General features: G+C 43.2%; 2 protein-coding genes across 5 annotated transcripts; one reads left to right on the top strand and one right to left on the bottom strand.

Moving 5' to 3' along the window:
* The first annotated feature begins 10096 nt into the window (after nt 1-10096).
* Nucleotides 10097-45273, top strand: MTMR3 (myotubularin related protein 3). Of its 4 annotated transcripts, XM_070951637.1 has the most exons (22): nt 10097-10398; nt 11502-11571; nt 13709-13785; nt 14637-14726; nt 15676-15792; nt 21237-21269; nt 24907-24989; nt 25509-25675; nt 26871-26967; nt 28413-28526; nt 30331-30536; nt 31304-31435; nt 31995-32106; nt 32697-32892; nt 33440-33625; nt 34540-34710; nt 35674-35819; nt 36576-37983; nt 39405-39515; nt 40051-40139; nt 41299-41325; nt 42869-45273. In XM_070951637.1, exons 3-22 carry the CDS (start codon nt 13717-13719, stop codon nt 43038-43040), a joined length of 3726 nt encoding a protein of 1241 aa, XP_070807738.1. In that variant the 5' UTR covers nt 10097-10398; nt 11502-11571; nt 13709-13716; the 3' UTR covers nt 43041-45273. The 4 variants fall into 4 exon arrangements, with proteins under 4 accessions (XP_070807738.1, XP_070807739.1, XP_070807740.1 ...); XM_070951638.1 differs by lacking the exon at nt 21237-21269; XM_070951639.1 differs by lacking the exons at nt 21237-21269; nt 41299-41325.
* Nucleotides 45274-47593: 2320 nt separating this feature from the next.
* LOC139322499 (acyl-CoA dehydrogenase family member 11-like) lies at nt 47594-59849 on the bottom strand. Its single transcript, XM_070951645.1, has 14 exons — nt 59703-59849; nt 57511-57743; nt 56067-56166; nt 54204-54321; nt 53589-53731; nt 53314-53460; nt 52508-52602; nt 52032-52131; nt 51322-51462; nt 50715-50807; nt 49962-50069; nt 49016-49187; nt 48276-48342; nt 47594-47720 (listed from the first exon to the last, which is right to left on the bottom strand). The coding sequence occupies exons 1-14, from the start codon at nt 59847-59849 to the stop codon at nt 47594-47596; spliced, it is 1791 nt and encodes a 596-aa protein (XP_070807746.1).
* Between the last annotated feature and the right edge of the window lie 4984 nt (nt 59850-64833).

The raw sequence follows: 64833 nt of genomic DNA, 5'->3' as shown, positions 1-64833 counted from the left end.
CACGGGAGTGAAGGGGGGGAAAAATGAAATACCGTATTTTTCGGACTATAAGATGCATTTTATTTGTCTCCCAAAAGGGGGCAAAAATGTCTGTGCGTCTTATAGACCGAATATTGCTGAAGCCCCGCCTACCCACAGGCCAATTTTTTGGCCTCTGCATGTCCCGCTTTTGGGCCTTTTTCTGGCCCATTTTCGACGCTTTTTTTGCTTCCGTTTTTTCAGAAAAAGCGGGCTGAAAAAAGCCTCAAAAACGGCCCCAAAAAGCCTCGAAAAGGAGCCAAAAAAGCCCCCAAAATGGGCTGCAAAAGCCTCAAAAATGGGCCAGAAAAAGCCCTAGAAAAAGCCCAAAAAAAGACTGGAAAAGGCGCAAAAAAAAAGGGAGGCCAAAACCTTTTTTTGTTGTTGTTTTCCTCTTCTAAATTTAGGTGCGTCTTATAGTCTGAATAATACAGGAATTCTGGCATTACCTCTGCTTAGGTCATACTCGACTTCTTCTTCCTGCCCTCAGAGAGAGAGATGCTGAGTCCCCCCCTCGCCCCCCCCCCAGGTTAGGTTTCTGAGGCCTTTTTCAATTGAACAAACTCCCTTTCAGTGTGTTTGCACAAACCCAGATGTTCCTTCAGGACTCTAAATATGGACACCAACATTGCTGGTGGAGAAAATGACGCTTTCTTTCTTTCTTTCTTGGCTTCTGTGCGTGTTTATTCTCCGAAGTGCTGTCCAGTGTTTGGGAGTTTGTCTTCACTCCCTTTCCAACCAGGTCTAAGGCCGTCTCAGGACCTGGGATGCCATTTGATGTACAAGCCACCTTCCTACCTTGTTATGTCACATATTTTACGTTTGCTACGGCTGCGAATGGTTCCCAGGGGGCGAGTTGGGTTGCAGTGTCTTATTTATTTTCATTCCGTTCAGCGCCGTGATTTGTTTTAAAAACGTGTCTTGTTTTGGTCTGGGAAGACACACTTAGTTAATTTTAAAAAAAATTGCCTATTAGGTTATATCCAAAAATAATGATTAAGCGGTGATGTTCCTAAAAAGTGATTTAGAACGTGAGGACAGCTCTCTGAGGAAATATAAAGGAAACACCAGCGGAAAAGAAGGGCATTTGAGTCAGAATAAATATTTCTACACGTTCCTGTGTTAGTGCCACATACACACACACACCAGTCTTGCTCATAAAGCTAGTAGCAGTTCCTATCTCTTTGTCGAAGCTGTGATCGACTTGCCTTAACTAATTTACGCTCACATTCCAATCCTGGAGCCTGTGGTGCAGAGGTGGGTTTCAGCAGGTTCTGACCAGTTCTGGAGAACCGGTAGCGGAAATTTTGAGTAGTTCGGAGAACCGGTAGTAAAAATTCTGACTGGCCCCGCCCCCCCCATCTATTCTCTGCCTCCCGAGTCCCAGCTGATCGGGAGGAAATGGGGATTTTGCAGTATCCTTCCCCTGGATTGGGGAGGGAATGGAGGTTTTACAGTATCCTTCCCCTGCCACGCCCACCAAGCCATGCCACACTCACAGAACCGGTAGTAAAAAAATTTGAAACCCACCACTGCTGTGGTGGTGGTTTGTGTGTGTGTGTTTGTGTAAAACCAAGTTTTGCAAACCGCTTCTGATAAGGTTGAGAAATCCAAGAATCATTTGTTGCTCTTGGAAGGCAGCAGTTGAAGCGCCTTCAATTCTTTCCCTATTTCCCAACATTTTCCTGAGGTTGGAAAGCAGCGAGAACCAACCTTTTAATATTTTTCAGACCCCTTTGACTACCTGTTAACAACTCTCTTACTTTCCTAGAAGTGCGTACATCTCCAGCCTTACTGTACACGATATCAATTATAAGGATTAAGTCTGGGATTTTTAGGTAATGTGCATCCACGTTAGTGCATCAAGCCAGCTGGCTGGTTGGCACTATATATTAATCCATACACCCTACCACTACGCTGGGCTCCTGCAGCACGCAACAACACAGAGTCAAAAACCAATCAATTCACATTACGGCTTTCCTTGTCATATGAATCCATACTTAATTGCTACCTGTCAGCTTTCCATTATCAGCGTTGGCAGGTCGTGCCAGAATGACAGTTATTTCCAAAATATTAATAAACATTGTTATTTCCTTGAGGGGGAAAAAAAATCTTTTTTTTTTTTAACTTACACGGTTACAGTATTTAAATGCCATTCTACAATCTTACATAGCGCAACCTGCCTAAGCTGGATAAATGTGAGATTTAAGCTTCTGCGTTGATGTTTCACACTATATTTGGCCTGGTATTTTGTTTTAAGGCAATTACAGTTAACACTTTTACCTAGGCTGAAATGCCTGTGGGGTGGTTTTGTCGTTCAGCGCGGTATTAAACCCAGCCATGATGCGTGAGTGTGTGAATCAGGCTCTCACAGTGCGCCATTGTGTGGGGTTTATTTGGGTGAAATTACGTCCATTGGGTCAGAGAGAGCCAAACAGCTGAGTCAGCAAAGCTCCGTATTAATAGAAATTCCTTAATAGGCAACGAACATGGTGAATTGAATAGGCCATCATTCTTTCTTCTAATTCTGTGGAATGGCATCCCCTGTTAAAGCTAATCCTTTGGAGAAGGCTTTTTCGTAAGATATTATTCCAGGGATTGGTGGGTTTTTGAGACTTTCCCCCCAATTTTCTTTTTTAAAAAAAATAAAATAAAATAACAACGTTTAGTTGTGTCTAGGGATTTGATTATCCAGGGCATTGAATGCTTGGGAAATGCCTGGTGTCCCAAATCCTTCTTCCTTGCCTTTGCTCCTATTTGCTTGGACATACAGTATCACTCACTCTTCTTATTCAAGAAATGGTGTTAAAAAATAAATAAATATCTTAATGTATGTACTTCGTTTGTCGTAACTTCCTGCCGGTCCTTTCAAAACAGTGTGAAAATAGTTTTGTGTTTATTTCTTACGATGTTTCTCTCCCAGGTTTTTAGTCTTTCCACTGGAGAAAATGGAAGTTCTTTTCATTTATTTTTCCCCTTCTCAAACATAAATTCTTCTTACCCGATGTATCTCTTGTACTGTTTTCCTATTGGTAGCATATTTCTCCTCTTATTCTGCCCCTTTAATCAACATTGTAGTTGGGAATCTTAAGTTCCACAGGACGAGACGTCAGCACAGGTTGTCCTCGATTTACGACCACAGTTGAGCCCAACATTTCTGTTGCAAAGCAAAAGCAGTTGTTAAGTGAATTTTGCCCCCAATTTTACTACCTTTCTGACCACCGTTGCTAAGTGAATCGCTGCAGTTGTTAGGTTAATGACACAGTTGTTAAGTGAATCTGGCTTTCCCCATTGACTTGGCATGTCAGAAGGCCGCAAAATTGATCGTCTGGACCGTCATAAATATGAGTCGGTGGCCAAAGCGTCTGAATTTTGATCAGGTGACCACGGGGAGAGCAGCGACAGTCGTAAAGTGTGGAAAACGGTCACAAGTCACTTTTTTTCAGTGCTGTAACTTCAAACGGTCGTAAGTGGAGAACTACCTGTACATGATGTTCTTTTCGGGGGGGGGGGGGGTTGGTAAGAGTCAAAATATTGGCAAGAGCTTCTTGATTGTATAGCAGGATGAATGTTGGAAGGTAGGACTTATTAATAACAAGATTGTCTGGTTTTAATGTGATTCTTCCGTCGTAGAGGATGTTCTCCAGCTATTAGGATGGTAATAAATCAGTGCTGACATCAGTTTGCAACTGGTAGAAAATTAATGTCATATAATAAAAAGCAAACCTTTGCAAACAGTATGCTTTTGGTAGGGAGTTCTATCCATCGTTGGTTTCCAGGATCTGCTAATAGAGGTGGCTATGGATGAGTCAACTACTATATTTCTTTATAGACTGACAAGGTGCAAAATTAAGCAGGAAGCTGCCTGTTCAGCTTTTAAAAAGTTGTTGTTTTTGTAGAACACTAATTATAATTTCCTATGAAGTGCAACGTATTAGACTATAACTAGACCACTTCTAGTGTGTGACTGGCTTACGGCATCCTTTTGAACTATGATTATTTACCCAAATGCATAAAATTTAACTTGAATTGTTTGGAGTAGAGATGATGTCCACTATTATCTTTGGTCTGAGAATGGAATGGAATAGGAATAGGAATAGGAATAGGAATAGGAATAGGAATAGGAATAGGAATAGGAATAGGAATAGAAATAATAGAAATAGAAATAGAAATAGAAATAATAGAAATAGAAATAGAAATAATTAGAATTAGGAATAGAATAGAGTAGAAAAGAAGAATGGAGTGGAATGGAACGGAATGGAACGGAACGGAACGGAACGGAACGGAACAGAACAGAACAGAACAGAACAGAATAGAATAGAATTCTTTTATTGGCCAAGTGTGATTGGACACACAAGGAATTTGTCTTTGGTGCATATGCTCTCAGTATACATAAAAGAAAAAATACGTTCATCAAGAATCATAAGGTACAACACTTAATGATAGTCATAGGGAACAAATAAGCAATCAAATCATATTAGGAAACAGTCAATATAAATTGTAAGGATACAAAGTTACAGTCATACAGTCATAAGTGGAAGGAGATGGGTGGTGGGAACGATGAGAAGATTAATAGTAATGCAGACTTAGTAAATAGTTTGACCGTGTTGAGGGAATTATTTGTTTAGCAGAGTGATGGCGTTCGGGAAAAAAAACTGTTCTTGTGTCCAGTTGTTCTGGAATAAAGTCCATTGCATGCCATCTTCTACTTAAAAGAGCACACATGGAGGAAAATCCAGATATTCTGCTTCTGTCTTCACTGTTCCAACAATCCCAGTGACAAGAATTTGCTGTGAACGGGGGAACATGAAATTGTGGCTGGGTATTTAGCGTGATCAAATTAGGTTCTTTTGTCTATAAGCAGTGAACCTTTCTACTTTATGAGACAAGCTTTCACAGGAAGATAATGCACTTTTCAGATGGAAAAGAATTTTGCTCCTGCCGCTCTTCATATTTAATTTTTTGCTAAGTAAACATTTTTAAAAAAAAAAAAAAATTCTCACAATGTGCATTCCTGTAGGATTGGGTTTGTGCATTCTGCCTGAAACGCCCAGTAGTGCAGAGTAATTCAACTTTTGCTTCGACTTTTTTTCTGTCTCGCATTTGAATGTTCTGGGCTGCCTCCTCGTGTTGCTTCTCGGCTCCTTGTTTTATGACTTAAGAAATCCGAGACAGGTAGTCCTCGACTTACAACCGTTCATTTAGTGACCATTCAAAGTTACAACGGCCCTGAAAAAAGTGCCATTTCTTCTGGTTGCTTGCCGCGCAACCAAAATAAGTTGAGGAGGCGAGGGGGAATAAGTTGAGGAGGAGGGGAAACACGGTACCACCCAAAACGTTAGAAAATGTACAGTGCAGCCACTTCTCCATACCTTCATTTCGCCCCCTATTTGCAGAGAAGAAAAGCAAGCTATCCTGTAAAACTAGAAAGGCAGAGAATTGAAATCGATGGTTTCTCTTGCAGCTGGTGAGAAGTTCAATAGATAAGATGTCTGTCCTTTTCATATTGATCCTGCAGATCGACACCTTCATCAAGAAATACATTTGAAATACCGTTTCTTGCTCAGAAACTCTGGCTGAACTCAGGGGGAAAAGAAACCCTCACCCGTCGATCAAATGAATGAATGCCTTTTGTTTGTTTTGTTAATTAAATTTCTGACTCGACTCTTAATTTTCAAGCTGTCCTTCCACATTTTTCTGAAATGACTGCTGAGTCTGGTTTGAATAATTACCGTGGATTGATTCAGTGGCACGCACATGCCACTGAATCACATTACATCAAATACAGGCCCACGGACTCATGTAAGGATTTTGGACAGTTTCATCCGTTGTTTTTTTTTTGTTTTTTTTTTGCTGAATGCTGTGTCTTTTCTTGATATCTCAATATCGCATTTCCTGATTGTTATTTCTTGCTTATGTTCATTTAGGCCTGTCTCAAGCTATCAGGGACCCACCTGTGTCCATCGATTGCTCAAGATCCAAGATATATATATATATATATATATATATATATATATATATATATATATTATATATATAACCCCATGGACTAGTTTTGAGCTTGGCGATATATAAGTGTGGTATATACTCAGTAGAAAAATCTCTGTTGACTTTTAGGATCACAGATTGGATTAGGGAAAGATGTCAGCAAGATGCTTCCGTATTGTTTCCAAGAAAGTTTCATAGGACCCTGTCGGTCAGTGAATTCCAGCTGGCGGGCTCCAGGGAAAGAGCTTTTTTCTGGCTCCTGCCCTTTGGTGGTGACACCCTCTTCTGTGAGATCTGCCCCCCACCCATTTTGGCCTTCCCAAAAAGACATAATGGGATGTGTTATTCTGTTTTTTTTTTTTTATTATTATTATTATTTTTAACATTTTATATTTTAAATTACTAACATTACAAACAACATATACAATATTTCACCCTGTGCTATACATAAGAAAGGAAGATTTGGTTCTTCGGATATATCCTCATGATCGCCAAAATCCACGGGATGTGTTATTCTGGAGGGGGTTCATGAACCAAGAAAACACTCCATCTCTCCCCCCCCCACTTGCCCCATTCATCTTGCTCCCTTCTTCCCCCTCTTGATGAATTTTAACCCCAAATTTCTTGTTATTTATTGTTCTAATGTCGTGTATTGGTTTCCATTTAGCTGGCCAGACTCCACCCAGAATAAAGGGGTTAAATAGAATAGAATAGAATTCTTTATTGGCCAAGTGTGATTGGACACAGAAGGAATTTGTCTTTGATGCCTATGCTTTCAGTGTACATAAGGAGAATAAAATTCATTCATCGAGAATAAAAAGATACAACACTTAGTGATAGTCAAGGTTTCTAATAAGCTATCAAATAGTACTAGGAAACAAGTAAAACAGTATAATTGAAAGATACAAGTGACATGGTTATAGTTATAAGTGGGAAGAGAGAGATACTAGTAAGGAAGAGAAGAAGAAGAGTAATACATTCTTAGTAAATTATTTGACAGTGTTGTGGGAATTAGTTAAGCAGAGTGATGGCGTTCGGGGAAAAACTGTCCTTGTGTCTACTTGTTCTGTTGTGCAGTGCCCTATAGCGTCTTTTTGAGGGTAGAAGTTGGAACAATTTAAAAGAAAAAAAAAAACAGTTTTATTGATTGTAAGCCACCTAGAATCGCCTCCAGGGGAGATGGGAAGCAATGAATGAATGAATGAAATAGATAGCATAACCATTTGGCCCCTAGGATAATGAATTCAACTCAGAGATTTTACTTTTAACTTTACCCAGGTTAAACTTACTCAGATCAGAGTATGGCCCTTTAAATTCCCATGCCCATCCTTCTGAGGTGGATTAAAGCTCTACATTTGTCCTAAAGAGCCCACCTGGCATAATTTTAGGGCGTTATAAAATACCCAAGATTAGAAGGGAAAGGCTTATTTTACCTTGGTGTTTACTTTATTGTGCAGCACCAGGCATTGTATTTTCTTCCTAATGGAACTTGAGAAGTGACGCCATCCTCAGTTTTGGGAAGAGCCCTCTTAACCCATTAAATTGCTGCTCACTTGCGCCCAGTGTTTGATCTGAAGGCTGGAAATTACAGAGGGCAAAGTGAAAATAGCTGGTGTACCTCTTCAGGGTTTTCGTTTGGGAAATTGCTGGAGAACGGGTGGAATCCCTTTCCTGTTGATAGAAACCAGGGCAATAATATTTGCCTGTGTTTTCTTCCTCAAAAGAGGAGCTGCCCTTAATTGTGTGGTGACAAGTGTGCATTTTGGAGCACTTGCAGGCAAAGCATATCAGTAGCGCTTTTAATAATATGGATAAGGGGTTCACTTAAAAAAGAAGATAATTAAATATTGGGCGACAAGGAAAGGAAAAGTTACCAGTGGAAGCTTTGCATATATTCCCAAATTCCTGCATTATCGTATTTGTGTGTTTGTTTATTTAATTTCTATGTCAGCTTTCTCACCTAAGTGACTCTGGGCAGTTTGCAACGCTATCATAAAGCCCTTTAAATACATGAATAAAGGTAACAGGTAATCCTCAACTTCTGAGTCCAAAATTTTGGTTGCTAAGTGAGACAGCGGCTAAATGTTTCTCAAGTCAGCCTTGAGGAACAAACGATAAACTTTTAGAGTTAAAGCGTTTCTCTTCGTTCAAGTACCAATGGTTTTTTTTTTTTGTTTTTTTTTTTTTTTGGAGCTCCATCAGATTTATTGACTTTATCGCAGAGTTTCTATTTTTGAAATTAGAGGGTTCTTCAAACAAAAACATTGTCTGCTACTTCGATCGTAATCTGAGAAATCTGTTCTTTGGACTTTGTGTGGTCCTGAAGGCTACGGCCATGGATGGGAAAAGAGATTGCTGAAATATCTTTACATACCTCTCTGATGACATTTTAGGAATATCGTTTTTTTCACAATAGGGTTAAATTCTCCCCTTCTTGAGAAGCAACACAAAGTTGACTTGACTGATCTCAAAAAGCTAAATAGGACCAGAATTGTGTGTGTGTGTGTGTGTGTGTGTGTGTGTGTGTGTACGCTGGGCGATTTCCCCAGAAATCCCATCATTGTAGTTAAAATTGGAAGTGGGGAAGAAACATCTCAGAAGAAGAAGACAAGAGAAACCCATTTCCATACAGGTAGTATGTCCTCGAATTACGATCACAACGAAGCCCAAAATTTCCATCGCTAAGCAAGAAAGCTGTTACGTGAGTTTTGCTCCATTTCACGGCTTTCTTGCCACAGTCGTTAAGCGAATCACTGCAGTTAAGTCAGTAACACGGTCGTTAAGTGAATCCGGCTTCCCGATTGGACTTCGCTTGTTAGAAATTCGCAAAAAGGGGAACACCGCAACCGTCATAAGTACATGCCAGTTGCCAAGCGTGCAAACTTCGATCATGTGACCAGGAGCACAGCTGCAACAGTTGTCATTGTTTAAAATGCGCCACTTTGGTCATCACTGTCGTAATGTCAAACGATCACGAAATAACTGGTTTTAATGGCGGCGAATATCTGTAGCTCAAGTATAGGATGAGAATGAAGGTTTATTCTCCGAGCTTGTGGGTTGGTTTCCGAATTTTTCCTTACCTGGCTAGGTAACGTCTTCAGCGGAGTTGAAGCGGGTTGTTTACAGGTAGTCCTCAACTTAACGACCCCAATTTTGAGCCCAACATTTATGTCGCTAAGCGAGAAATTTGTGGAGTGAGTTTTTACCCCATTTTGCCACGTTTGTCAAGTGAATCACCGCGGCTGTTAAATTAGTCACACCCCGGTTGTGAAGTGAGCCTGGCTTCCCCGTGGACTTGGCTGGTCAGACGGTCGCGAAAGTGGATCACGTGACCCACTGGACACTGCGACCGTCGTAAGCAGGAATCGGTGATCAAGCATCCGACTGTAAATCACATGACCATGAGGATGCTACAACAGTTGTAAGTGTTTTTTTTTTCAGTGGCGGTGTAACTTTGGTCACTAAATGAACTGTCATAAATCGAGGACTATTTGTATAAGATACACTAGGATTTGGAAGAGGAAAGGAGAAGATGGTGAGAACTTATTGCTTTAGACCAGGCTTTAGTGGATTATAGATGTATATGAGCCAGGGTGGCGCAGTGGTTAGAGTGCAGTACTGCAGGCTGCTTCTGCTGACTGCCGTCTGCCTGCAATTTGGGCAGTTCAAATCCCACCAGGCTCAAGGTGGACTCAGCCTTCCGTCCTTCCGAGGTGGGTAAAATGGGGACCCAGATTGTTGGGGGGCAAGAGGCTGACTCTGTAAACTGCTTAGAGAGGGCTGTGAAGCACTGTGAAGTGGTATATAAGTCTATAAGGGCTATTGCTGTTGCTACCCTGTTTCCCTGAAAATAATAAGACCTCCCTGAAAATAAGGCCAAACGCTTATTTCGGGGTTCAAAAAAAATATAAGACAGGGTCTTATTTTGGGGGAAACACAGTATATATGTATACATGCACACTAGTTCAGGCTAGCCCCTTCTCATTTTTATGATTTCTGCATTTCTATTCCTCAAGAACTGAGACATAAGTTTGAATGCCTGTGTCCCGGATGTTTATTAATAGGCAAAAAAAAAAACCCTTATCAGAACCAGAGCAGGCGGGCACATGTTTTAACTTGTGTTATCACATGCTTCTGTTTGCTTGAGATACAGCCTAAGAGGTTGAGGCCGGCTTGATCTGCTACTCCGGGTTTGTTTACTCAGAAGTAAAGCCAGCGTGCCGGGCGGCTTTTGGCCAGATCGGCCGGCCTGGAGTTGGCATTTTTAAAAGGGAAGCTGGAATCCTTGTTTGTTATCTGTAAGCAGATCATATCTGCAAAGGCTGGTTTCCAAATCTGGAAAGGAAGGGTAGGCAGAGAAGAAACGCCATAAAAAGGACCAGATCTGGAAAGGTAATTTGGCTATCCAGCCTGTCGTTTCATTGAGCAGACGTTAGGACGGATAGCTTTACATCTCCTATTTCCATTTGATGCCTCTGTAAATGAAAGTCTTCCACAATCCTTATTATATTCACTCGTAATAATCAAGTGCGATAATCTATCATTTAAACGTAACAGAGTCGGGCAACCATCCCTTCATTTCCTGTCCATGTGGAGCTTTTATCTGTTTTTATTTTCATTTTTTTGCTTATCCTCATTTTTCCGGGGGAGGAGGAAATTGGATTTTGTAAGGGAGAGATGTAGGTTAGGGTTGACTTGTAAAAGCCAGAAAACGTATTGGCAGGCTCCCAGGAAAGATTTGACGGGAATGTAAGCATTGCCTCCTGACCTTGTCTCTCTCCTAGACCGTATCTGGTCTCCCTTTCTTGTTTTTAGCAAAAAAAAAAAAAAGGAAGGAAAAAACCCTCACGTTTTTAGGATGTTTAATTTTGAGTTGAACGCTCTAATTGTTCTGGATTGGTTTCTGCATTATCTGAGATCACTGGATTCAGAGCTAATATTTGAAAGTTTGCCAACTTAACATTTCTTGGACTTGGCTCATTTGTAACCGCTTGGCACATAGCAAGAACATTTCAGTCAAGAAATGAGGATCTCAGGGCATTGTCTGACTCAGAGATCTTAGCTTGTTGGGGAGCAACAAACCAGGAGATCCTGGTTTGATTTAGATACCAGCCCTGGCTTCCCCTCATTAACCGCTTGTCAGAAGTGCCCAAGGATGGTTGCAAATGAGAATTCCCATGACTCTGGGATGCTGCAACCGTTGTAAATACATGCCAATGCCAAGAACCTGAACTTCGAATGCCGTCACTACGGGGCTGCTGCAACAGTCATAAGTGCAAGAACTGGTCATAAGTCACTTCTTTTCAGTGCCGTTGTAACTTGGAACCGCAGTTAATGGTTGTAAGATGAGGATTACCTGTATTATTGACCAAGATTAGGAGAATAAGTTAGAAGCAGTCCTTTCATTTTGCTGCTTAAATGTTGTTTTAGGATGAAATTTATTCACAAGCAATCATTTTGCAGTTTAATTACAGAATACTCTTTTGTCCTTTCAGCTTTCACTGTGAAATACCTGACAATCGTGAATCGCACCTGAAATTTATCAAAGGGGTTTATTGTTAATCGGTAAGTTTAGAGATCCTTAATGCCTAGCAAAGTTATCTTTTTCCAGAATTGTGGGTTTTTTGTTTTTTGTTTTTAAAATCTAATTATTTTGCATCATTTTGTAGCCAATCGCTTATCTTGTTTAACTTTCTAGGTATTTATTTATTTTTAATTGTTTGATTCTGCCTGTAGACTATAGCGGAAGTGTGCTTGAGAGGGCACAATACTTTTTTTAATAATTATTTTCTTTAACCTTTCAAATATTTGTGCCGAATGATTCGATGGTAGGTAGCAATAGCACTTCGACTTCTATACCGCTTCACGGTGCCTTACAGATTTTACAGATCTCGGAAGGATGGAAGGCTGCGTCATGGCCATCATATTTTCTTTGCTGCTATATGTAGATTTCATACATCCTCCTTTTCTCCCAGCGCTTACTTATCCACAAATTGTGTGATCAGAAAAGCCACAATCTGGACCAGTTTTTTCTTTTGCACTTTAACCAAACCAGTTTTGTGTGCAGCCTTCATTTCATTAAGTCCCTAATTAGGAAAGATCCATATAGACTATGCATATCAATCTCTCTCTCTCTCTCTCTCCTTCCATCCTGCCTCTTAGTCAGCACCGACCTGAACTTTTCCCTTGTCTTGAATTTTTTTATCCCGCCTTTATTATTTTTATACTCCTCCCTCCTCCTGTTTTCCCTACAAGAACAACCCTGTGAGGCGAGCTGAGCTGAGAGGAAGGGAGGGAGGGAATGGCCCTCATGTCTAAGGCAAGACTAGAACTCACAGTCTCCTGGTGATTGGCCCAAAGTCGCCCAGCTGGCTTTCATGCCTATAAATGGCATCAGTTAGCCAGGACAGTCCAAGATGCTGATAGTTGTGGTCATTGTATTTGTGATGCAACTTAGAATGTCACTGGGGGAAGATTGGCTTTGCACTTCTGTCATTCTTTCCCTTGTCCTAGCCAGAACCATAGCAGAAATGGCTGTAAAAATACTTAACTTTCCCTGGTTTTTAAAACCCTATTTTCCTTGCATTTGGGACTCTGTCGATATCAGAATATCTTCTCTAGGACTGATTCACTGAATGCTCAGCTTCTCAAAAAGTGGTTCACGTATCATACAAAGCCATGTTTTGTTTAATAACCTGCAGTTGGATAAGTTAACATGACCTACAAAAATGTGATTTGCAAATGGCTGTGGCGGATCCACATGGGGCACTAACCCAAAATCCAACAAGCTACCTTACAGTTTACCATCTTCAGGAAATCAGACCAGAAACTTCAAAAAAAAAAAAAAAAAAAGGAATGTTATTGGAACTAATCCGTTTACTGGAATCTTAAGAACATTTCTTAAGCTTGAAATATATAAATGATGACCAACCTGTAAAATGATTGGCTTAGGGTTGACTTTGTTATCCGATGCCATATTGAACAACAATATCCATGATTCCCAGTTGTGGCTTTGCTGACTTGTAGTTAAGATTCAGCAGTACTAGACGTCACTGGATCTCTACACCCACCTTAGAATTGCAGTATCAGCAACATTAAAATTGAATTGAACATTATGGTAGCTGGATTTAATTAGGAAATGAATTGCCCAGAATGCAAGGAGCTGTTTTAGGTGTGCCCAGCAAATGAAATGCATTTTCTTTTTAATTTTAGTCTTTGAACAGCAGACTCCTAAATTGCATGGCATTTGAACACCAGAAAGGTTTAAAAAGGAATTAATTTGTAGCAGAGGAAACAGTTGAGAAACAAGTCAGATTTGTGGTTGATTATATTATCATCATTAAAGATATTATGCAAGTCATTTCTTTCAGAACAGGTTCATTGAGTCAGATTCAAATTTGAACCCTAGTGTCTTTTAGAATTTTGACATTTTTACGTAGATTATAGGTTAATTTTAAGAATGTTTTACACCTTTTGTTATACATAGCCACTTCAGTAAGAGTTTTGAGTTGAAATGTAGTCTGTGAATATTTTAAGCAAAACATAATGCAGTTAGTAATGCCTCTTCCTAAATTTTATCACTAGAATTCTACATACATCCTTTTGGTCCGTGGGGTGACTCTAATATTTCCGATATTGTAATATTTATTTGCAAATAATAAATGCACTGCTCTCGCATCCACTTTCTAATTTTGTCTTCCAGATCTTTCCATGATATATAGCGCTGCAGAACTGGAAAGCAAGGGTGAGGACCTTGCCTTGCAGCTAGGCTCTGTCATGGTACGTGCACAGATCCTTCAAGCTTGAGCAAAAGAAAAGAGAGCTGAAGAAAAGAAAGGAATGCTAAAGATGGCAACCCTTAGGTGTTTACAGCACTCTTACAAAGTTTGATTGTGATAAACCACTATTTCTCAACCTTGGTAAACTTGAAGCTGGGTGGATTTCAACTCCCAGGATTCCCCAGCCAGTTTTGCTGGCTGGGGAATTCTGGGAGTTGAAATCTATCCAGTTTCAAATTGCTACGGTGGAGAAACTATGCTAAAGAGTTATAACTCCTTCAGAAGACTGTTCGCTTCACTCAGTTCTGTTGAGGACATCATACAGAAATTCAGGTTCTAATGAAAGAAGCGAGTTGAGGATTTAAATTAAATCATTGCTATCCCTGGAAGCCTCATCCAAATGAAGCTGCTTCCCCTCTTTTTTTGTTTTACCTGGACAGACAAAAAGACAGTTCTGTGTGCTTCCAAACCCTTGTTTCCAATGGACAGAGAAAAGCAACAACAGGTGTTCAGTACAACGAGAGATACTTCCAGAATTTCTGTTAGAAAAATAAATTACATCATTAGTGCAGCTAAAACAGTGGACTTGACTGGGTTCACATATTACACTAAGTTTGTGGTTTAACCATTGCTTGTTGAGGAAACCACCACTAGCTGGGTATCTCATGCTAAGGCTTAACCTGTGAATGAGTGTAGAAGATCTTAGAGCAGGGGTGTCCAACCTAGGCAACTTTAAGACTTTAAGACTCTTCGTGATCATTCAGTTAGGAGAAAAAAATGTGACTAGCATGTACGAGTGTATTGACATGAACAGAATCGTCGGCTTGACTTCTAAACTTAAATCCTTCTCAGGATGAAGAGACTCATCACAGCCTTGAATGCATCCAAGCTAATCAGATCTTCCCCAGGAAGCAGCTGATCCGGGAGGATGAAAATCTCCAGGTCTTCACTTGATTCTCCTTTGATCTTGCAGTGGGATCCAGGGGCTGTGTGGGATTGAGGTCTAGATCAGAGAAGCAGAACTTTTGAGGTGCTTGGTTTTGCTTTCAACCTAGAAGATAAATGTTTTGGATTGAAGCGGTGAGTTTGGTTGCAAAAATTCTAGGTATAGACAATCCTTGACTTAGCACTGGTTCCTTAGCGACCTTTAAAACAGAGGACTTACAACCGGGATTCAAAGATCCGACGGTCAGGCGATTCCACCATCAGGTCACTGAACGTCATGAATGAAGGCGAAGATACGTGTCCCAGGATAATGTTGCAGGATCCAATCTGGGTGGGGCACCGAGACCAAAGATTTTGTCTTCCAAGCTTGCGAGAATACAAGCGAGGTCGGATTGTATTTGGGTCAGACAAGGAGACCCAAACTCATTGGTAGCCTCCCATTGCCATGAACAAGGACACACTTTCAATTTCGCACCTTACTAAGATTGTTGGCTGAGCAGGTACAAAAACAGCCAGGGAAATGATTGAAGCCTGGGAAATGGTTCCTTTGGGAAACGGGGGGGGGGGGGGCGCTAAATTACCAATAGCTTATCAAATACTTTGGAGCCGAGGGCTTGGCGGCACAAGGAAACAACAGCCGATCTCCAGCCCTCAACTCATCAATCAGCCAATAGGAAGGCACCACATAAACACAACTCCCAGAACGGCCCAAATCACCTATTCCAGTAGAGAGAAATTCCCTGAAGCTGAAGCCTCCAGCATGAGTCCGAAACCTTGAAAGAGTAAATCTCTCGTCCCGGCGACCGACCCAAATTTGATCTTGCATCATTATCCTGGGAAACGTATATTGGTCTTCCTTCGCCAATCGTGTGTTCTTTCAAGGGGTGTGCATTTCTGAAGTAGATGCCACCCGTAAAGGAAATGAATCTTTCTGCTGTCTCTGCAGGTCCCATTTCTCGAACTTCATGGGGAGAGCACGGAGTATGTCGGCCGAGCGGACGATGCCGTCATTGCCCTGTCCAACTACAGGCTTCACATCAAATTTAAGGAATCTGTGGTGAATGTAAGTTGTCTCTTTTCCGAAATGGAAATTTAGTGGTGAGGGAAGCAGGAGCTGCACCGGTGGGGCTTCAGTTCGAAACCGAAAATATCTGAAAAGCCACCGTGGTGTAATATTTTGGGTGACATCGCTCATTGGTTGCATTTCAATTCCTTGCCCTTCAACTCTTGTGCCGCCTGGTTGTGGGCGCCAGTGCAGAGAGGCGTGTGGAATTTTAAAGCGATCTCACGGGTTCTTGTTCAAAACAGGTGATTGACAGCAAGGAGAGCATCATTGCCGTACTTTATTATTTTAATCCTCCTGCATATTCTGCTGCGGGAACTTGCGAGTTTCCTCATCAGCTGGCAAGTTAGAACACCTCTCGTCCTCGCAGCTGCGCAGCCGCAAGAGTTTGTTCTTCTTCCTCTCCCATCACGAAGCTCTGAGTCATCTCAAAGCAATGACAGGGAGAAGAAATATAGTGGAATTAGAATTTATCCTGATCGGTAACTCGGCCCAGGCCTCGATGCTAACCAATTCTCCAACTTTGTTATTAGAGCTGTTGGAATATTGTAAGCAGGCTGTGAAGTTCTGCCGTGCAATGCTGAAGAATCTCAGGAAGGGTACAAAACGTGGAGAATCTTCCTTTATAGTAATAGCCCTCAGACGTATATGCCGCTTCACAGTGCTTTCCAGCCCTCTCTAAGCGGTTTACAGAGTCAGCCTCTTGTCCCCCAATAATCTGGGTCCTCATTTTACCCACCTGGGAAGGACAGGAGGCTGAGTCCACCTTGAGCCAGTCAGGATACTACTTAGAGCCCTCCTCTTCCCTCCCCACCTGCAGCACCCCCAGCTGATGTGTCATTTTTGTGCTGCTTGGCCTGTTCCCAGAGAATGTCCTAAACAGCATCAATATCCTTATTTTATTTTTTCAGAATGCATATTCTGTGGATGTGAGACTCTGAAGCCTTTTAGGGAATAAAACAGATGTTGGAGATTGGTTCTTTGTAGCAGGTCTGACAGCCATTTTATTAACCTGTTTCAAATTAGACTTTCTTTTTTTAAAAAAAGTGGGGGGGGGACGTTTCAAGCAGGGCCGGGGTCCTGGCAGATGCCAGACAGAGCTTTGTAGGGATTTTTGGTAGCCTCAGCTGCTGAAACAAAATAATTGCATTCATTCATTTTAGATTTTTATTTTAGATTTTTTTAAATCCTGTCTTTTATTTTTTATAAATAAGGCGGAGAAAATATCTCATACTTCTTCCACCTCCTACTTATATCTACAACAATAAACAGGGGTGGGGATTCAGTAATTTTAGCAACCGGTTCTCTGCCTGGTTGCTGGGCAGGCGTGGCCATGGTGGGTGTGGCCTATTCAGCTTCCTGCTGAATTCGGAGTGGGGCGGGGTGCGTCTTTGCCCTCACCAGACTCCGGATGCCCTTCGGAGGCCAGAAACGGGCCTGTTTTTGGACTTCCGGTACTTCTGGTAGGCCCGTTTTTCACCCTCCCAGTGCCTCCGCACAGCCCCTGCACTTACCATTTTGGATACCATCTGGCATCCAAAACAGCTGCATGGAGAGTCCTGGGTGGGGAGGGGTGGGGTCAGCCAGTCCTTGCAACAACTGGTTTAGCAAACCGGATTAAAATTAACATCTGGTTTGTCCGAACCGGCTGAATCCCATCCCTGACAATAACTCTGTGAGATGGGCTGGGCTGAAAGAGAAGTCACCCACCTGACTTTCATGCCTAAGGCAGGATTAGAACTCCCAGTCTCCTGGTTTCTTAACCACCACACCAAACTTAAGCCAGGTTTTGGCAGGTTTATCTCTACACCCCACCTTCCATGGCCTGTCTTCACATGATTAGCCGTAACCCAAACTTAGCTGTAATCTTCCTCCCCCCCTTTTTTTTGGGGGGGGGGAGTGGGGTTTATGCTAATCCATAAACTAGAATTCTCTAATTAAACAGAAAGATATCCCCTGTTCAGACTTGGCTGGATTGGTTCCCCCCCCCCCCCCCACCTCTTTCTTTCCTTTGCAGCTGTGAGTTCGTTTTCATTTTAGCTGATTCTTGCCTTTGATGTGCAGCGAGTCAGTTGCAAAATTAACCTCCCAAAGAACTCAGAGGAACAAAAATGTTGTTTGTTTAGCAATTGACAGCATTCTAAATAAAGAATGCAACTGTGGCTGACATGAAAGTGAGTTATTGCTCGGCTATGCGAGAGCGAGCGCTTGGAATGCCTCATGAGTAGGCATGCCTACCGTCTCAGATCGTTATGTAATATTAAATGAATTTATACTCTTAATATCGCCTGGGAATGACTGCGATGAGAAACCTCGGGCAACTACAGCAGAAGGCAGCAGCAGTTCAAGAGCTCCGGTTGTGCAACACACCAAATTCCCCTAACCTCGGTTCACGAACCGTATAGCGGCAGTGTGCCTATAACATGACAAGCCGAAAGCAAGCCATAAACTGGCGTAATGTGGCCTGGTTTGCATAAAATAACAAAGATAAGTGGCTGGGTTCCCACATCATCTTGGACCCCTCCATTAAACCACCAGGATTTACACAGTGACGATCATTTTAGCTCTCGTGCAAATGCAGCCAATTATTCACTTGTCAGGGAAAGACTGGGGAGAGCTGTGATAGTTGGTTACAAGGAGAGAGGTGGAACCAAAATTTATAATTATTTAGTAGAATTTGACAGAGCTGAAGACATAGTAAAAGGAGCTATGATAGGCTGGGCTAGGAATATTGGACATAATATCGAACTAGACGATTGGGAAATAATTTCGAACAAAAATTATAAATTAACCAGATCGGCAAAATATAAAGAAAATCAATATAAAATGTTTTACCGTTGGTACTTGGCACCCTCTAGACTGGCAAAAATATATCCAAATTTAAACTCCAATTGTTGGAAATGTGGACAAAAGCAAGGTACCTTCTTTCACATGTGGTGGCTATGCTCCGAAACAAAAAAATATTGGATGAAAATACATAGTTGGATACAGGAAGTAACAGGCTTCCAGATAGCATATACACCAGAATTGTTTCTTCTAGGAATAATGAAAAAGAAATATGAAAAAACAACAACATATATTATTCTCCATATGACAACGGCGGCAAGATTGGCATTTGCGCAATGTTGGAGAAGTTCAAACATACCCTCCGAAGATTTAATAATTAGAAAGATATTAGATTGCGCTGAGATGGATAAAATGACATTGGAACTGAAAAGGACAGATGGATTCGGACTTTTACGTAATATGGGAGAAATGGTATAATTGGATTGAAGATAGAAAAAAAGGGAAATAACAGTTAGTAGATTTTGTAAAATTATAAAGAGTATAGGAGAACATTAGTGTGATGATATGTAAATCGTCGCAGTCATGCACAAGAGTCGAATAAGAATTGTTTAATTGTTAAAACCCAATTTTTTAAAAAAGAGAGGTGGCACTAATAAAGGAGGATATTTGTAGTCCGGCGTTGAAATGAGGGATCCTGGGTGCTCTCTGGAGCTTGGTGGTTTTCTTGCAAGGCATTTTGTTACCCAAACTGGATGACGCCGTCAGAGCACTGATGATTTCATTCTAGTTTGAGTAATGGGAGCGTCTGCCAGGAAACCACCGAGCTCAGAGGACCCCCTCAGAGGTGCTAGCAGTTCTCCGTGGCAATTGGGCAAGACGAGGATTGGTGGCTTGAGATTTTGAGAAAGGAGATTCAAATATGAGTCTTGAAATAGGTGGCAACAAGGCCCGATCTACAGGGCTGCCTTTCTCTAAGGACACCCCCTAAATACTGCTACCTGATGGGGAGCTAGCTAGCCTCTTCCGTAGCGGCCCCCGGAAGGCCCTGCCCCTTGAAACCCAGCAGGCCTCCACCCGGCTAGCCTTCCATAGAACTCTGAAGACCTGGTGGGGTCCGTCCCCCCGTTCCCCCCCAAGCTCTGTTTTAAGATTAGGTGACTGCACATCGGAAGGTTGGCTTGGTGCCAGATCTTTGTTGTTTTTAATGTGTCTAGTTTTATAGTTTTGATACGGCTTTTCTGCTCTTTTAACTTTTGATTGACAGCTGCCCAGAGCTGTTTCTAAGATGGGCGGCTATATAAATAGTTTAAGCGAACAAATGAGGTCAAGAACCCTGGAGACGGTCTTAAAGAGAAGATTCGGAGGCTGTTGAAGAAACCACAACTCCTGGAAAGTCTCCTGCTCGAGCATGGGGTTGGACTACAAGACCCCCCCCAAGGTCCCTTCCTACTCTGTTAGTCGGTAGTCTGTAAATCAGATAGTGTGGATAGGGAAGTGACTGGGGCGGATTCCTCAATGGAGTAAAAGAGGGAGGAAAGGAAAAAGAAACCCAGTGGCAATATTCTGTATATTATTCTATACCCCGTCATAGTATTTCTCAGGTGTCGTAACTTTTAAGACGCGTGGACTTCAGCTCCCAGAATCCCCCCCCCCAGCCACTTCTTAAAGCTGCCGAAATTGAGACGCACTGGCCTATCTCAGTAAATACAGTTCTAGCCTTCCTGTGGAGTTGGTTTCTCGATCTGGTCTACCTTACAGGGGTGACCGATGACGATTCCAAGAAATTTCCTAATAGAAAAAAAAATGGTTAGGGAATTAAACCCTAAATCTGCCTAGAGCAGGAAGGAACTCTTCCCTGCTAGAGTTTTTAAATACTAGTAGGTGTTTAAATAGGGCTGGAGATTTCATCAAGGAAGGATTCTTGCACTGAGCAGGGAATCGGTTAAGATGATCTCTCTAGTCCCTTCTGACTCTTGCATTCGCTAATTTTATAATGGTTTGATTCTAAGTAGTGCAGCTGCAGTTTTCAGTACTTTGGAGAGCTCTTCTCCCCTTTTTTTAGCATTTTTAAAAACCGGTGGAGTTAACAAGCGAAATCCTTATTAGGCATGATTATCTTGGTTAGCTTTTATCTCGCAGCTTCATTGAAAACGGATCCCCTGACTCTTTCCTTGTTGCTTAGATCATGTCTCCAATGCGAGGAATATGAATTTGATTCAACTCCGGGAGATATTGGAGAACAGCAACATAGCCTGGCGGGCTATGGGGTCGCGAAGAGTCGAACATGACTTAGCCCCTGAACCACAAAAACAGCTCTTTTCTTGGAGGGAATTTCTTGAGTTTTTGCTTCAGAACATCTTGTCCAGGCAGAAATTAGTAACCCAAAATTCACTTTGGCTTAACCAACTTTACTTTAGTAGACTACCATGGGAAAAACAGGCCTATACGTTGTGTTCTTCCATGAATTGCCCTTCGTAAGCACAAAAAGGTGTGAACTCCATAAAATACACAATCCCATTCTGCTTCCCTCCGATCAGGACATGAGGTTTAATGGGCCCAGTGTTCAATTTGTGTTTGTTAAGTTACCTAGCCGATGTAGGTTTATATCCCATCTTCGGTTTTTGCCTAATTTTGTTCTTTTGTTTGCAATTCATTAGAATGTCTGTAAGTTTGCCGCTTATGAGATCTCAGTAAGTAGAACACTGTTGTTTAGCATTTGTACTGCCGCACCTTTGCTTGGAATACAGTGAACATGTGCTGACCGTGGCTTGCGACATAGGCAGGCATGCATGGATCATGTCAGAGCATGAAGTTGCCTCCTGAATAAAAGATTCCGTAGACCAAGTGGCCAACTCATGGAATGAAGGACGGCTTCTCTGAAAGGCTGACGCACCCATCTTTTGGGAACAGCTAGATTCAACGAGGATTCCTTACGCATGCATGAAATGTGAGAGGCTTCTCTCTTGGTTGTCCAAATCAGGTTGCTCTCAAAAGTTATGCGCTTGAACTGAGTTTGATCCTAAATAACTCTTGGATAAGTTCACTCAGTTCCAAGGGCTCAGATTTGACGTTGAACTTCACCACAGTCTGTCTTCTCCCATTTGGTTTAATTTTGATTTTTTTTTTTTTTAATTTCCTTGCTCGTGTATTTCCCCCAAAGTGACTCTTCCCAGCCACAGTGCACAGCCAGTTCAGAAGCTTCTAATATCTGTAGGAGATGGTTTATTTAATTACAGGCAATCAGCATTCCTAGAGATTATACTCTGTGAAATGCCAGGGGTAAGCTTGACTAGTTCTGCATGCGCATTCATAACCAGGGAGGTAATTGGTAATGTATGGACCAATCTGACTTTTGGAGGAAGCGACCTTACGAAGAGCACTGAAAAGGGGTTAGGAATAGCGAGTCAAAGAAATTAAAGGGGTGAGATAAGACAAAGAAGGAAATGGGACGAGATCTAATTTGCACCACTATCATTAACTATTTTTTTCCCGTAGCTTTTTGCCAAATCTTCCTGACTTCTGCCATACCCATCACACTTTTTTGTTCATTAATCGCACCTCTCAATTTTGGAAGACCTCGTCAGCTTCATCCAGGGGTGACTTTGGGGAGGGGTCCTTGGTGCTCTCTGAGCTTAGTTGCTTTCTTGCAGACGCTTTGTTACCTAAACCAGAGGTCTCCAACCTCAGAATTCCTCAGCCAGCCATGGGAGACGAAGTCCACAGGTCTTAAAAGTTACCAAGTTTGGAGATTCCTGATTTAAATCAACCTTTCACCCTTGCTACTTTTTTTTTTTTGAGGGGAGGGTAATCTTTTGGGGCCACCTTGAGATCTGAAACCCAGAAACCCCTTTGTAGAAAAGTACATTTAAATGCACAAAACAATAAGTGGAAAAAAAGTTACAATTTTTCTCCCCATCCAATGTATGGCCCTCCAATTTAGAGGAGCTATTCCTAGGATCCTTCTAATTGCTGGGCAGAGAAGCAATCTTCACACTGATATTAAACGGCCTTGCTAAGCAAACCACCTCCTTGTTCTCCAGTCACAGCATCTACCCCTGCAGCCTATTATTTTCAATTTTCTCCCAATCATGGTTTCCATTTTGCCAATTTTTCTTGGTCACGGACAATTAATAGCATCCATTTCAATTCCGCTCTTTGACACGTCCCTGTCATTCCCATTTACATTTCTAAAATCCCTCCCTCCCCTGCTCACTTTTATCCCGGCATACTTTTTTTTTATTGTTCTTTCTCCTGGAAGTTGTTTCTTTTCCCATTCCCTATTTCCAAAGTGTTTACCTTGCCCCCCCCCAAAAAAAACAGTCAATTCGTTGTTTTATTAAACATTGCATTTTGCTAACAAAATTCCAGCAAATTGTTATTGGAGGCTGGCACTAATTATTGACCTGCATGGTATGTTTTGCTTTGTGGTGATTTTCAGCATGGAGATTGCTCGGGGGAATGGGATATAATGCTTGACAGAAAGGCAGAATCCTTAGGAGCATGACATGCCTTTCCTAGGGTGTAAATACGCCATTTTTACGGAGAGTAATGAAGTACATAAAGAAAATTATTCAGAAGGAAGGAAAGCGGAACAGATGGAGAGAAGGAGCAGAGGAAGTGACAACTGAGGGGGCTGTAAGTGTCAAAAAGGAAACAAAGAGCCAGTAGGAAGAAGAAGGCAAGAGAAAACTAGAATATTTAGTTTAGTGAAACATACGAGGCCTTTGACTTCTAGATATAATTCACTTTTAAAGCCCTTCGTGGCTCTCGGTGGGACAGCCTTCTTCCCAAGACATCCAATTGGTCCATAAATTCTAACACAGGTAATCCTCCACTTATAATCGTTTGCTTAGCAATGGTTCAAAGTTACAACGGCCTTGAAAAAGGCAATTCGTGACCGTTTTTCAAAGTTACGACGTTTGCAGCCTCTCCGTGGTCAAGTGATCAAAATTTGGCCACTTGGCAGCCGGCTCTCTTTCTCTCTCTCCCTCCTTTCCAAAAATTGGTAATTCCTTCAACCTTGGTGGTCAGGATTTCTGTGACTTCTCTATTCGATTACAGGTAGCCTTTTAATGATTTGAAGTTATGACAGCTTCAGGAGAAAAAATGACCAGCTCGAAGTTATGACCATTGCACTACACACACACACACGCGCGCGCGCCATGTGATAAGGAATTCGGTCGCTTGGCAACCTTGACAGTCACGGTGACCGTCCCCAGCTGGCTTCCAACAAGCAACCTGATTTACTTAACAACTGTGCAGTTCATTTAGCAGCCGTGGTGATTCACTTAACGACTGTGGGTAAACATGGTTGTAAAATGGAGTCTGGTCACGAGACGGCCTGCTTAATGGCTGCAGCACTTAGTAACTGAAATTTGGGTCCCAATTGTGGTCGTAAGTTGAGGACTATCTATAATTGGGCCCATTTTGGTTTTTGAATGCTTTTGATTCCCAGGCCATGTGCGACGGCATTGTGTTGTTTGGTTTTTAATTTGATGGGTTATATTTAATAAGGTTACATTTAAGTTCTACCTAATTTATCTACTTTAGCCCATGTTATGGGTGTGGAGAATTTGCCTCCCACTCAGAATCCGTTAATTGGTGCTCCTCCTGAAGCTCATCCTAGTCGTCAGCGTAACGAAGGCACCGTGGCCTGTGTGAGCCTGGACACTCTTTTTAAGTCTTTGGGGAAGTCAAGCCAGACTTGAATGTGGGGAAGTTTTGCAAGCCACCTTCCTAATTTCTAAAACACTTGAGTCTCTTCCTCATGCATAGTTAGGCTTCGTTAGAGTTCTCAGAGTAATTTTGAAAGTTAGTGAAGCAAGAGCTGTTTAAGGAAGACAGTTGTTGGTTGCGAAGGCACCTTCGACCCTTCTTGGATGAGAATGAAATCTTTTCAAGGGGGGGGGGGGGGAAACAGAGAAAGTCCAGTTGCCTTTTGGAAAAGCACTTTTGGGACAACCGTGACCTGAATGATTGAGAATCTCCATAGACATTTGTGCGCCAACTGTCCTCATTCCTTACGGCCAAATTTCAGAGACACGTACTAAAATGTTGGCGAGTTTTACAGTAGAGTTGAACGCAACACCATTTCCTCAAGGTGGAATTTTAGATCGAAATGAGAAATGCGTCTACGTGCCATATTATGTCATCGCTTTGCTTCATGACTTAACGTTGGATACTTCTATATAAAGGGAGGGAAATGCTACCAGTAATTGACAGCATGAGTAAGGTTTCATTCCAGGGCTCCAGCTGTCTGCTAAATCCTTGTGAGAAAATGGGTGTTAGCCTTTCGGAGTAAAACCTATGTCACCTTTTCCGTCACAGGTTCCATTGCAGCTCGTAGAAAGCGTGGAATGTCGGGATATTTTCCAGCTTCACTTGACTTGCAAAGATTGCAAAGTGATCAGGTGGGTACGGTCCCTGCACAACACCGTCCGTATTTCATGTTAGTTAATGGCAAGTGAGGCCTCCCCTCCCTCAAATGAATACAACTGCCTTTTTTTAATCATTACAAATTACCCTTTAAACAGCACTTCTGTGGTACCAGCAAAATACTGGCAGAACCATCTCAAAAGTTTTAATTCAGCAGTGGATGGCATTGGGATGTCAGAAATAATGGCTCATTTATGTATTTGTTAAATTTATCTGCTGCCTGCCTGGAGAATTCTGGGAGGATTCTGGGAGTTGGGAGTCCACAAGTCTTCAAAGTTGCCAAGTTTGGAGACCTCTGACCTGTCAGGAAATCAGTGTGCAGGTCATAATGAACATGATTATTTATAAAATAAGCTCTTCCTGAAGGTTAAGCCTCAATAGATCATTTCCTTCTGGTCTGCTCTGACCCTTAGCCTCTCATTTCATCCGTCAGCTGCATCGTATTTGTGAAGGGCTTTTGCATGGGTTTTTATTATTATTATTTTTTTTGGCAGGTGCCAGTTCTCCACTTTTGAGCAGTGTCAAGAGTGGCTGAAGCGGCTGAACAACGCCATCCGCCCCCCCTCAAAGATAGAGGACGTTTTCTCTTTTGCGTACCACGCCTGGTGCATGGAGGTCTACGCCAGTGAAAAGGAGCAACATGGCGATTTGTGCCGCCCAGGTACGATGGGTCTTTGGCTTGCACAGCAACAGGCTAGGACTAGGACAGGTTTTTTTGTTTTTACAACCACCGTTAACCTGGTACACTACAGGCAGTCCTCCAGTTACAACCATCCCTTTAGCAAGCATTCAAAGTTACAACCACGCTAAAAAAAAATGTGAATTATGACCGGTCTCAGGTTTACAACCATTGCAGTCTCCCAACAGCCACATGATCGAAATGGTCATGTGATTGCCATTTGTTCCTGGCTGGGGAATTCTGGGAGTTGGAGTCTGCCGGTCTTAAATAGCAATAGCACTTAAGACTTATATACGGCTTCATAGTGCTTTACAGTCCTTCTCTAAGTGGTTTACAGAGTCCCCAACAATCTGGGTCCTCATTTTACGGAAGGATGGAAGGCTGAGTCAACCTTGAGCCAGTCAGGATCGAACAGCCAAAGTGCTGGCAATCAGCAGTTGGCAGAATTAGCCTGCAGTACTGCATTCTAACCATTGTGCCACCATGGAGAACAGAATGGAATTGGAATTGGATTAGAATTGAGAATAGGGTGGGAAAGGACAGACTGTAGAACAGACTAGCAATAGCCCCCTCTAAGCGGTTCACAGAGTCAGCCTATTGCCCCCCAACAGTCTGGGTCCTCATAAACCGCTGTGCCACCACGGCTCCTAAAGCCCAACTTGCCAAGATTGGACACCCCTGGTACGAAGGAATGTTTGAAGCACCACATTGGAGTTGATGACTCTTTGAGGAGGGGCTTGTGCACGAGATGAGGGTCCTGACCTTGTGGAGCGCCAGCCGCAAGTTAGCCTTTGCATTGTGCTTCCTCCGTGGCGCTATCCCGTGCCAGGGATTGTTCGGCTCCCCTTCAGTGGAGCAAATAAGACGTTTGCAGCAGGGATGTCCAACTTCGTCAATTTTAAGACCTGTGGACTTCAACTCTCAGATTTCAGCTTCCAGAATTTCTGGGAGTTGGAAGTCCACCAGTCTTAAAGTTGTCAAGGTTGGACATCTCTGTTTTACGGAGCATTGTGTTTGCTGTTAGGCAGGATTAATGAGCTTTTCAAAGTTCTGAATAGACTCAGGAGTGAGGATGAGTTCAGGAATGCTCTGCTATTGTTCAATCATCGGGGAATCTCTCGCTCTACAAACACCCGCGTGGTTTCTGTTTGCTTCTCGCTGTTCTTGCAATATCTAGGAGAGCACGTGACGTCGAGATTCAAAAACGAAGTGGAACGGATGGGTTTTGACATGAACAATGCCTGGCGGATCTCCAACATCAACGAGAAGTACAAGTAAGCCCTTTAGATGATCACGGAGGCTTTACCCTTCAGAAAACCATCTGCTCTCGTCAAAAGCCCAACATTTCTGGGCATTTCAGCTGTACGTGGCCCTGGCTATGATCGTATGCCAATAGCGCTAATTATTTGAAGCAACTTGACATTTTGGGAACAGCTTTTAATGCCTCCGAAGGCAGATCGAAGGAACCTGGCGTTCCACTGTCGGTGTTCTGTCAAGCTTTTATGAGCTACTCAGTGAAAAGATGGACGCAACTATCGCGCTCTGGTCTCAAAAAGCTGGACTTTTGACACCAGCTACCGTCATATGAGTCCGCTTTTGGCTTTTAAACTGTCCTGTGGTTTTGTTTTGTTTCAATTCATACGAGAGCCCAACAGTGAATTATGGCTTAGCCAGTTCTATTCAATAAATTCTAGATAAAAAACTTACTGTACCCCAGCAAAAAAAACAGTTATGATTGCTGCTTTTCCCCAAATGGAAACTGCCTGCTGAGATTGAGGAAGTGAGGCTGTGAAGATTGTGGGATAGGAAAGAAAAATTTTGTTGTTTTTTTTAAATGATCATCTATTTATTGAGAAAGAGAAAGAGCCGGTTTGGTCTAGTGGTTAAGGCACCAGGCTAGAAACCAGGAGACGGTGAGTTCTAGTCTCACCTTAGACATGAAAGATAGCTGGGTGACCTTGGGCCAATCATCAGGAGACTGTGAGTTCTAGTTCTGCATGAAAACCAACTGGGTGACTTTGGGCCAGTCAGAGTCAATCCTACCCACCTCACGGGTGGTTGTTGTGGGGAAAATAGGAGAAGTTAGATAGGTTGGATACGTTCGCTGCCTTGAGTTTATTTATAAAAATAATAAAGATGGGAAATTAAAAAAAAATTAAATCAGCTTTAGAAACTTTGAACCTGCAGTGCTGCCCTCTGATGCAGGGCAACAAATTGGATGTCGTGGGTCATTTCCCTAGATGCCTCTTCCCAAGGCCGTTACATTTACCCCTTTTGCTTCTTAATTTCTAGTGGGGCAAATTTAGCATTATTTTTTTTTAAAAAAGCACTTGCTAGGTGAACCAGTGAGGGTCACGCCATGCCCTCTCTTTTACAGCTGTATGCGCATGTAGTGTTTTTAGATTTGAAACGGATCGCTGTGACTTAAAGCCTAACTGGAATAAAACTTCATTCTCATCCGGGGGGAGGGGGAAAAAAGCAAAAAGTGGCTGAATCAGTCCTCCATCTCCTACAAAGTTCTAAGCTGAACAGTGAAGGATGTGAACAAGCCTCTCTTGTTTTAGCCCAAAAAAACCAAAACAAAGGGGGGAAAGGCACTTAGTCTTACTGTTTTCTTACTGGATTTTCCTTGCTGCTCACTCCTCACGTGTGCCACAGCGTGGAAGGAGAGGCAGGATGTGCCTGCTCACACGTGGCTCGTCTCTTCCCTTCCACGCAGGCTCTGCAGTAGCTACCCTCAAGAACTCATCGTGCCTGTCTGGATAACGGACAAAGAGCTGGAAAGCGTGGCCAATTTCCGATCTTGGAAACGCATCCCTGTGGTGGTTTACAGGTCAGGCCTTCCCGGAGGCGTCTTTCTGGCATCTTTAGGGGATCGATTTTTGCGGGTCGGTTTGCTGAATCCCAGGGCCGGATCTCGGAGAGACTTCTGGGAGATGCCTTTTGCTGTCAAAGTGAACATCCTTTGAGGATAGAAGGGAGAGGATTGATACAGGTAGTCCTCAGCTTAACAACCGTTTGTTTAGTGTCTGTTCGAAGTTACAACGGCATTGAAAAAAAATGATCGACGGTCAGTTGTGCTTACAACCGTTGCAGCTTTCCTTGGACACGGGATCAAAATTTGGCTGCTTGGCAACTGGTTCAGATTTATGACGGCTGCAGTGTCCAAAGGTCACTGTACATTAGTGTACATTTAAAGTGACAATAAAAATTCTATTCTATTCCTATTCCTATTCCATTCTATTCTGCTTCCTTCTCCTCTTCCTTGTATTCTATTCTGTTCTATTCATCTGATCCCCTTTTGTGACCTCCTGACAAGCAAAGTCATTGAGGAAGCCAGATTCACTGAACAGCCGCAGTAATTAATTTAATAACCGTGTCAAGAAAGGTTCTAAAATGGGGCAAAATTGACTTAAAAACTGTCTTTCTCAGTAATGGGAATTTTGGCCTCAATGGTGGGTTGTATGTCGAGGACTATCTGTATTCCTATAAAGACGAAAAGAAAAAGCTTTCAAACAGGCTATTCTCCTGTTAAAAATAAGGATAGTTTTATAATAAAAGCAGCAATGTGACACACAGCAAAAGTAAGAAGAGAAGCTTTTCCCCTTTCCAAATACGTTGACATTTTTCAGGTTGTTGAGCTTCTGATTCCTCCTCCAAATTCAGGCTCAGAGAGGCAGGACTAAATGCCGTTTCGTTTTGTAGAAATTGATGATTATCCTCTGCAGATTATTACCTAGAGCAGAAGTCCGCAAGGGATCATTATAATGTTTCTCAGGTCTCATTTGCCCAGGAGGGGACTGACTTCGGACCTTCACAGGTTACGTAAACTCTAGATGAGTCCCTCGGTTGTTCTCTCGTTTTTTGAACAAAAGGCAGATCCAAACTGCTGACATTGCTACTCAGCATTAACACAGCTACTGTCGGCTGACCTCGGAGTTCTAGATAGCTCTGGGTTATTTCACCCTCGTCTGCAAAAGCTGATTCAGTCTTTAGTTTTTGTTTTTCTTTCTCTTCGCATACTTTTTAAATGTTTTACGGGTTCATTGGTAGTTTTTTTTTTTCAAAAAACAAGCAAACTCAGATCCTCCGAAGTATTCAGATATATTTAGACAACGACTTCGCATCCTTCGCCAGTGTCCACAAAACTTGTTTAAATCCCAGCGGATGTTAGTTCATGCATTTTATCACAATGGTGGCCAATATTGAGAGTTGTTCCTCAGGCCATCATGTTAAACAGACAAGCTAAACTGCCTTTGGAATTCTTCAGAGAGGTTTCCTAAGGCTCTTAAGTCAGTGGTCCCCAACTTTCTGGCTTTTCCTTTGGCGAGGGAGCGGAAGGTGGATGGTTCCGCACATATGCCCACTGCTGCTTGTAGAAATGGAGCTGCACACACTTGCTGTCCCGCCACTTCTGCAGCCCAGTTCCGAATAGGCCATGGCCTGGAGGTTGGGGGCCCCTGTTCTAAGTGCTTGTTTGTTTGTTCTCTGTGGCAATTACAATAAAGTTACAATAATCTTGTCTGTGCAATGACAATAAAATAAAGTAAAGTAAAGTTAGTTCCTGTTATGTGCACGTATGACCTGCAGTTAATTCCTGTTACAATGGTGCTGGATTGGTTTTTGTTTCCATGCAGGCACCAGAACAACGGGGCGGTCATTTCTCGCTGTGGGCAGCCTGAGGTCAGCTGGTGGGGCTGGAGAAATGCTGACGATGAACATCTTGTCCAGTCGGTGGCCAAAGCCTGCGCCTCCGATTCCAAGTCGAGCAGCGGTAAACTGGTGAATGGGAACTGCTCGCGAGAGTTCTCCAATGGGGGAGACTTCTCCGACGCAGAGTTTGGTAAGCTTGACTTGGTAACCTTGCTTTGTGTCCAAAAGGTCGGCTGTCTACGCAATGCAAATGGCCAACATCCACTGAGGCCAGTCTTCCCAGGTAGGCCAGACAGGAAGCAGGACCTGAGGAGCTATTTGGCAATAGCGATATATACAGACTTAGACTTACATGCAGCTTCACGGTGCTTTCCAGCCCCCTCTAAGCGGTTTACAGAGTCAGCATATTGCTCCCAACTATCTGGGTCCTCATTTTACTGACCTCGGAAGGATGGAAGGCTGAGTCAGATGTGAGGCTCGAACTGCTGGAGGCCGGCAGTTGGCAGAATTAGCCCGCAATACTGCCCTCTAACCCCTGCACCCCCACAGCTCTTACTTTCTACTTTATTGTAAAGCTACACAAACAGAATCTTGCAAGTGTGAAGGTATAAATCTCCCACCACCTCTTTTGACAAAGTTTCTTTCCAAATTGGCCTGCTGCATGTCCATTGGGACTGCCGCTCCCCTGGTTGTGCTCACTATGAATTCTGGAAATAGCAGCCCTGAACATCTGGAGGACTCCAGGTTAATATAAGCCAGTGTCTTGCAACCTTGGCAATTTTTAATTGGGAGGACTTCAATTCCTAGAATTCCTCAGCCAGCCATGAAGTCCACGCATCTTAAAGTAGCTGAGATGGAGAAACACTGATAAAATGGGTGAGCGTTAGGGAGAAGGAGGCCCCGTTTGTGCTAGCTACCTTGTAATTTATCTCTCTGTTTTGCCTGTTTCTTCCCCAGATTCTTCCATTTCCAATGCTTCGGGAGCAGAAAGCTTAGCCATCCAGCCTCAGAAGCTTTTGATCTTAGATGCACGCTCCTATACAGCCGCAGTCGCCAACAGAGCCAAAGGAGGGGGCTGTGAATGTCCAGGTAAGGTTAAATTCATCTCTAGGTGCTCATGCATTTATACGCCCCAGGAGGCAGAGAGCATGTCCGGACTTGGCCTTGATGGCTTCAGAAAGGTAGACCAGGAAGAAGGACAACGCCATAAAAATGTTGAGGATCTGCCCTCAACATTTCCCCCCGCCCCTTCCTGTTGCAACTGATGCCAGAGAGGGCAGAGCTGGGATCCACTCCAACTGGCAGCTGCCATGCCGACACCTTAGCTGTTACTTCCCCATTGTTATTTGCTCACAGTGCCGGTGAAGCCAGGAAGGCATCCAAGTTCATTTGCCGGCAATCAGAAAGATTGGATTTAGATCCACTGTTATTGATGGAGCCCACTGCTCCAGTCCCAGGGCAGGAGATAAATATATGGTCCCTTTACGTTGTGTCAGAATGATTCCCTTGTTTTGTCCCCAAGAGGCAGGAGGGGGGCTAAATATGGGCCCCAATTGGTTGCCAGCGTGTTTCCACAGTAAATCTTGTGATTCGGTTCATCCCGGCCTCTTCTGAGCTGCTTTCTCTTCTCTTTTCCGCTTTTGAACAGAGTATTATCCCAACTGTGAAGTGGTGTTCATGGGAATGGCTAACATCCACTCTATTCGGAAGAGTTTTCAGTCGCTGAGGCTGCTCTGCACGCAGATGCCGGACCCGGGAAAGTAAGCGGCCCCTCTCCCCCACTCCTCCCTTCTTGCCTTAGTACAAAGGTCTCCAATCTTGGCCACTGAAGTCCCCAAGTAGCTGGCTGAGAAATTCTGGGAGTTGAAGTCCTTGACATAAGACCACAATTGAGCTGGAAACCGCCGTTGCTAAGCAGGATAGTTGTGAGTTCTGCCCCATATTATGACCTTTCTTGCCACAGTTCTTAAGCCCTTAGTCATACGGTTGTTAAGTGAATCCGGTTCTCCCTATTGACTTTGCTTGTCAGAGGGACACAAAATGGAATCATGTGACCCCGGGATGCTGCGACAGTCATAACTATGAATCGGTTGCCATCTGAATTTTGATCACATGACTCTGAGCATGCTGCAGTGGTCATAAGCCTGAAAAACGGCCATAGGTCTCTTATTTCAGTGTTGTCGTAACTTGGAACGGTCACTAAACAAACTTGTAAATCGAGGACTACCTATAAACATTTTCACCCCTCTCGCTTCTTCTTTATCCCAGACTCCTTTGCCCCCCCCTCCCCCCACTAATCCAAGCTGAGCAGCCATCCTCATTCAGGTTGTCCTCTTGTCTGCCTCTGCAGCTGGCTGTCGGCTCTGGAGAGCACCAAATGGCTCCAGCATCTCTCTGTGCTTCTGAAATCAGCCCTGCTGGTGGTTCACGCGGTGGACAGAGACCAGCGGCCTGTCCTGGTCCACTGCTCGGATGGCTGGGATCGGACCCCGCAGATCGTGGCTCTGTCCAAGCTGCTGCTGGATCCATATTACCGGACCATTGAGGTTTGTCATGCCGGAACAGGTCTAGATCGGGGACACCTTCGGCTTTGGGTTGAGAAGAGGCTTTGAGCTAGAACGCTTGTGGTGGTGCTCACTGGAAGAAGGGCAGGCAGAGTAAGGAGGTATTTAGAGATACACAAAGTTGTGTCCTAGGATGAGCGAAACAGGTGGAGACCGGAAGGGACTTAGGTTAATTTTGGAGAAGGCCAAGTGACAGTGATCTGGCTCTTGTGCACATAATCAGAAATAGTTCACGCACACATCCCTCCTTGTTGCACTAAATCAGCCTCAGTGAGGTTTCGTGGTGGTTTGATTCCATGTAGATCAGGGGCGTCCAACCTTGGCAAGTTTAAGACCTGTGGACCTCAACTTCCAGAGTCTCCCAGCCAGCATGGGGAATTCTGGGAGTTGAAGTCCACAGGTCTTAAAAGTTGCGAAGATCAGACGCCCCTCCCCATGTAGATTGTCAGGGGCACGGAGGGCTACGGTTGTCTCAGAGTGGCTTCAGTTGCTCCAGGAGCTCAAAAGAGGAGGGGCTTGTTTCCCGCAGGGTTTCCAAGTGCTGGTGGAGATGGAATGGCTGGACTTTGGCCATAAGTTTGCAGACCGCTGTGGCCACGGCGAAAACTCTGATGACCTCAACGAACGCTGCCCCGTGTTTCTGCAGTGGCTCGACTGCGTCCATCAACTCCAGAGGCAGTTCCCCTGCTCCTTCGAATTTAACGAAGCATTCCTTGTAAGTGATTATTTTTCCCGCAAATAATTCCCGCATCAACAGATTTAATGCGTTGAGTCTACACAATCTGGCTGAATGTCCAGATCCTACCTTGGGAGGGCTTCAGTTCAGCTCTGCTGTTTACTCTGGCAAAAAAAATAAGAGTTTCGTGTGATGAATCGCCGTTCTCAGGCTCCTCTCTTAATCTTTGACACAGTCTGTTCCATTGTTGTGGATTGTACATTGTGTAAGAGGAAGCTGCACCTTCTGTTGGCAAAAATTTTGCAACTTGTGGGTTCCTTTGAGATATTCTCCAGCAAAAGAACTGTTACAACGGCAGGCCTTGCAAATTCTGAGGCAAAGCCTCAAATAGACAAAACTAGAGGAGTTTGCATCCGGTTCTCAAACAGTTTGGATTTTCACAATTCTTTGTGTAAACTCCCAGTGAGACATTTTCATTTGAATAATTTATCATCCAAGAATATTCTAAGTGTTCCAAGTGAGTGATAAGATCTATTTAGCCGCAGTTTTGGTGTAGGTCCAATCACTGTCCAGAAGGACTTGACTATATAGAATTGTAGGTGTTGTGTACCAATTCCTAACACAAACTATCAGAATGAGGCACATCTTAAAAACAGAAGGATAACATTCCGGGGATTTTTGTACTCTTTCATTATCTTATTTTCAAGCACCTCTTGAATAGGAATTAGATAATAGTGAACACTTTATTTTTCTTTCTTTGTACTTCCTTGAACACTTTGAAAAAAGTTTCATTTCATCAAAGATGGAGAAGGCTGCCATGGGGCCAGTGGTTGAATCCGTGCATGCGTGTATTTTTAGACCTTGATAGGCTCCAAGTAAGCGAGTGGATATATTGTCTCTCCCTTGGCGTACGGCTCTGTCAGCCCAGGTCCCAGGACTGTCCTTTCTTTTAGGTCAAGCTAGTGCAACACACCTACTCCTGCCTCTTTGGTACATTCCTGTGCAACAACGCGAAGGAGAGAGGCGAGAAGCACACCCAAGAAAGGACCTGCTCGGTGTGGTCCCTGCTGCGAGGAGGAAACAAAGCTTTCAAAAACCTGCTTTACTCCTCTCAGTCCGAATCTGTATGTACTAGTTTTTATTCATTCTATAGTCTTTCTTCCAAAAGTCTAAGCCTCCCCCCCCCCCCCACTTTTCCCTGTTTGACTCTCATAACTGCCCTGTGAAGCAGGTTCAGCAGAGGATGCAGCTGGCTGTCAGGCACACAAACACAAACACAACTAAGTTCAACCCTTTATTTGCTTGCACCTAATGGACAGAATCTTGCCAGACTAAAGCTATAATAAGGGACGCGGTGGCTCAGTGGCTAAGATGCTGAGTTTGTCGATTGAAAGGTTGGCGGTTTGGGTCTTATATTATTTTTTGCTCCAAAAGTTGTATTAGGGCTTATTTTCTGGTTACGTCTTATTTTTGGGGAAATACGGTACTAATTGCATCTTGTCTGGCTGATGATCTTAACCGGGGCTCATTTTGAGGGGTAGGGCTTATATTATGAGCATCCTGAAAAATCATGCTAGGGCTTATTTTCCGGTTGGGTCTTATTTTCAGGGTCTCTAATAATAATAAATCACAATTTACATGACCTCAACTTCGTAATGCTTTACCACTGCAGCCTTAAATAGAAGTAGTCCTCGACTTACCATCGCCATTGAGCCCGAAATTTATATTGCTAATCGAGAAATGTGTTAAGTGGGCTTTGCCCCATTTTACGACTTTTCTGGCCACGTTTGTTAAGTGAATTGCCACAGTTGTTAAATTAGTCACACCGTTGTTAAGTGAATCTGGCTTCCCCATTGACCTTGCTTGCCAGAAGGTGATTGCATGACCCTGGGACACTGCAACCATCATAAATATGAGGAAGTTGTCAAGCATCCCAATATAAATCATGTGACTGTGGGTATTCTGCAATGGCCATAAAGTGTGAAAAATGGTCATAGCTCACTTTTTTCAGTGCCGTTGTAACTTTGAACAGTCACTAAACAAACTGTAAGTTCGGCTTGGGCTCAGTCTCTGGTCGTCTTTCTTAGGTGCTGTATCCTGTGTGCCATGTGCGCAACTTAATGCTGTGGAGTGCCGTGTACCTGCCTTGCTCCTCACCTTCCACCCCTGTGGATGACAGCTGTGCCCCTTATCCCGTCCCAGGCTCCAACCCTGAGGATCAGCCTCTGAGCAGGTGAGCCCGGATTTCAGGAGATCTGCCGTGCTCCTTTCACTGTCCACACGTTGAACCAACAGCCACAGTGTATAAAATGTACTGGTTTGCAGAAAATCACCCTCTGCTATGACTGCTGACATTGCAACTGTTGAATGTAAACTTACTCGAAAGCTAAACTTACGTTTTAAATTTAAAAATACATATATTATTGTTTTATCCTAAAAAGTAAAATACAAAACAGAAAAACAAACGAAATGAAACAAGACAAAAGCATACATTCAACCCTAACAACAAAAAACAAAATAGTGTACAAAGGAAAAAGAGGAAAAGTGTTCAAGTAAATTTAACATTTAACAGGTAGGATCCACCCTGGCTGGGTGCTGGGGAAAAAAAAAGAAAAGAAAAAGCAGTAATTCACCCCTTTTACATGTGTTAAAGGGGAGGGAAATTTACTGCTTTTTAGATGATAGATGATGATAGATAGATAGATAGATAGATAGATAGATAGATAGATAGATAGATAGATAGATAGATGATAGATAGATAGATAGATAGATAGATAGATAGATAGATAGATAGATGATGGAGAGAGGGAGGGAAGGGAAGCAGTCAACAGGTTAAGTTAAACATTACATTAATCTCCAAATCCCTCTGTTAACCATCTCTTATTATATTTAGCGCGTAGAAAGTCCACCAACGGTTTCCAGCCTCTTATATAAGAGCTTTATAAGAAAGTTAAACTTACCTTCGATTGCTCTTGCTGTTCTTCTGCAGGCTACCAAAGACCAGGTCCTTTGACAATCTGACCACAGCCTGTGACAGCAGCGTAGCCACCACCAACCGGCGTAGCAGCGACCCCAGCCTCAACGAGAAATGGCAGGAACATCGCCGATCCCTGGAGCTCAGCAACCTTGGGAACCCAGGAGACGACCTCTTTGAGAGCGAAAATTTGGGCAAGCAAGGCAGGACTCTGATTGGAGCAGAGCTTTCAGTAGCGGTGGCCGAGGGGCAGATGGAAAACATCTTGCAAGAAGCCACCAAAGAAGAAGGGAGCCTTGAGGAGAATACAAGGTGTAGTCAGGAAAGGGCAGGGAAGGAAGGAGAAGGGGATCTCATGCTAGAGAAGGAACGCAGGACTGAACGCCTGGCTGGTTCTGCTACTGTTTGTGAAAAGTCTGACGCGGATGCAGAAACCTCCTTAGACAATCCAGTTTCTAATCAACAGGTGGTATCACAGGGTGCTTCTGAGCTCCAAGGGCAAGAGGAGGGTCACCCAGCTGTCCCTTGCACGGTCCAGAAGCCAACTCAGGGGGGAGAGCTGCCACTTGGCTTTTGGGACAATCCTGGAAATAGCGAAGTTTCAAGAGAGGAGGAGGAAGAGGAGGAGGAGGAGGGTGTTAGTAGTAGTTCAGCAGAAGCTGAAAATGCTCCTAGTCCTGCCCATCCCATCCCACCGTTGCCTGTAGGACTTGAGGTGGTTACACCAAACATGGAGAGCTCGACCGAGACCTTAACAGAAATGGGAGCCAGGGCAGAAAGGGTACAGAAAGTGTCTTCCCATTGGCGTCATCCCGCGGACAACAGTGTCGGCGATCTTTCCCAGACGGTGGAGAATCGGCTGGAGAGGGAGGACTTGATGGACGCACACAAGTTGGCCGTAGCTCTAAATAGGACTCCTTACAGCAGCAACCCTTCCCCGTGTGCCTTGCCTTTAACGGACTATAAAGAAGTGGTGTGCAATGGAGACTTGGCATCCGAGAACAAGATAGCCGAGAGCCCGGCAGGTTTTGCTGCTCCTCAGAAATACTCTGCGCCCAACGGGCACTGCCTGAACGGGGAAGAAAACAGGGTGAAAGTTCCCCTCGGCCGGCAGATCTCCACCGCCAGCTGCAGCAGCTCCACCCCGCTGCATCTAAGGAACCTCCACCACAAATGGGTTCACGCCATCCCGGGTCGGCAGCAAACAGCGGGTAGCCCGGACCAGCCTGCCCGGAATCATCTGGATGACGACGGGATGCCCATCTACGCTGACATCATTCAGCAGCGCCTCCGTCAGATTGAAAGCGGGCACCAGCAGGAAGTGGAGAGCTTGAAGAAGCAGGTGCAGGAGCTGAAGAGCCGGTTGGAAAGCCAGTATCTGAACAGCTCGCTGCGCTTCAACGGGGAGTATGGGGATGAAGTGGTAAGTATGTACAGCCGTTTCTTCTTCTTCTCGGCTTGGCTCCGCTCGTGCCAACCCCACTTGCCCAGGGCAGAAGTGCAGCACAGAGAACAGCCCCAAACCAAAGGCTGCACTGGACACATGCGGCCCATCGATGACTTATCACTGATTGAGTTGGTTTGTTTATTAAATTAATATGCTGCCCCTCTTGCTGTTGGAGCAACTCCGAGCACCTTAGAAAATGGTGACAAGGTTTAAAAGAAAGATAGTATGAAACAATTAAGATTAAATGAGAAACTAAAAATTTAAGACGATAGGCGGCATGGGGTGGGGGAAGAATATCTCTACCCTGTTGGGCCCCCCAGCATAGAGCACAGGATCTCCAGCACAGAAGGCCACCGAGAGGCACCCAACTGAAACAGCTTTCTGGTTTGGTCCTTTGGGATGAATTCTTAATCATTTGGAGCATCTTCAGGACTATTTAAAAGGCTAACTACTTTATTTTGAAGGAGGTGTATGTATCAGTAAATGTTTGATTGGGGAGAGATATCATTTTTAACAGTGGCTTCATTTAATTCTTTCATTTGGGGAAGGGGGTGTTTTTCCATCATGTTCAGTCTCTAGCTGGTTCCTCCCGTTTGATTAAGGCGAACTTCACCAAAACAGGTTTGTCAAATTAAACTAGAAATTGAGCTGAACAGAGGATTAATGGGAATTGAAGTTCACACGTCTTAAATTTTGCAAGGTTGACAAATGCTGATCTGCATTCATGTAACAAGGAAACGGGTTAGAAAGCTAGCTGGCTGATCTAACAAGTTAGATCAGAAGCAACAGTCTGTTAAGTCATCTGAGTAAGACCGTCAGCTGACCAGGATCCACTCCCTGCTGAATTCTTTGTCCAAGTTTTCTCAGTATACTTTCTGCTGAGGTTGATACAAATCTTCAAGACGGTTGTTTGCTTTTCAGATAGCAATGTGTATCTCTCTCACTGTAAGGGTTTTTTTTTAATAGATGGATGGACAGATGGATAAGGACAGATAGATAATAGATGATAGATGGATGGATCGATGGATGGATCAATGGACAGACAGACAGACAGATAATGGATGGAAGATAGATAGATAGATAGATAGATAGATAGATGATAGATAGATAGATAGATAGATAGATAGATAGATAGATAGATGATAGATAGATAGATAGATAGATAGATAGATAGATAGATAGATAGATAATTGTGATAGACAGACAGACACTCATCTCAGTGTTCTGGGGGAGGCCGTGTTCCAGAGGTTGATAGGATCAGTTTTCCCACTCCGCTTTTCCCAACCTCTGATCTGATTGCTCCCCACAGCAGATGTAGAAGAGGCCCCGTTCTCAGCTGCTAACCCCTTCCGTGGACTGGGAGTAGGTTATGCTCAGCTGTGTTTGTTTGCCAACAGACTTCAGTGCCTGACTCAGAAAGCAATCCGGATCACAACTGCTTGTCTCGCTGCAGTACAGAGATTTTCTCTGAAGCCAGCTGGGAGCAGGTGGATAAACAGGACACAGAGGTACAGGCCTCCATCCATCTCCGGCGCCCTCTCCTTGTCTAATCAGCACACAATATACTAACGATGCCGCTCTGTGATTCCCTCCCTCTGGTCCTAACACCGGTCTTGATAAGCTTTCCTCCTCGACTCTGCAGCCATCTCAAAAACTTTTCCACCTCTCTGCCTGTGTCAAAGAATTGCTTGCTTTCCGCTCTGCATCTTTGGGAAGTGATGAAAGCCATTTGGGGATTTGGGCAGTTGCTCGCGGACGTGTGCAGAGGAAAGGGAGCATGTGACAGCTTTCTCAGAGATTGAGTCACCTGGGTTTGGGATTTCTCTGCCAGAAGAATCTTCAGGTGTTTTCTCTCCTCCTCCTCCTCCTCCTCCTCCTCCTCCTCCTCCTCCTCCTCCTCCTCCTCCTCCTCCTCTTCTCTTCTCTCTTCCTTCCCAAATGCTGGAGCTTCTCAATCCATTTGTTTTTCCGCTGTTGTCTCGTTGCTTTGGTGCTCACATGTCAGTGTTACATTTGAAAGCAAGGGCTCTCTTGTCTTTGTAGGTGACACGGTGGCTGCCCGATCACCTGGCTGCACACTGTTACGGCTGTGACACTGTCTTCTGGCTTGTCAGCAGAAAACACCACTGCAGGTATTGTGCCTCCCAATGCAGCCTGCCTTGGTGCCACCAAGACAGCACTTTGCAATTCCCACTAGGCCTTTGGACCTCTGGCCGACATCCTTCCCTGTTAGTGCAGCTCCCTAGCCAAACATCCAGCTGTTTGGCAAGTAGGGCAGCAGACAGATGTTGCTCTCCGGTGCTTCCGCCATCCCCATCAGCGGCAGCTCTCCCAATAGTAAATAACTATGTAGCTCTCGTCACTTCCCTCATCTAATCTGTTTTTCTGGCTTATGAATAAAAATGCAACCCTCTTCTGTTGATAGAGCATACTTTCAATTGTTCCAGGGTGTTTCTATTGGAAATATTTTCAGATCCCTGCAATAATGGATATCTGTATTTTGCTTCCATATTGCAAGGGGGGGAGCCGAGGCCGAGAGTAGCCTGCCTGAAAGCAGCCCATTTGGTTCATGTTTGAAGTAAAGGTTGGGCTAGAGCCTTCCTGAGTCTATAGTTACTGGTTAATTGGAAGATCATCTTCCTAGTCTTGTCTCTTTGGGTTTCTGTTTGCGCCCTGAGCAGCAGCTCCCTTGTTGGGTTTGGCCATCATTTTCCACTAGTGACCTTAGCAACCTTAGCAACCGTTACTAGTGTCCTTGGTGGATCTCTAATGAGAATTTGTTGTGAATCCTGATTTAAAGCTCATGAAGTCTTCTTAGACTTTGGATTTCTCTTCTAGTTAAAGAAGAGCTCTCACTGGGGACCACCTGTGCATGAGTCCTTGCCATACCTCTTGACTGGAAATAGAAGAACTCAGAGTAGCCGCTATGTAGAGGTATCGCAGACAGCCTCAACAGATGGATAACATAGCTCTGTAAGGATCTTTGACCTGAATGTGTTCCCCAGAGCTCATCGTGCAGAGTATTTCCTTATAATGTACGATACAGAGAAGTGACCAGTTTCTTTTAAGAATGCCACTTGCAGGCAAGTTGGGAAGCCAAAGCCCTTCAGACACTGCTGCATCCTTCATTATTGACGATGCTGGCTGAGGTTGCCAGGACCTGCAGCTTGCAACATCTGGAGAGCCGCAAGTTCCCCACTGTAGGCCAAAAAACCCCGAAAGGCATCAGTGGTACTTTTTAAATTTCTCTGGTTTAGTGTCAGCTCTGAGTTTTTTCTCCCCTCCCTGCAGGGATCCCGAACGTGTTGATCAGACTTGGTGAGCATTTGCATCGGCCTCTGTTGTCTTGTCCGCATTTCTCCGATCAGCTCTCCAGACTAACATTTGCCTTTTTTTTCCCTCTGCGCTTCCTTTTTCCCGGAAGTCATAAAGCGCAAGCAGCCGATAAGATGTGGAATCCACGGCTTTTTGTTTAACATTGGGGGCTGCCAATGTCTTAACCTGCGAAATGTTTCCCTTGCAACAGCAGCTGGCTCATGTACACTGCTTCATCAGATTATTTGGGTCTTGGTCTTGTTGGTGTTATGGGGCAGCTGATGGTAGCTCACAGATTCTGGAACAATCAGTCCCAAATAAAAGAGCTAAACAAACTTTAACACCAAAGGATAACATTTAGGTAAAAAGTAATGGTTGGGGGATAAGGCAATATTGTCCATAGTTTCACCTTTGCTAGTCATGTGGATTATCAAGGACTCTGTCTTTCTATCAGTCCCAACAGTCAATTTTAGGATTTTGGCAAAAAGAAAAATTTGTGGGCCTGAACCTTCTTTGGGGACAATATTATCTTTTTGAGATATATCCAGGCAGGATCCTACAAACAGCCTCTGCTTCTCAAAATATCTCAGAAATAGCCCCTCGTCCCATAGCAGGAGATTCTGCTGTGATCTCTTCCATCCTAAATCAGCAATGCTGATTTAACAAAAGAGTTTGCTTTTGCTTGGGATCATGTTTTTCTTTCCCTTTTACCAAAGTTCCTCTCCTGTTGTTCTTGCAGTTAGATTACAGATAACATAAACAAAATCACAGCCAAATATTAAAGTTTAAATCAAAAGGGGGGAGGGGGGCGGACTTGTTCTATTACATCCTTTTCTCTAGCATCACATCTCTCTAGGAAAGCCGCATAAGGTACGGAATAAGACTTTGGGGTGAAACGCAAAAGGCTTTTCTCCAGTCATTTCTCAGTTTGAGAAAATGGTGCCATAAGCAACGAGGATGCCCTTGCATTGTCTCTGGTGACCCAGTCCAGGCGCATGTGCTAGAATGCCCCTGCTGATTGACCACTGGCCAGTCCGTTCAGCTTCTGCATCCATCGCTCACGACACGTGGACTGCATCTTGTTTTCCCTTGTGGCTTGCTGTGTGACTTTGCATGGCAGATTCACGTTTTCTGGTGCTGAAGCCTCAGCGGGCTACAGTGGACTCCCTCCGAGTCCTAAGAACTTCTCTCAGGCAACGTGATTTGTTTGCCATCATCAGGATCGGTTGGTGGTTGATGTTGGGGAATCACCTGGAGGCAGAGTTCAAGTGCCCCATTGTAGCCAGCACAGACACGTTGACGATCCAAAAGGGATTTTATGCCTCCTGTTCACTCCTTCAGCACCTGACCCTTGCATTGCAGGAATAGGCCCATCCTTGAAGGGAAGGAACTCAAACCTCTACTCCTGGAGTTCTTCTCTCTCCAGGAGGACTCCTTACTGCCTAATTTAAACCAAGCTCTTCTTCTTTAAGAAATTTCGTTTCTGCATTGCAAACTCATGTTCATGTTTTTTTGTTCTTCTTCTTCTTTCCGTTTCTGACCAAAGGAATTGTGGAAATGTGTTTTGCTCCAGCTGCTGTAACCAGAAGGCGCCGGTCCCCAGCCAACAGCTCTTCGAACCCAGCCGGGTTTGCAAAACCTGCTACAGCAGCTTGCACCCCAGTAGCTCCAGCCTTGACCTCGAACTGGACAAACCCATTGCTGCCACCTCAAACTGAGGCTCCAGCCTGGAAGGAAAGCTGGGAGGAGACAAAGCTGCCTTTGTCCCTTGAAGGAGACACACCGATTGCCGGTGGACTGAAGCTGGTAGGATTGGAGGAGCTATGCACTTTGAGCTGGAAGTACAGGTTACTGCTCAGAGAGAGAGAGAGAGAGAGAGAGAGGATGATGGGTAGGTAGATCCTGGTGGAGCAGGAGCAGTCCTTCCCCACTGTTACTTCCCATTCCCTTTCCATCCTTCTCATGTAAATTTAGTGTGGATTTTGCAGGAAGACCATGAAAGGGGTCTAGTGGGGGAGTCTCCCTGCCCTGCCACTGAAGACGTGCGCCCGCAGGCAGGCTGTTCTCCCTTTGCGAGAGGAGAGAAAGGTGAATTGCCAGAGAGATTGTGAATACCTGTAGCGTTAGGACTAGTGCTTTCAGTCACTCCTGTGACTTCCCAGCAGCCCCATGCTGTTTGGAGAGTTGTTGCTGCTAGAAGAAACGGAAACGGCCTTCTCAAAAGGACTCTTCCCCCTCTCTGTCCTCCAAGAGCGGGCTGGATTATTCCCGTTGCCCAAATGCAAGGGGTGGATTGCAGTTCTCCACGCTGGGCAATCCTCTGTGGCCGAGGGCGGAGAAGCCTTGGCTAAGAAGAGATGCCTGCTTGCTTTGAGGGGAAGCGAGAGGAGAAAAAGGGTGGCTTTAAACCGTCACCCCCCGATGTAAAATTCTGTACATCCATTTTTATTTTTATTTTGTAAAGGAATTGGTGCCTAGGCTTTGACGGTAGCTTTTGAAATGCCTCTCCTTGCCCCCATTTTAAACCTAGTTTACACAGAAAGTAGAGCTGCTTCACTGCACTCAGTAGGCTTTGTGCAAAGTCAGGTGGCCTAATGGCATCGAGGTGTCCTTTTCACAAAAGAACCCCATGAAGCAAGAAGTGGGATGGTTTTACTTTGCTCTAGAGCTGGTTAGAAAAGGTGGGTTTGCTGGAAGCCCCCCAAATGAGGTGTTAGGAAAAGACGTGACTTGGCCAGAACAATCTGAAACTGTTTTCCTTCCGCTAACTTCATTAATGTCACCCCATCAACATTTGATAGAGTCCTCCTATTTTTCTAAATTTTGTATTTTCCCTCCTTCACTCTCTTTAAAATGTGCTCAGTTTATGGTTTTGGAGTGGGAGGAAGAATTATAATAGAGAGTTTATAATCTGTGATAAGATGCTTGAATCCATTCAGAATCAAATCTCTTCTTATTGCTCTCGCCTGTTTTGTCTTGGAGAACTTAGATCGGTACATGCCATTCCTGTCTTTCTGTGTCACCACAGAACATCTTCAAACATCTTCCATATATTTTCTCTGCAACATTAATTTTCACACGATATAGATCTACACCCTGGCCTGGGAGGTTCCTACACCCAGAACTGCCATAAATCCTGGCGTGAAGCTCTGCAAGAGCCATAAAGAGCAAGCTACACAGCAACGGGTGTAAAAAGAACAAGAAACACCAACACAACAACACCACCTAAGCTATTCTAAGCGTTTGTGCTGTAATTACTAGACTGGCCTTCCAAAAGGAAACTGGTTTAGTGAGCCTGTTGCCAAGGAAGAAATGTAAAAGTGAGGCTTGTCAAACAGTTTTAGTTTTCATACTGATTCCAAGAAGGAAGATTTTTGTCAGTCCGTTTAATTCTTGATGTTTCAATTTTCCCAGGTTGGTTGTAAAGGATGCATGTCTTGCATAGAACAAAATAATGCAGGGAAGACATTTGAAATTAAGGATCCAAATTCCAGGAGCGCGTAGCCAGAGGCGCCATCTCTGTCTTAGCGCAGGCAGGGTGTAATTTCTTGACACTCCTTGTCTGCTTCCAACTGGGAGGACCGGTACAAAATTTCAATATAGTTTTCTCCCCACCCTACCCCCAATAAGGAATGAAACGCTCTGGGAAAATCAGGAGAGGTTCCAGGTTGGGAATGTGGAAACAGGTTATTGAAGTGACCTACAGAAAGCTGGCTAAATCTATGCTTTTCCAATGCAACTGGTGTGCAGCAAGACATTTTAGAACAAGCAAAAAAGAATAATAAAGGGGAATGGTATTGTGTGATGCACTTGAGCCAGTGTGATTTTATGGTACAAACAGAAGGTCTAATGTTCAGCAGTTCGTAAGAGGTGCCAAGGGGTTCCAATACGGGTTTTGGGGGTCTGTGATGTACAGTGTGAATAAACGCTTGCAGCTCTTAGTCTTTTGAATCAATGGAGCACTTTTTTTTATTCATATTTTGTCCCGTTGGATGTGAAGCAGGAAACCTGGCTCTGTGTGTGTGTGTGTGTGTGTATGTGTGAGTGAGTGAGAGAGAGAGAGAGAGAGAGAGAGAGAGAGAGAGAGAGAGAGAGAGAGAGAGAGAGAGAGAGAGAGAACAAATGTACTGCATAGATCTTCTAAAGAGGAGCAAAACTACTTTTATATTTTTCACTTTTTGTCAAATGTAGACTTAAATACTCTAGAATGATTAAATATATAAATAAAAATGAAATAAACTTTAGAAATTGCACACAGGAACAATTGTTGAGCTACTTCCTAATTTTTATCTGCCCCAATCCTTGTACTGTTATTTCCTCCTGCTGAAATAGGTCAGTCTGGAGGTTTCTCTCTCGCTCAAACTTCCCTTAATTTCAAGGCCATCACATTTAAAAGCTAACCAGGTAAATTTTGTTTTCCTAGATACGGTAGCTGTAAGGAATCCTTATATTGCTTGATGCCTAGACCAGATTCCCTTCATTTCTCATTCTGGAATAAGCTAGTAAATCTTCAATGGGATTTTGTTGTCTGTTCATGGTCCCTATTGATCTTCTTCCTTGCAAAGTTTACGGGATTGAAAAATTTGGTCTCCTTCTTTGGGATGAAGGCTGGGGGGAGAGGACTTGAGTCAGTTTCCTGAGGATGTTGAACGTGGTTTGAAAAGGTACTTTGACAAAGTTAAAAGCACTACAATCCTCACTTGTGGAGAGACAATGGTACGTCCAGTATAATGACACTACAGCATCGCTTTTCTGTATTCCCAGTTAATTGTGCTAATCACACCTTCCGTAGCTGGGGGTTTCTCAAGTGTGACACAATTCATATCAATAAACCAAGAACTTTTTATCAGCATTTCCACTTTCTCTGGATTTCCAGTTGCCAGGAACCCTACCTGGCTGAAAGGATGGTAAGTACTGAAGGTTTTATGGAAATTTCTTCCAGATTACTAAACCAGGCAACCGGATGAGTTCTGTTGGGGATGTGGGTTTTGTTTGGGGTGTGTGTGTGTGTTATTGTTTAACTGGGACATCATGGGTTTCTCTTCTTATGATGGTTTTAAACTTTGTGTGCCGCCCAGTGTCACAGTAGCAAGAACAAACAAGCCAACAAGCTAGCTAGCTCCCTGGATGAGTAAATGGCAACCAAAGGCTTCCATCTGAGAAAGAGGGTTTAATGAAAGACTGAACATTCACAGGAAAAGTTGTGCTTCATGCTTGCATATGACTTGTAATCCAATTCGTAATTTAGCCCAAGTTCTTTTGTGTTGGTTGCTTTTAGCTGTTTTTCTGGAGCAATATCCTTTTGGAAAAATTGTTTTTGTTTTTGTTTTTTCTTTATCAAAACAACATTGGAAAAGCGAAGCTGTTCTGCATCCTGTTCCCTGCAAGCAGAACTTTGATCCTCCGCTATCCATATCTACAAGTAATTCCAGTAATTTGGAATTCATCAGCAACAGCTGACCATGGGAAATATTTATGCCATTTAAATTTATGGAAGTTTTCATGGTTGATATCTAGGTAAAAGGAATGCAGGAACTCAACTCAAAAGGAAATCAACAGTGGACCTTCATGGGGAAAAAAATGTGGAATACAGTAAGGCAGAAGAGTCAGAATAAAGTTTATTTTTGTGGGAAAATATATATCCAAGAAAAGGTTTATTGCATCAAGCTAAGCAGAGTCTGGTCCAGCATTAGCAAATCCAACTGGTATCCAGTTGTCTCCATTTGGTTACTATAGTTCACATTCCTGTACCAATTAAAATAGTTTAAAAAATGAAATAAAAAAAAATTGAGCTGCTTTGACTGTTTCATTACAATGTGCTCTGTTTGTATCTTTAAGCTGTAATGCTAGAAGAGAGGAGTTGCAAAGGCTGCCAGCAATTAGTAGTACTACCTTTCCAGGTCCAGTCCCTTTCACATGTGTTGTCCTTCAACTACCACTGCCTAGTGTTCTATGAAACATGAGAGTTGAAGTCCAGCATATCCAGAGAGCAAGAAATGGGAAAGATTGCTTAAAATTACATGTTTAAAGTAGAGTGATGACACACTTTCTACCTTCAAGAATTATTTTAAAAAGTCAATTTGTGAGTTCAGAAGCCAACTGCCATTTAACATACAATAGAGGTGCTTAATGTTGGAATGTTGTCTACATGGGTCCTTTCAAGACTTGTTTTGAAAAGAAAACTTGAGACTCACGTATATGCATACATAATACAGACACACTTCTCATCCAGGTCATGTCCTTCACCAGATGGCTTCTTTCGCATTCTTTGCTACAGTTTTCCTCTCAGAGAAGGATACCCATCATACACCAAAGATTTATCCAGGGAAGCTGCTGTAGAATTGTAAGAACCAGCCTTCTCTTCTCTGTCCACAAGGCAGACGTCCTCCTGACACCACCTGCAGAAGAGAGAAGAAAGCCTTCTGCCTTCAAATTCAAACTGGATTTCTTAGTTTCAGACCCCATCTACCTCAACATTGCTTTCTGTTGCCACGATTGAAAGGTGATGGCGCCTCTTGGCTACCGACGCAGGTCTGTGACAATCAACATTCAATAAGAGTATACAGCAGAAAGCTTTGATGGCATCTGCCTTGAGCTTAATGACACATATATATCAGAAAATTGGAGAAAGGTTTTGGCTCACCATTTTGAGCTGGTGTAAACAAATTATTGCATACCCCCTCGTTAGGACAGAGGTGAATGATTTTCTCAGAATCCAGGAAGGAAACCTGTTCACACAACCAGTTAGAACAGAGTTTCCCAACGTTTCCGGCTTTGCGGACTGGTGGGGAGGGGGGAGAGGAGATCGTTCCATGCGAGCGGTCAATGTGCACGTGCCCCTGCCGCTCACTTAAATGGCACATGCACATGCTTGCCCCTGCTCATCAGGATATGTGTTTGATGTTAATGCGTGCAATCTTTTGGGTTTCTGTCTTGTTAGATTTAATGGATACCTCTGAGCAGCATAGATGTTTGTGGCCGATGCACCAGCCCTGGCGGCATGCTCCAGTAGAAGGACTCCTGTGGGAATTAAATACATAGTCTATGAACATTTTTGATTTATCCTCCTAACGAGATCTACCCTGTAACCTGAATCGGCTCCACACTTGACCACATGGGGAATTCTCCACTGTAGGGAATAATTTGCAAGCTCCTTTTAAAGTCTTCCTATTAATCCCTGTTAGCAGCATTCCAGGAACCACTTTCTCCTAAAGAACGGTCTTCCTGCTTCTTCTTTTGCCACTGCCAAGCTTGGGTTTGGGAGAACAGTTGACAGCATGAGGTGTGGAATTAGGAAAGAATCCTGAGCCTGTTCAATAATCAGAAGCATGCCTGGGAAGGTGAAATATCAGTAGGATGCTTAGGAAGGTGATGCAGCAGCTAAAGGCGAGAAATAAGAGGCTTGGCTGAGCTCCTGACTTAAAACCTCCAGGTTGCACTGTTTCAAATCCCATGTTTAGAAGAGAAGTCTAATTTTACTGATGTTAAATTTAATCCCAGCTCAAAATCTGTGGGTTTTCCTGCCTCCTTGATCAATTCGGTCTTGCACTGTTATCTTTGGTGTTTTTACATTTCTAACAGTAGCGCATCACTGCCATCTTCTGTTCGGTTTTCTGTATACTCCATCACTCAAACAATTTGAGATGATTTTGTGGTAGGGAAGCAAAATATTTTGAGGCAATTCTTTCATTACCTTCATAGATCCATGCCAGATCATAGGCAAAGTCTCTCGCTGCAAGCTGCCAGCCAGCTTCTCCCTTCGAGTCCATTCTTCGAACAAACTGCTTGAGTTTTTGCAGATTATTCTGAATTATTTGCACAGAAGCCTGCAGTTCGGGCTGCCGGGTAGCTGCCTCCAACTTGGCCTGCAAGGAACCCCCCCCCCCCCCCCAAGTCACAGAATAAATGCACATAATAATTCACAGTACTTCTGCCTGGCAAAAGAGGTTACTCAACTGCTACTTCTCTGAAGATAGGATTCTATTCCCCCCAAGACAGTTGCAAAAAAATAAGGATAGGTTTAGTGGCACCTCAAAATGAACTGGTGACCTAAGCACCTGTGGAGAACAGTGTCACAGCTAACGTCAGTGTAATGGTTCAGGCTAAGGACTGTGCTGGTCTTTTGAGAGTTACGTACCTAAAATTTGTGGATGGGATTAGTACAACTGATCTTAAACCATTTGCACTTAGCTAAAATGAACTTCGTACAATGCCTCTCCAGTCATATCTTCTGACACATTAAATGTTGTTCTGGAATTATCATTTTTAGAGGTCTCAGGGTCTGCCTGTGCTTTAGATTTAAGACCCTTGGACTGGTTTCTGCTTTGGCAGATGAAGGCTACATTTTTCACCCTGAATGGAGGCAAAATAAGAAGTGGCAGTAAATTTGGACTGTACTACTTAAAAGACCAATTTCTGTCATGAACCAATTTCTCTTAACTATGAACAAGATGAAATAAACTGTAAACTACAGTGGGGTGAGTTCTGAAGGGGCAATGGCAGCAAAAATCAATGTCAATAGACCACCTCAGTTTTATATGAGGCCGAGTGAGCCTGTTGCTTCTACTAGGTGGATCTCAAATGTTAATATTTATAGGTGGTGTGACAAACTCAGGTATGGGTGCCTTCAGAGAGCCTACCTGGGCAGTGGAGAAAAAGACATCCAGCACTTTTCCTTGGCTCTTGAGGATGCAGCGCAGAACATCCAGGGACAGGATGTTCGTGGTTCCCTCCCAGATTGAAAGCACCTGCCGGTGAAAGGGAAGCAGAGCTCAAGAAACAGATGCTAAAGCAACAACCTGGAGGAATAAATTGGGCTGACCAAGCATAACAGTCCCAAAGTCTCCCAATAGCTTCCATGATATTCTCGGGTTTTCCATTCCTAGTCTAGCCCTATAAACACTCAAGGATAAGGGTTTTTCCCCCTTCTATGAACGAAAGTTCTGTACTTTAAAAGCATTAATGTGGTCAGAAAGATCTTTTATATGTTATTCTCACTAGAATTGCTTCAAAATATAGCAGTTCTCAGTAATGACCTTAGAAATGTAATTTTTAAATAGTTTGGTTTGTAAGTGAATTTATTTTCCAAATGCACTTGGAACACATTCAGGTGATATGGAATGCTATTATTGTTTTTTCAAAGGCAAATATTCATTATAAGAGACTGCATTCCTTAAGAAAGTACTTTCTGAGTATTCAGAGGCCTGAATTACCTTTTTCCCTTTTCTTCATGATCTCAGAACTCTGCGATAACAAAAGGAATGTCAGGAAGAAAAAGTGAAACAAAGGAAATAAGGTGCAAATTTCTCTTCCTGCTTTTTCTCCCTAAATTAGCAGCAGGATGCAAGAAAGTAAAGAAGGAGTAAAAAACAAAAAGTCCAGTGCTTCTTTACCTGGCTATTCCGAAGAATAACAGGCACACCTGTGTCTTCCATGAAGCCCTGTCCTCCAAAACACTCCAGGCCTTCCGAATTCATAGCGATCCCCTGAAACACAAACTGACTTGTTTACACATCTGACAAATTTGCCAGGCTCCAGATATGTACATGTTTGAATGTTTTTGCTTTTGTGCATTTGATTTAATTAGTTTTATCTCTATTTTAAATTTTGTATCTACATGTTTTATTTTATGGCTGTTCACCGCCCTGAGTCCTTCGGGAGTAGGGCGGTATACAAATTTAATAAAATGAAAATGAAAATGATCTTTATCTAAGCCACATTTACTTGAGGATTCAGGGGCCTGTTTGCTTATGGTCATCTGCAAAACCAAATAACCAGGATCCCACTAGCCCCTCTTCTGACAAACCCGTTTCGCTCAAAGGCATTCTGCCTTCATGAGTTTGTGACAAAAAGTGATGCCTTTGAATAAACATCGTTAGGGGAAGAGGGGCTGACTATGATTCCCAATTCTTTGATCCCGTAGACTCAATGGCCCTGTATAGGTGCCCTCTTTGCCAGTCGTGGACACTGATTAGCCCATGGCATCAAACTGAGCGTGACCTGCTTTGCAGTATAAAGTTTAGCAAGAGGGGTGAGCAGCCTCAGCAGGTGCTTCTCCTGCTCCGTCGCCGCCTTCGTTTCTTCCAGGCCAAGCAGTCTCGCCAGCTCCATCAGCAGCAGGAACGCTGCTTGGCTTTGCACCTGCACAAGTGGGAAGGCAGTTTGTCTGAGCAAACCGGCACCTCGAGGCCGGCAACTTCCTCCCTTCCTCCTCCTGCTTCCTCCCTCTACAACTACCCAGAACAATAATCACATGGCAAACTACAAACCATGGTTTGCGGGTGGCAATGGCTGTTTCCCTGTGTGTGGCAAGTTCCTGGACAAATCCCTGCAGTTCTCTTGGAAAGGATTTCGGAAGGATTTGCCCTTGCCTGTTTCTTCTTCCTAGGGCTGAGAGCGCGTAACTGGCCCAAGGTCACCCCGCTGGCTTTGGACTTAAGGTCGGACTAGAAGTCCCCATTTCCCAGCCTTGTGCCCTCACCACTACAGCAAACTACCTCTCCTTCCATAGTGGGTTAAACTTTCTGAATCTTACATGCTTCGTTCTGTTGTTAAAGTTCTCCAATTGTAAATCTTACTTACATTCTGTTGTTAAAGTTCTCCAATTGTATGCTACTCTCCCTACACTGGCATCTGATTCCAAACAATCGTCGGAGAACATTCTGGAATCTTTCCCAAGTACCCCTGGACCCAAGAGGGCGTGTGCTCACCTCCATTCGTGCCAGAGTTTGCATGTGCAAAGGGTGATCTTTGAGGGGTTTTCCAAAGGCTTCCCTTTTGGTGGCGTAATCCCGTGCCAGGTTGACCATTCTATGGATGGGAACAAAGCCAGCCACAGGCATTAACTGCTGCCTTTGCAGCATTTTAAAATGTATTTCTGCTATTTCCCAGCATTTAATTTCATTCTTTAATTAAGGCATAACACTGTAACAGTAACAGAGTTGGAAGGAACCTTGTAGGTCATCTAGTCCAACCCCTTGCTCTCGCAGGAAGTTGACCAATATTTTCAGGTGATGTCATCACATCTTTAGCAGTTTGAAATTTAGGACATGCCAAACTACATTTTCCCAATTGTTCTCACTGTTTGCCCAATTATCCTTGAGATAACAGTAGAACTGAATTGCTTTTAATTTTGTCCAGATATAGTTTTTCTTAGTTGCTTTTACTTCTCAGGCTTGAAAATCACCTTCTCATATATCCTGCTGCCGCCACAGCATTATAGATCCTAGTGATGTTCAACATGTTGGCAATGTAAGGTATCCCCTGGCCTTCCGTAGAGATCTGAAAGCAACAAGGAACAGCTTCAAACGATTTGATTCGGTTCCCCTTAAAAAGCTAATTGCAATTAAATGGGCAGCAGTGGTACATTTCCAAAAAAAAAAAAAAAAAAAAATCTTAAATACCATTTTCAGGATCAGAGAAAGAGAGGAGCATTTGGCTTGAAGCAAAGGCAGGAAGACTGGACCTACAAACCAACCTTTCAATTTAAATAACGAATTCTAAAAATGTACAAAGTCTGTGTATCAGAGGAACCATAAAGCTGAGTACACACAATTCAAGCAAAGGAGCAACATACAATACTAAAACCATGTTTGCAATTGAATGCACCAAAGAGGCCTATTGTACCATCCTCTGGGGTCAAAATTTTTTTGAACCATTGTTCAGAAGTCTCAAGCTTTTTTTTTTCTGCTAACAGTTTTAAAAACAACAGAAATCGTTTGAAGTAAGCCGCACCAGACACTAAAGGTGAGGATCTTCCCCTGCATAGCTTTTCCACCTACTGGTATAAATCCATATGCTAGCTGGGGAATTCTGGGAATTGAAGTCTACATATTTCAAAGTTGCCAAGCCTGAAATACGCTGGTCTAAGTGAGCCCTTCCATCTTGCTGATTCCCTCCTTTCAAAGTCAGCAGCCTTCCCTGCCTGACCGCACTCTCTGTGCTCCTCTCAATGTCCTGAACGGACGAAATACTTTCCTCCGTGGTTCCTACCAGATGTGCTCGAGCTCCATCCAGCAACAGCTCTGCCGTTGGCAACGCCCTCGTGCCCAGCTTCTCTTTCAGCCTCTCTATTTTTATGCCGTTCAGCTTCCCATCCTCATATATTTTCAGGTAGAAGAGCGAGAGGCCTCTGGAGCCCTGCCACACAAAAGATGCTAGTGTCAGACCAAATAAATGGAGCTGGAATTCGGACATTACTGACTGAACTACTGTAACTACTTGCAATCTGCTGTTTCATATTCTTTGGATTGGCCTGGGAAACTGACCTGTTTTACTTGCCCATCAGGGCCCACGATCCTTGCCAGGGTCAGCGTCATGTCTGAATCAGCCGCTGATGTGAACCATTTGAATCCATGCAGGCTGTAGGAGCCATCTGGAAGTTCCCGTGCAACAGTTTCTGTTCCACCTCCTGGGGAAAAAAAAAAAACACATTTTGGGGCTGGGAATTTTCCCTAAAAGAGGACTAATGACCACTGGTTGATTAAATTTTGCTTCTGCTTTCCATTCAGGAGTTTATGGTGACCTTCGCAACTCCCTTTTCTTATTTTCCCCAGCACAAACCTGTAAGGTAGGTTGGACTTCATGAGGTAGTGCTTGCTCAAGCAAACAAATCTTTTCTTATAGCCAGACCAGATCCCAAACGTTGAAACCCCAAAATGCCTTTTAAAAATGCAATAGCATGCATAAATAAATTCAAAATGTAGCAAACCCCCCCCCTCCCCCCCAAAAAAACATGCCTGGAAAAATAGCCTAACATATGAATGTTAACTTCTTTAAATGCAGACTGTTGAGTAAGTCAGCCTACCCAAATACAATCTTATTCGCTAACCTGTATTATTTCAGAAAGAAAGGATTGGGTCTCCCATGTTGCATCCCCTTACCAACATCAGAGCCACCTTTGCGTTCAGTCATCCATTGGCCAGAGATCCAGAATGTCTTGGGGTCACCTGATGTCAAATGAGCATAGGCTTCTTCCAGGGGTTTTGGGATACCTAAAGACTGTTGGAGTTGCAAGCAAGAGACAAAAGGCAGATACTGTATATAGATGGATGGAGAGATGAAATATCTGTCAAGCCTTCAATTCCTATGTGAGATGAGATGACACAAGCAAGAGGACTAAAAGTACACAGTGCTCACCATCAAAATTGGGGGCCTAGTTAGATAATCAGGTTCCCTGGCACAGCAAGGTCATGGCAAAAGTCGCTGAGCAGCAAAGTTAGGCAAGGGAGCTACTGCACCCATAGGTCTGAAGGGGGAGGGCAAGGGGAGGACACCTACAATAGCAACAAATAGGCAGCAGTTGAAGGATGCTGTGTTCCAACAGGTCTTCTACTCCTTGATTTCAGCAGCCAAATGTTCACCTCTTCCCTATCAAGACTACTTTGAGAACCAGTTGTTAAGTTGCATCATCAACTGTGGCTTTTGGCACACAGGTTCAATATCGTTGTACAGGCTCTGGGAGTGACAGGAGATTTTATTTATTTATTAGATTTATATTGCCATCTATTCGCCCATGGCAACTCAAGGCGGCTTACAGAATATAAAAAACCACATTTAAAAACAGTACAACTCATAAAAAAAAAATCAAATAAATTAATGTAATAAAATCACCCGACCCCCACCTCCCACCCCAGCGACAGCCGATCACACGAGCCATTTAATGGGCTCCATCTCACTCTGGGTTCCCCAAGCCCGCTGGCAGATCCAGGTCTTCAGCTCCTTCCAGAAGAGAATTAGAGTGGGGGCTGTTCTAATCTCTGGTCTGGGGGAATGATGTTCCAGAGAGAGAGAGAGAGCCACCATGGAGAAGGCCCTTCTGGGTCCCACCAGGTGTATCTCCCTCGGGGATGGGACCCGCAGCATTCCCTGCCTCCTCACTCTAATGGGTCCAGTAGATGTGACTGACAAGAGACAGTCCTTCAGATAACCTGGTCCCAAGCCATGAAGGGCTTTAAAGGTGACAACCAACACCTTGAATTGCACCCGGAAGCAAATTGGCAGCTAATGCAGCTCCCGCAGGAGAGATGATATATGTGCATACCGGGGTCCACACAAAACCATGTGGGCCGCTGCATTTTGCACTAACTGGAGCTTCCGGATGCTCTTCAACGGCAGCCTCATGTAGAGCGTGTTGCAATAGTCAAGACGGGGAGTGACTAAGGCATGAATGACTGTGGGTAGGGATTGCTAGTCCAAGAAAGGGTGTAACTGGTGCACAACTCGCAGTTGCGCGAAGGCCCTCCTGGCTGTGACCATCACCTGCTCTTCAAGCAGGAGTTGTGAGTCCAGGAGAATCCCCAGATTACGCACAGGGTCTGTTTGGGGTAGTGCCATCCCATCCAGGACCAAAGATGGCAATTCTCCCTGAGTCAACGAACATAATTTATTATTTATATTTATTTGTTCAAGATAATATACCTAGCCACCCAATTCATTCTTGATGAATCTGAATGGCTTACAAAGTAAAATGATCTGGAATTGGAGCCAGATCCTAGGAAAGTATTATTGGGGCGTGGGGGGAGAATCCAACCATCCTTCAGGGAATTTTTTGATGGTGTAGATGGAAAGAGCTATGACTATTCAACAGGTACAAAATGGATGTGACTTTCCAACTTGTTAGCATAAAACAGAGGGATAGGGGATAGGACAGAGAGATTTTTACAAATGTTACTAAGGACACCTGGACGTTTTAAATAACAAAAACGGTCACTTAGTCTAGCAGTTCCCCCTTTGCAAAGACTTACCTCAATTACTTTTGCTGCTCCGTCAGTCATGGCTAGAGGGCATCCATAGCAAGCAGAATTGGACATAAAAAGATACATCTTGGCAATTTGATAAACACGGCTGCAAAAAGAGAAATACATGAAGATGAACTTGGCATGCCTCCCCAAAATGCCTAAATGGCAGATTTGAAACACACTGGAAAAGGAAAAGGACTTCTGAGGAAGCAGTTGGTGAATTGAAGTTGACTCCCTGGAGAGCAGAGCCCATGACTGCAACAAAATGAGGAAGGAGCTAGCTTCTCAGAATTCCTGTCTGGAATTCTGAACAAGAAGAGGACTTGGGATCGCCCACCTGTATTCCGGATAAAAGCTCCCCACCAAGAGACCAGAAGAGAATAGACTCCCACAGGTATAGAGTCCCAAGGTGCTTTTTCAAAAGGCAACTGAACTTTCTGGGTTTTGGTTTCTCATCCAAGAAGTTTCTTCAGCTCTGATTGCTAAAGATTCAGCTTCTTGGATGAAAAGTGAAATGTCTTCAAATAAAAAACATAAAGTCCAGTTGCCTCTTGAAAAAAAGCACTTTGGGACCACCACGACCTAGATGACTGAGAATCTCCATAGTTGACAGGTTATAAGATCGATATGGAAAAAGATGTTATATTGGATTTACAAATCAAAACAACTTGTCTTAATAATTAAAAGGGATCTACAAATAACAAACTAGATTTGTATAGCTTTTTATCTTAGATTTACAATGAAGATGTTAAAATGTGAAGGTGCTTCTGAGAAGAGACTGACAAATCAAATTCTGGGACACTATTTAAAGCAGGGGGGCCCAACCTCGGGTCATGGACTAGTATCTTTCTGCGACTCATTTCTAACTGGACCATGCAAGTGAGTGAAGCTTCATCTGTCCTTGAGATCTAGATAACGCATGAAATCAGTCCCCCCCTCCTCCCCACCTTGGTTTCGAGGAAAAATTGTTTTCTATGGAATGGTATCCAAAAGGTTGGAGACTGCTGATTTTAAGGGTCTAAAGACCAAAATCCTTAAATTGAAAGAAAGGACTGTAAAATTGGATTATTTGGTTAAAATATATGTTGTTGTTTCTGGTATCTCTTAATGGACTTTTGCTAATGAGGATTGAATGACAATGCTTTAAAATTGGTTCATAGATAAGAGATAAGGGAAGAAAAGATATTTTCTTGAAATATCGGGGAAGTTGATAATTTATTGAAGTTACTGAAATTGTTTGTAGTTGTGATGAATTGTGATGAAGTCATGTCTTTATATATCTTTTCTTTTTATACTATTTAAATTGGTGGATTATTATTATTAAACAAAATAATAATTAAAAAAAATAAACAAAACCAAACATTAAGCCATGCTAAGATTCAAGAATATGCAAGAGATACCCAAACAGGGTCACATGGCTTTGCATGGCACCCGTAAACCACAGCAGTACCTCCAACAGGAATATCTCCTTTTATAACCTTCAGCCACAAGGCTCTCCTCAGCAGAGATGTCCTTCAGCCTCTTCCAGGCTGGGCAGGTGGTCACTTGGTCCACACGTTGTCCCCAGGCATCAAAATGCAATAATCTAGGAGGGTTTAGCTCACACTCACGGTCCAAGAAGTCAATTTCATCTCTCAAACGAGCTCCGAACCGTTCCAGGTCAACGTTCACCTCAGCAAACACCTACAAGGTCAATGCATAAATATGGAACGTGAAGAGGTGGTAGGACAGGTATCAAAATGTAGTTTTGAAAGGAACAAAGGAAGCTAAGTTAAAGGGCTGCTGATTTCTTTATTTGGCCAGCAGTTTCATCAGGTGTTGCTTCTTCAAATAAGCTATGTTTGTGGTTAGTTCTTAGAACAACCAAGTCGCCTCTCAGTGTCTTTCCTAAAGAACACGCAGATTATATATGGGCTCAGTTTCAAGCTTCGTTCACTGTATTCCCATCATCCTTTTCTTGGGTAAAACAATTGATGAAAATATAGCATTGAAAAGGGATATATATGAATCAAAGTTTTTGATGGTTCTCCCAAGGCTTCCGGAGCTTGTTTAGCTCTTTAGCGTGAGTGGGAATCTAATGCATGATTTGTCTTTGGGCAGCTGGAGGAAAAAACAAATATATACTGTTAGTACATTAAATGTACAGCTAGTCCTTGACTTATAAGCATTTGTTTAATAACAGTTCAAAGTTATGAAGGCCTTGGAAAAAGTGACTTATAAACTTTGAGTTGCTGGTGATATGGATGATTTACTTCAGTGGTGAAATCCAAATTTTTTTACTACGGGTTCTGTGGGCATGGCTTGGTGGGTGTGTTTTGGTGGGTATGACAGGGGAAGGAAAGTGCAAAATCTCCATTCCCACCTCACTCTGGGGCCAGCCAGAGGTGGTATTTGCCGGTTCTCCAAACTGTTCAAAATTTCTGCTACCAGTTCTCCAGAACCTTTCAGAACCTGCTGGATTTCACCCCTGATTTACTTATGGTGGAATATTACAAAGTGTGCGACATTTGTTGTACATAATGATTTAACAATATTCAGGTTGCACTGCATAAGGTAAGGGTGGTAGAAAATGTTATTCACTCAAAGTGGCTGAGCCAGAACTCCAAATAGCCTCAACCACCATGGCTAATGGTGTGAACTGCAATATTACAAGAACCACAGGTGCTTAACTTGTAGATGCTACAAGTTAAGGTATGTTTTTGTATAATCATTTGTTTGCAATGCTATTGTATCAAATTGAAACTCTGTTGCTGTAATCTAATGAGTGAATTGGATCATTGCTGTTTTTTTCAAGGCTGCAAATTTGTGTTTCCAGAATCAGGATGCTAATGTAAACATTCTGTTCCATTCTATTTGTTTAGAATGGAACAGAACATTCCATCTCCCTCAGAAAAGCAATGGTATCCAACATATATATGCCAAAGGTATTTGCTTGAAGATTTTTCCTTTTGATAATGTGGCATTATATAATTTGTCTGAATAAACAGCAGAGACAGCATATTCTAAAGGTAGTCCTCACTTAATGAACAAGGACTTAATCAGTGAGCGTTCAAAATTGTGACAGGGTTCCCAAAAATGGAAATATCAAAGTTTAAAACTACTTCAGGAAAAACATGATTCGAACTCTGCCATCATAACTCTAAAAGGAGAGGGAGCTCTTTTCATGGAAACTCAGTTTACTCCCCTCCTCCAAACATATTAAGTCCCTAATCAATTTCTAATATTCTTCTGCCAGTTTTCCTTCCTTCTCAGTATGATGTAAACTGTCCTGGCCTGTTTTGTAACCTCACACCAGCTGGCTGGGGGGAAGAGAATTGTACAGTAGCACCCCTTTGAAAAAGGTCGGAGGAGACACTCTTACACAAGAGGCAGAAATTGGAGCTTCCCAGCCTCCTTGGCTCTGTCATAGAACCTTCGGGTTGGAAGGAGCCTCGGAGGTCTTGTAGTCCATCCCCTTGCCCGGTTTCCAACTGGGTGCGCATCTCACCCTCCTGTCCCTATCCGGTCAAGGGACCTGGCCAGGGGCAGGGGGCACAGGAGCAAAAGCGATGGGGAGCGGGCCACGGGCAGCAAAGGAGGCGGAGAAGCGCCGAGCCAGCCCTGCGGCCCCCACCGTCAAATCCCCGCCTGGCGCTCACCCACCTGAGCGGGCAGATGGGCTCTCAGGTAACCCTGGAGCAAGGGGTCTTCCAGGTACAGGTTCCCCATCCGAGGCGCCTCCATGCTTGCACCCTCGAGCGCTCCGCAGTTTCTCAGTTCTCGCAAAGGCTCCCGCTGGGGAAGTGCCATGGAGGTCGGGGCGAGTCCTACACAGGTTTGATGCAGGTGGGTGTCCCGGGGAGGAGATTTTAACGCTTCATGCGAGAGCAAAGGATCGCGTTGCGAGAGCGACTCGGGGCTGGGCCAAGAAAGGGGTCGGGGACGCCTAGCGGTTGGCAGGCAGCTCTTCGGGCTGTTTTTTGCTGCTGGGCGGCGGGAAGCTCCCCAATTCATCCTCTCCCACTGCAAAAGAAGGTGGCAAAAACGAGAGCCGTGCAATCTCTGCAGCGCCTCTGCGAGCGCAGGGCGAGCTCCCCGAAGTTCCCCAAAGGAGGAAGCGAAAGGCCACCCTTGGAATATCGCATCCAGTTTTGGTCGCCACGATGTAAGGAAGATGTTGAGAGACTCTAGAAAGAGTGCAGAGAAAAGCAGCAAAGAGGATTAGGGGACTGGAGGCTAAAACGTACAAAGAATGTTGCAGGAATTGGGGATGTCTAGTTTGATGAAAAGAAGGACCAGGGGAGACATGATAGCAGACTTCCAATATCTAAAGGGCTGCTTTCTCCTGACTTCTTCTCGCCGTTCCTCACTCCAAAACTGGAAGGACAGACCTCTTGTTCCCTGGTTCATCTGAAATATTAGTACTGCTTTACAAAGCCTCAATAAGACCACACTTTGAATACATTAACGCATCCACTTTTGGTACCCATATTATAAAAAAGATGCTGAGATTCTGGAAAGAGTGCAGAGAAGACCAACGAAGAGGATTAGGGGGCTGGAGGCTAAAACATACAAAGAATGGTTGCAGAAACTGGCTATGTCTAGTTTGATGAAAAGAAGGACTAGGGGAGACATGATAACAGTGTTTCAATATTTGAGGGGCTGCCACAAAGTAGAGGGAGTCAAGCTATTCTCCAAAGCACCAGAAGCTGAGAAAACAAACAACGGATGGAAACTAATCCAGGAGAGAAGCAACCTAGAACTAAGGAGAAATTTCCTGACAGTGAGAACAATTAACCAGTGGGACAATTTGCCTCCAGAAGTTGTAAATGCTCCAACACTGGAAGTTTTTAAGAAGAGGTTGGATAACCATTTGTCTGAAATGGGATAGGGTTTCACTTCAATCAGCTGTTCTCACTGTTAGGAAATTTCTCCTTAGTTTTAGGTTGCTTCTCTCTTTGATTAGTTTCCATCCATTATTCCTTGTCTGGCCTTAGGGTGCTTTGGAAAATAGCTTGACCCCCTCCTCTCTGTGGCAGCCCCTCAAATATTGGAGGACAGCTATCATGTCTCCCCTGGTCCTTCTTTTCATTAAACATTCCCAGTTCCAGCAACCATTCTTCATATGTTTTAACCTCCAGCCCCCTCATCATCTTGGTTGCTCTTCTCTGCACTCTTTCTAGAGTCTCAACATCTTTTTTATATCATGGCGACCAAAACTGGATCCAAATTTTTTGTCCAGCTTGAGCTGAGAATAGAACTTTATTCTATTTCTTCTAACCAACAACGTTCTCTATTTAAGAGAAGAGTTCCATAGAGCATGTGCAAACAGCTTTTCCCCTGAGCTGGTCTCACATGACAGAGAGAATCAAGGATGTCAGAATGAGGAGGGGGGGGAACCCAGAATTTTACAAATTGGGCCACCTTTCACCTCCCAAATAAAATGAAAAGAGCTTTGATGTTCAAAAGAAAGAGAGAGAAAAGCTGCCTGCCTAGTCGGTACCCTACAGGAAGAAATGTTATTTTGAGCCACAAAGAAGTGGGGATGGCAGAGTAAGAGAAAGAGAGGAAAAAACAAAACAGAATTTTAACAATTGGGCCACTTTTTGCCTCCCAAATAAAATGAAAAGAGCTTTGATGCTCCAAAGAAAGGGGAAAAGCAGGCAGCCCAGTCAGTACACAACTCTCTATAGGAAGAAATTTTATTTTAGCTATTTTAATCTTTCTGTCGGGAGATTCATAGGCTGCTCTGAACCCAGGGGAAAATGGGAGAGGCAATAAGTAGCAAGGAATAAAAGAGCTAAAAAGGCGCCAGAGAGAAGAGCTGACCAGGCAGGGTTGAGAGAGGAATGAGGTGCCTGAGGGGAAAATGAAGGGAGGATCAAAATGGCCTCCCTGTTCCTGCCAAAATCCCCTCAGAGCTTTTTGAAAAGTTAGTCTTACTTTCTTTATTTTATTTTTTGTAATAAATAGATATTCAAAGGAGATATTTATCTACCATTGCCTGCCCCTTAAATTAATGTTTAAAAAGATCCCTTTGTTCTTCAGTTCTCTATTAAATTATTACTGTAAAGTATATTTTCTCTTCAATTGGCTATTCCTTACATTATTAAGCTTTTTATAATAACAGGCCACAAATACAAAAGTGGGGTAGGATCTGAAAGAAGAAGAAAATATTTTGTGTGCTTCATTCACTAAAAAAATTGAGCATGTTGTCTTTTCCTGCCCAAATGTTTATCTTCCTTCAGCTGAAAAGAGAGCTTCGTCTGAGGCTTAACTAAACAGAAGTGGGGATGGCAGAGTGAGAGGAAAAAAACGAAACAAAACAGAATTTTACCAGTTGGGCCACTTTTTACCTCCCAAATAAAATGAAAAGAGCTTTGATGCTCCAAAGAAAGAGAAAAGCAGGCAGCCCAGTCAGTACCCAAGAAGAAATATTACTTTAGCTATTTTAATCTTTCTGTTAGATTTATAGGCTGCCCCAAGCCCAAGGGTGAATGAGGGATGCAATAAATAGCAAGAAATAAAAGAAAAAGGAATAAAAAGTTAAAAGAACAACTGAGAAGAGAGCTGCCCAGGCGGGGCTTGAGGGGGGGAATGAGGCACCTGAGGGGAAATGATGGCGGACCAAGATGGCCTCCTTCTTCCCGCCAAAATCCCCTCACAGCTTTTTGAAAAGTTACTCTTATTTTTCCCATCTTTGTAATAAATTGATATTCAAGGGAGCTCTCTACCATTTATTGTTAAAGAGAGCCTTTCGTTCTTCAGCTCCCTATTGCTTAAATTATTGCTATAAAGTATATTTTCTCTTCCACTGGTTATTCCTTAAATTATTATGAAGAAGAGCTTTTTCTCTTCCGTTGCCTGCCCCTTAAATTATTCCTAAAAAGGTGTTTTTTTTTTCCTCTTCACTTGCCTGTGGCATTGATTTAAAAACAAATCAGGGCATCCATGCATTGATTTAAAAATCAAATTGAAAACATGTCAAATTATATTCAATTACATTTATTTTCACCCATAATGTCTTGTCTTTGTCTTCATTTTGCTCTTTAGATGTTTTGAAACAAACCTTTAAACCAATAATAAAAACAAACAACCCCCTCAAAACTGAAACAGTGCATTTTGGATGTTCTGACAATTGCAACATTTTGCTTATTGACTCATGTTTTATATTCAAGCTACAGTGTCCTTTTTTATTGTCTTCTGTTGCAGTTTATCCAGTATTAAATGTTTTAAAACACAAATTTTAAAGGTTAAAAAAAAAAAAGACTTAAAGGCAAAAAAATACATAAAAAACAGCAATGCATAAAATGCATAGTTTGAAAAGAGAAAAATTCAGCAAAATCTGGGGATGAAAGAAACTCATATTCAGGAGGGCGCTGCTGATGGCAATTTGTGCTCATCACAGATGATCAGATCAAAGGATAAGCACAAGCTGGATGCACATTGTTTGAATGCAAAAATTATATCAAATAGAACTGTCTCGTCTTCCTTTAGGTTGTGACCCAAAAGCCAGCTTTCCAAATTAATATGGCTACAGCCCAAATCACGCACATCGGCCAGAAGCATAAAATCTTGAAGCTATGGAACTCCAGATGAACAAAATGGTTAGGAAAGAAAACTGGGGATTTGCCTTTGAATTTGCTTTCTTAAGAGACATGCAACTCATTTTTGTCTGACGCAGGAAACGGTCCTCTTTCCAAGCCGAATTGCTTCTGAGCAAGAGTCCCTGGTTCTGGTGAAAAGGCTGCTTGCAGTTTCAATTTCCTGCATCAGTTACCTGTGAGGTCTCTTCCTGGAAAGCTCTTATGGAACCTGCTATTTAGAGGGTAACCATATTTGCTGCTTTAACTCCCTAACTGAGATTGCTCTGGAGCAAGAATGGGCCAGCCGTTTGCACACCTCCCTTTTGGCAGGCCCCAGCTGTCCAATGTAGTGGCCCAAACCTGTCTCACATAAAACAGCCAAAGCATTTTGAAGATCCAATGTGCTAAATTTATTTGCATGCAAAAAGTGAAACAATGTACACTGGATTCCCAGCAAAGTTGGTTGGGGTAGCTCTTAGCAAAGGCAGAACACTAAATTATGTAGGTAGTCCTTGCTTCTATGTAGCCCACCTCTTGACTTCATTGTCCCACATATTCTGGTCCCAGGACCCCAAATGGCATCAAGAGAAAATCGACCATTAATTACAAACTGGTAGAAAATAAGCTTGAGCTCCAACAATAATCCACCTGTCTTCATTTATTTGGGTTTAGTTGTTTAGCCCAAGTTATGTTGAATCAATTTCATAATACACAAGTGCAAACTTGTGAGTTCTGAAAAGAGGTCAAACAGTGAATACCAGATTTAATATATTTTGTTAATTATTAAGAAAATAATTACAGCAAGCCAGATATTTCTTTATTCAAAGTATGCAAAGGCATAGACATTCTTTTCTTTTAAATCTGTATGCATAAACAAAACTTTAGAAAAGGTTCTGTGTAATTCTTGTTAAAAGAATTTTTTAAAAAGAAAGTTTAACTCTTTTTAAAAAAGAAATCAGAATGGAAGAATTACACAAAAAGAAAACATTGTTCTGAATCCCGAAAGCATATTTATAATCTAAAAGAGAAAGAAATTTTTTTAAACATCCATATTCTATATTTCAAGAACATTTATCACAGGTGTCAGATATCTACAGTGTTATGTCCATCATGACATTATTGGACAAATTATGAAAACAATTTTAATTTCACACCCATTTATATAGATGGGAGTAGTATATTAAGAATCACTTTTAATTGAGAGAATA

This window comes from Pituophis catenifer, unplaced genomic scaffold, assembly GCF_029215685.1.
Source record: "Pituophis catenifer annectens isolate HBS135680 unplaced genomic scaffold, rPitCat1.0.hap2 SCAF_10, whole genome shotgun sequence".
NCBI lineage: Eukaryota > Metazoa > Chordata > Lepidosauria > Squamata > Colubridae > Pituophis > Pituophis catenifer.
This window is presented reverse-complemented; position numbering and strand designations above follow the sequence as displayed.

Excerpts from the sequence above, each read along its gene's own strand:
- MTMR3 (XM_070951637.1), top strand. The coding sequence starts at position 13,717 with ATGATATATAGCGCTGCAGAACTGGAAAGCAAGGGTGAGGACCTTGCC. Across the intron at positions 14,727-15,675 it reads GGGAGGATGAAAATCTCCAG|GTCCCATTTCTCGAACTTCA; the intron begins GTCTTCACTTGA and ends CTGTCTCTGCAG. Across the intron at positions 40,140-41,298 it reads AGCAGAAAACACCACTGCAG|GGATCCCGAACGTGTTGATC; the intron begins GTATTGTGCCTC and ends CCCTCCCTGCAG.
- LOC139322499 (XM_070951645.1), bottom strand. The coding sequence starts at position 59,849 with ATGGCACTTCCCCAGCGGGAGCCTTTGCGAGAACTGAGAAACTGCGGA. Across the intron at positions 53,732-54,203 it reads CAAAGGTGGCTCTGATGTTG|GAGGTGGAACAGAAACTGTT; the intron begins GTAAGGGGATGC and ends TTTTTTCCCCAG. Across the intron at positions 52,132-52,507 it reads GCAGCAGGATATATGAGAAG|AATGGTCAACCTGGCACGGG; the intron begins GTGATTTTCAAG and ends TCCCATCCATAG.